The following is a 72,089-nucleotide window of genomic DNA, read 5'->3' as shown; positions in this document are numbered from 1 at the left end:
AAAGCGAGAAACCGCTCAAATCGCTAAAAGCTGAAACCGCTCGTGATAAAGCTGCTGAAATTTTTTCCAACATTGGGGATGATGATCCCATTGCTTTAGATTATAATAGTTTGAATTTTGATGATTGCCACATCTCTGAAGTTATAAAGTTCTTGCAAAAACTTGCTAAAAGTCCTAATGCTAGTGCTATAAATTTGGCTTTCACACATCATATTAGAAATGCTCTCATAAAAGCTAGAGAAGAGAAACTAGAGCGCAAAGCCTCTATTCCTAGAAAGCTAGAGGATGGTTGGGAGCCCATCATTAAGATGAAGGTTAAAGATTTTGATTGTAATGCTCTATGTGATCTTGGTGCAAGTATTTCTGTTATGCCTAAGAAAATTTATGATATGCTTGACTTGCCACCGCTGAAAAATTGTTATTTGGATGTTAATCTTGCTGATCATTCTACAAAGAAACCTTTGGGGAAAGTTGATAATGTTCACATTACCGTTAACAATAACCTTGTTCCCGTTGATTTTGTTGTCTTGGATATTGAATGCAATGCATTTTGTCCCATTATATTGGGAAGACCTTTTCTTCGAACTGTTGGTGCTATCATTGATATGAAGGAAGGTAATATAAAATATCAATTTCCTCTCAAGAAAGGTATGGAACACTTCCCTAGAAAGAGAATGAAGGTACCTTTTGATTCTATTATGAGAACCAATTATGATGTTGACACTTTGTCTCTTGATAATACTAGATACACACTTTCTGCGCCTAGCTGAAAGGCGTTAAAGAAAAGCGCTTATGGGAGACAACCCATGTTTTTACCTACAGTACTTTGTTTTTATTTTGTGTCTTGGAAGTTGTTTACTACTGTAGCAACCTCTCCTTATCTTAGTTTAGTGTTTTGTTGTGCCAAGTAAAGCCGTTGATAGAAAAGTAAGTACTAGATTTGGATTACTGCGCAGTTCCAGATTTCTTTGCTGTCACGAATCTGGGTCCACCTCCCTGTAGGTAGCTCAGAAAATTAAGCCAATTTACGTGCATGATCCTCAGATATGTACGCAACTTTCATTCAATTTGAGCATTTTCATTTGAGCAAGTCTGGTGCCATTTTAAAACTCGTCAATACGAACTGTTCTGTTTTGACAGATTCTGCCTTTTATTTCGCATTGCCTCTTTTGCTATGTTGGATGAATTTCTTTGATCCACTAATGTCCAGTAGCATTATGCAATGTCCAGAAGTGTTAAGAATGATTGTGTCACCTCTGAATATGTTAATTTTTATTGTGCACTAACCCTCTAATAAGTTGTTTCGAAATTGGTGTGGAGGAAGTTTTCAAGGATCAAGAGAGGAGTATGATGCAACATGATCAAGGAGAGTGAAAGCTCTAAGCTTGGGGATGCCCCGGTGGTTCACCCCTGCATATTCTAAGAAGACTCAAGCGTCTAAGCTTGGGGATGCCCAAGGCATCCCCTTCTTCATTGACACCATTATCAGGTTCCTCCCCTGAAACTATATTTTTATTCCATCACATCTTATGTGCTTTGCTTGGAGCGTCAGTTTGTTTTTGTTTTTTGTTTTATTTGAATAAAATGGATCCTAGCATTCACTTTATGGGAGAGAGACACGCTCCGCTGTAGCATATGGACAAGTATGTCCTTGGTTTCTACTCATAGTATTCATGGCGAAGTTTCTCCTTCGTTAAATTGTTATATGGTTGGAATTGGAAAATGATACATGTAGTAATTGCTATAAATGTCTTGGGTAATGTGATACTTGGCAATTGTTGTGCTCATGATTAAGCTCTTGCATCATATGCTTTGCACCTATTAATGAAGAAATACATAGAGCATGCTAAAATTTGGTTTGCATATTTGGTTTCTCTAAGGTCTAGATAATTTCTAGTATTGAGTTTGAACAACAAGGAAGACGGTGTAGAGTCTTATAATGTTTTCAATATGTCTTTTATGTGAGTTTTGCTGCACCGGTTCATCCTTGTGTTTGTTTCAAATAAGCCTTGCTAGCCTAAACCTTGTATCGAGAAGGATTACTTCTCATGCATCCAAAATACTTGAGCCAACCACTATGCCATTTGTGTCCACCATACCTACCTACTACATGGTATTTTCCGCCATTCCAAAGTAAATTGCTTGAGTGCTACCTTTAAAATTCCATCATTCACCTTTGCAATATATAGCTCATGGGACAAATAGCTTAAAAACTATTGTGGTATTGAATATGTAATTATGCACTTTATCTCTTATTAAGTTGCTTGTTGAGCGATAACCATGTTCACTGGGGACGCCATCAACTACTCATTGTTGAATTTCATGTGAGTTGCTATGCATGTCCGTCTTGTCTGAAGTAAGAGAGATCTACCACCTTATGGTTAAGCATGCATATTGTTAGAGAAGAATATTGGGCCGCTAACTAAAGCCATGATCCATGGTGGAAGTTTCAGTTTTGGACATATATCCTCAATCTCAAATGAGAAAATTATTAATTGTTGTTACATGCTTATGCATAAAAGAGGAGTCCATTATCTGTTGTCTATGTTGTCCCGGTATGGATCTCTAAGTTGAAGAATAATCAATAGCGAGAAATCCAATGCGAGCTTTCTCCTTAGACCTTTGTACAGGCGGCATAGAGGTACCCCTTTGTGACACTTGGTCAAAACATGTGCATTGTGATGATCCGGTAGTCCAAGCTAATTAGGACAAGGTGCGGGCACTATTAGTACACTATGCATGAGGCTTGCAACTTGTAAGATATAATTTACATGATACATATGCTTTATTACTACCGTTGACAAAATTGTTTCATGTTTTCAAAATCAAAGCTCTAGCACAAATATAGCAATCGATGCTTTTCCTCTATGGAGGACCATTCTTTTACTTTCAATGTTGAGTCAGTTCACCTATTTCTCTCCACCTCAAGAAGCAAACACTTGTGTGAACTGTGTATTGATTCCTACATATTTGCTTATTGCACTTATTATATTACTCTATGTTGACAATATCCATGAGATATACATGTTACAAGTTGAAAGCAACCGCTGAAACTTAATCTTCTTTTGTGTTGCTTCAATGCTTTTACTTTGAATTATTGCTTTATGAGTTAACTCTTATGCAAGACTTAATTGATGCTTGTCTTGCAGTGCTATTCATGAAAAGTCTTTGCTTTATGATTCACTTGTTTACTCATGTCATATACATTGTTTTGATCGCTGCATTCACTACATATGCTTTACAAATAGTATGATCAAGATTATGATGGCATGTCACTCCAGAAATTATCTGTGTTATCGTTTTACCTGCTCGGGACGAGCAGAACTAAGCTTGGGGATGCTGATACGTCTCCGACGTATCGATAATTTCTTATGTTCCATGCCACATTATTGATGTTATCTACATGTTTTATGCACACTTTATGTCATATTCGTGCATTTTCTGGAACTAACCTATTAACAAGATGCCGAAGTGCCGATTCTTGTTTTCTGCTGTTTTTGGTTTCAGAAATCCTAGTAAGGAAATATTCTCGGAATTGGACGAAATCAACGCCCAGGGGCCTATTTTTCCACGAAGCTTCCAGAAGTCCGAAGACAAAACGAAGTGGGGCCACAGGGAGCCCAAACCCTAGGGCGGCGCGGCCCCCCCTTGCCGTGCCGGCCTATGGTGTGGGGCCCCTGTGCCCCCTCCTGACTTGCCCTTCCGCCTACTTAAAGCCTCCGTGACGAAACCCCCAGTACCGAGAGCCACGATACGGAAAACCTTCCAGAGACGCCGCCAACGCCGATCCCATCTCGGGGATCCAGAGATCGCCTCCGGCACCTGCCGGAGAGGGGAATCATCTCCCCGGAGGACTCTACGCCGCCATGGTCGCCTCCGGTGTGATGTGTGAGTAGTCTACCCCTGGACTATGGGTCCATAGCAGTAGCTAGATGGTTGTCTTCTCCCCATTGTGCTATCATTGTCGGATCTTGTGAGCTACCTAACATGATCAAGATCATCTATCTGTAATTCTATATGTTGCGTTTGTTGGGATCCGATGAATAGAGAATACTTGTTATGTTGATTATCAAAGTTATATCTATGTGTTGTTTATGATCTTGCATGCTTTCCGTTACTAGTAGATGCTCTGGCCAAGTAGATGCTTGTAACTCCAAGAGGGAGTATTTATGCTCGATAGTGGGTTCATGCCTGCATTGACACAGGACAGGATGAGAAAGTTCTAAGGTTGTGTTGTGCTGTTGCCACTAGGGATAAAACATTGATGCTATGTCTAAGGATGTAGTTGTTGATTACATTACGCACCATACTTAATGCAATTGTCTGTTGCTTTGCAACTTAATACTGGAGGGGGTTCGGATGATAACCTGAAGGTGGACTTTTTAGGCATAGATGCAGTTGGATGGCGGTCTATGTACTTTGTCGTAATGCCCAATTAAATCTCACTATACTCATCATGATATGTATGTGCATGGTCATGCCCTCTTTATTTGTCAATTGCCCAACTGTAATTTGTTCACCCAACATGCTGTTCGTCTTATGGGAGAGACACCTCTAGTGAACTGTGGACCCCGGTCCAATTCTCTTTACTGAAATACAGTCTACTGCAATACTGTTTTACTGTTTTCTGCAAACAATCATCTTCCACACAATACGGTTAATCCTTTGTTACAGCAAGCCGGTGAGATTGACAACCTCACTGTTTCGTTGGGGCAAAGTACTTTGGTTGTGTTGTGCAGGTTCCACGTTGGCGCCGGAATCCCTGGTGTTGCGCCGCACTACATCCCGCCGCCATCAACCTTCAACGTGCTTCTTGGCTCCTCCTGGTTCGATAAACCTTGGTTTCTTTCTGAGGGAAAACTTGCTGCTGTGCGCATCATACCTTCCTCTTGGGGTTCCCAACGAACGTGTGAGTTACACGCCATCAAAAGTCTGTCAAAAGTAAATGACAAGATCGAAAGATAAAACACCACATACTTCCTCATGAGCTATAAAACATTGACACAAATAAGAGATAATAGCTTTTGCATTGTTTAAAGGTAGCACTCAAGTAATTTACTTTGGAATGGCGGAGAAATACCATGTAGTAGGTAGGTATGGTGGACACAAATGGCATAGTGGTTGGCTCAAGGATTTTGGATGCATGAGAAGTATTCCCTCTCGATACAAGGTTTAGGCTAGCAAAGTTATTTGAAACAAACACAAGGATAAACCGGTGCAGCAAAACTCACATAAAAGACATATTGTAAACATTATAAGACTCTACACCGTCTTCCTTGTTGTTCAAAACTCAATAATAGAAATTATCTAGACTTTAGAGAGACCAAATATGCAAACCAAATTTTAGCAAGCTCTATGTATTTCTTCATTAATGGGTGCAAAGTATATGATGCAAGAGCTTAAACATGAGCACAACAATTGCCAAGTATCAAATTATTCAAGACATTTTAGAATTACTACATGTAGCATTTTCCGATTCCAACCATATAACAATTAACGAAGCAGTTTCAACCTTCGCCATGAACATTAAAAACTAAGAACACATGTGTTCATATGAACCAGCGGAGCGTGTCTCTCTCCCACACAAGGATGAACTTATTCAAACATAAACAAAAACAAACAGACGCTCCAAGTAAAGTACATAAGATGTGACCGAATAAAAATATAGTTTCAAGAGAAGAAACCTGATAAATTATTGATGAAGAAGGGGATGCCTTGGGCATCCCCAAGCTTAGACGCTTGAGTCTTCTTGAAATATGCAGGGATGAACCACCGGGGCATCCCCAAGCTTAGACTTTTCACTCTTCTTGATCGTAGTATATCATCCTCCTCTCTTGACCCTTGAAAACTTCCTCCACACCAAACTTAAAACAAACTCATTAGAGGGTTAGTGCATAATAAAAAATTCACATGTTCAGAGGTGACACAATAATTCTTAACACTTATGGACATTGCACAAAGCTACTGGAAGTCAATGGAACAAAGAAATTCATCCAACATAGCAAAAGAGGCAATGCGAAATAAAAGGCAGAATCTGTTAAAACAGAACAGTCCGTAAAGACGAATTTTAAAGTGGCACCAGACTTGCTCAGATGAAAATGCCCAAATTGAATGAAAGTTGCGTACATATCTGAGGATCACGCACGTAAATTGGCAGATTTTTCTGAGTTACCTACAGAGAATTCTGCCCAGATTCGTGACAGACAGAAATCGGTTTCTATGCAGTAATCCAAATCTAGTATCAACCTTTCTATCAAAGACTTTACTTGGCACAACAATGCAATAAAATAAGATAAGGAGAGGTTGCTACAGTAGTAACAACTTCCAAGACACAAATATAAAACAAAATTACTGTAGTAAAATAAACACATGGGTTATCTCCCAAGAAGTGCTTTCTTTATAGCCATTAAGATGGGCTCAGCAGTTTTAATGATGCACTCGCAAGAAATAAGAGTTGAAGCAAAAGAGAGCATCAAGAAGCAAATTCAAAACAAATTTAAGCCTAACATGCTTCCTATAAAAAGGAATCTTGTAAATAAACAAATTCATGAAGCATGATGCAACAAGCATAGAAAGATAAAACAAGTGTAACTTCAAAAATTTCAGCACATAGAGAGGTGTTTTAGTAACATGAAAATTTCTACAACCATATTTTCCTCTCTCATAATAACTTTCAGTAGCAACATGAGCAAACTCAACAATATAACTATCACATAAAGCATTCTTATCATGAGTCTCATGCATAAAATTATTACTCTCCACATAGGCATAATCAATTTTATTAGTTGTAGTGGGAGCAAATTCAATAAAGTAGCTATCATTATTATTCTCATCATCAAATATAGGAGGCATATTGTAATCATAATCAAATTTATCCTCCATAACAGGCGGTACTAAAAGACCAATATCATTATAATCATCATAAATAGGAGGCAAAGTATCATCAAAGTAAATTTTCTCCTCAATGCTTGGGGGACTAAAAATATCATGCTCATCAAAGCCAGCTTCCCCAAGCTTAGAATTTTCCATATCATTAGCAACAATGGTGTTCAAAGCGTTCATACTAATATGTTCCATAGGTTATTTAATTTTCGCATCAAACCATCCATGTCTTAAATCAGGAAATAGAATAAGAAACTCATTGTTGTCCATTATGCCAAACTAGTGTAAACAAGAAACAAAAAGATGCAATTGCAGGATCTAAAGAAAATAGCTTCGAGCACACACACAACGGCAACAGAAAAGTACTTAGTACCTGGGACCGGAGTATGAATGCCTTTTACCTTTCCTCCCCGGCAACGGCGCTAGAAAAGTGCTTGATGTCTACGGGTGCTTCTATTCTTGTAGACAGTGTTGGGCCTCCAAGAGCAGAGGTTTGTAGAACAGCAGCAAGTTTCCCTTAAGTGGATCACCCAAGGTTTATCGAACTCAGGGAGGATGAGGTCAAAGATATCCCTCTCATGCAATCCTGCAACCACAAAGCAAGAAGTCTCTTGTGTCCCCAACACACCTAATAGGTGCACTAGTTCGGCGAAGAGATAGTGAAATACAAGTGGTATGAATGAATATGAGCAGTAGTAACGGCGCCAGAAAAGTGCTTGCTGGCGTGCAGTTGATGGTAGTAATATTGCAGGAAGTAAACAAGCAGTAAAACAGTAAACACGCAGCGATAGCAGTATTTAGGAATAAGGCCTAGGGATCATACTTTCACTAGTGGACACTCTCAACATTGATCACATAACAGAATAAATAGATAGATGCTAGACTCTACACCCTCTTGTTGGATGATGAACACCACTAACTGTGTAGGATTACACGAACCCTCAATGCCGGAGTTAACAAGCTCCACAATATTCAATGTTCATATTTAAATAACCTTAGAGTGCATGACAGATCAACATAACCAAACCAAGTACTAACATAGCATGCACACTGTCACCTTCACACTACGAAAGGAGGAATAGATCACATCAATACTATCATAGCAATAGTTAACTTCATAATCTACAAGAGATCACAATCATAGCCTACGCCAAGTACTACACGATGCACACACTGTCACCATTACACCGTGCAGGAGGAATAAACTACTTTAATAACATCACTAGAGTAGCACACAGATAAATTGTGATACAAAACACATTGCAATCATAAAGAGATATAAATAAGCACTTCACTATGCCATTCATAACAGTGAATAAATATTCTGTGAAATATAGCCTAAGAGACCCACACGGTGCACACACTGTCACCTTTACACACGTGGGACAAGGAGTCTCCGGAGATCACATAAGTAAAATCCACTTGACTAGCACAATGACATCTATATTACAAGCATCATCATATGAATCTCAATCATGTAAGGCAGCTCATGAGATTATTGTATTGAAGTACATAGGAGAGAGATGAACCACATAGCTACCGGTACAGCCCCGAGCCTCGATGGAGAACTACTCCCTCCTCATGGGAGACAGCAGCGTTGATGAAGATGGCGGTGGTGTTGATGGATAAGCCTTCCGGGGGCACTTCCCCGTCCCGGCGGCGTGCCAGAACAGAGACTCCTGTCCCCCAGATCTTGGCTTCGCGATGGCGGCGGCTCTGGAAGGTTTTCTCTGGTTTCGTCCAACGTGGTAGGGTTTTCGCGACGGAGGCTTTAAGTAGGCGGAAGGGCAAGGTCGGTGGAGTCACGAGGGACCCACACAACAGGGCGGCGCGGGCCCTAGCCTGGCCGCGCCGCCTTAGTGTGGCGCCACCTCGTGGCCCCACTTCGTATCTCCTCTGGTCTTCTGGAAGCTTCATGTGAAAATAGGACCCTGGGCGTTGATTTCGTCCAATTCCGAGAATATTTCCTTACTAGGATTTCTGAAACCAAAAACAGCAGAAAACAGGAACTGGCACTTCGGCATCTCGTCAATAGGTTAGTTCCGGAAAACGCATAATAATGACATAAAGTATGCATAAAACATGTAGATATCATCAATAATGTGGCATGGAACATAAGAAATTATCGATACGTCGGAGACGTATCAATACCCGACAGTTCTTTGCCACGGGTGTTTTGCAGATCGTGGATACGGGTCATCAATGCCTCTGTCGCCGTCTTTTCTTCGTCGGTAGCCTCGGCATCCCAGGATCGGCGACGACAGATTTTTTCGGCACTATCAAAAGGAGGGATGTTGTCTTCAACAGAGCCATGATTCTCCTCGTGGATGTACAACCATTTTTTGCGCCACCCTTGAACTGAATCAGGGAATTTGACGTCGAAGTATTCAACGTCAGGGCGGACGCAGATCACAACGCCGCCTATGTTATAGGCGACGCTGGGAGAGCCATTACCGCGACAAAGAAAGATACGTTTCCATAGGGACCAGTTAGGCTGGATCCCAAGGAAAGATTCACACAATGTGATAAAGATAGAAATGTGGAGAATGGAGTTGGGAGTAAGATGGTGAAGTTGCAGTCCATACATGAAAAGCAACCCACGAAGGAAATCATGGATGGGGGTGGAAAGACCACGGATAAGGTGGTCGACAAAACTAACCCGATATTGCATTGGCGGAGCTGGGTAGCTTTCTTCCTTGGGGAAGCGCAGCGCGTCTTGTTTCCCGCTGATGCCAAGCTTCTTCAGCATATTGATATCCTGTTGAGAGATTTTGGATCTTTCCCACTCCAAGTTCCCCAAATCTTCCGTAGCCATCTGTGATTCTGGAGTACTGTGCCTGGTGAGTTTGCGCGGCGGCATCAACAAGCGTGGAGTAGAAGAGCGCAAGGGCGAATGAGCACAAAGAGCTCTGGGCGCAGCGGAGAATTTTCGTAAAGAAAGAACAGAGGTGCGGCGCGAGCGAAAGTGCCAGAGGAAGAAGAAGATGGACCTAAGTAGAGGTGCAGCGAATCGGCGCAACCGTTGGATGAAGGAAATTGCGGGGTAGATGGACTACACGTGGACAAAGGGTAAAAGCGGACTTTTACTGAGAAATGAAGAGACAGGCGGCACAGTGCGTGTGCCGGAAAAAACGGACGACGTGTGTCCCCCACGTGCACGACGTGTCAATTGAATAGGAAAATTGGACCCACAAGGCAGAGAGAGAAGCGGTTCTCGCATGTTCCCGATACAGTAATCGTGGCTATCGTAAGCAATGATGTCACCTTGACAAGAGAAATTTTCGACAAAGACGCATGACAAAAAAATTCGACAGCAAAAGATTATTGATTATTTCGGGAGCCTTTGATCAAATACAAGTTTTTGCCCAAATGCTCGGGGGCTACTTTGAAACAAATGAAAAGTTTGAGAAAGACAAAATAGATACGGTGTGAGCCTATGATCAAATACAAATTATTTGCTCATAGCCTCGGGGGCTACTCCCATCGGGAGCGCTATTCGCGCACCCGAGAGATTTGAAAATTTCGGAAGAGAAAGAAAATATAGCGGCATAAAATGTGGAGCCTACACCCAAGCACAAGTCCTTGGCTGTAGCCTCGGGGGCTACTCCCATCGGGAACGCTGTTCGCGTGCCCGATAAAATTATAAAAAAAAAGAAAGATAGAAGAACAAGAGAGTATATTTCGAGTTAAAGGTAACTCTACATATACTCCCATCGGGAAAGCAATATAAGTCATCCGTTGACTCAATAAAATGTGCCATTCCAACAGCCGAATAAGCACTCGACAATATATTCTCAGAACGCCAAAGTTGCGAACAATTACTGAATGCCGCAAAACTTTGCGAAGGTAAGACCCCAGATCGTTCTGAGTGGCGTGGCGCCATCTCTGACGTTGGTTTGCTACTTTTATCCGTATCAACAGATACGAAGAAAAATCCTAACGGACGCGTTAGGTACCCGATAAAATATGACTGGGACTCGACAGAATGGTAAGACCTTAAGCGGGACCTGTCGAAGTTTACACCAGTATCCCGAGATCATGTCCGGGGACGTGATCTTGAAGTAGGTTTTTGCGGATTGCCACTAGAGCAGTTAACTAGTACCTAATCCGTCAGATGAACTAGCCCCAATCACCATTATCCCTGTACAATATAGAAATTCGTATGAAGAAATATAGAGAAGTTTAAAGTTATAGAGTAAATCTAAACAGTGGAGATTTTCCCTGATTCTGCGATTCAAGCAAAATCTCGGGGGCTACTGACATAGGCATCCCCAATGGGCCTGCCGAAGATAGTACCCAGGGTTTACTGAAAGCCCATGACTCGAAGAATAAGAAGAATCGGAAGCCCAAGTTGTTATTAAGGAAAGCTAGAGTTGTATTAGGAGATGATGTTTGTAATCTTGCGGGATGAGTTAGAAACCTTCCCGGACTCTGTAACTTGTACAATACGAATCCCTCGGCTCCACCTCCTATATAAGGGGGAGTCGAGGGTGTCACATCCCGAAATTTTTTAAATTTTGGAATGTAAAATAAAAATAAATTTAATGCTTGATGGTTTGAATCTGATTGAAAATTCAAAAAGAATTAAAACTTTTTAAAGTTATTTACAGGTTAATCCCAAAATAGTGTTTTTAAAGACTTCTGGTTTTAAAGTATTTTAAAAATTAAACATAACCTTGCTTTCAAAGTTTTCAAATCCTTAATGGAATTCTTTTTAAGAAAACAAAATCCTGGAAAACTTTTCTTACAAAATATTGCCCAAATAGCCATATAGGCCAAGTGTATATGGTTATTATTTTATTTTCACAAATGGATTTTAAAAAGGTTTCTTGATTGTCCTAAAACACTATTTTGATTTTTACAAATTTTTAGAAACTTGTTTGCTACACTTTTGTTGAAACCACCTCATATAGCCATAGTGGCAAAATTGTAATAAAAATAATATAAAATAATAATTTATAAAATTTGAGTATTTGTGTTATCCTATAATGAGCAAAATAATTTTACAAACTCACAGAAATTCGTTTCACTTAAATCGGATTTATGAAACTCATTTTATCAAAAAAACAGGTAAAAGAGAAAAAGGAAAAAAAAAAAGAAGGAAAAAAAAAGTAAACGGGCCGGCCAGCTGGGCTCACCCGGCCGACCAGACCGAGCCAAGGACTACCGAGTCGGTCGTATCCACCCTGAACCACGAGCAGATTTTCGTTTTGCCAAACTTATCTCCACTTAAATCAATTTTTCTTGAGCTACACAACTTCGATTTCAGATCCGTTTGTTTTTACGCATTGCTAACTTCGAGCCCACCTTTTTCCACCGACCTATGGTCTATATAAACTCTCCACCAGACCGCAGTTTCGTTTTCCCTTCCTCCCCTCAAAATCCTACATCAACGAAATCTTAATTCGTTGATTTGACCACCAAAACTACCTCGAATCGCTTCGGGTTCTACACGAAAGTTGTAGATCTCGTCGAGATCTTTCAATCCCGACTAATCTCATCTCTTTTCATCCACCATACACGGATAATTTCGCATCGCAAGGTGTCAGATCTGACAAAGGGAATCTTCAATTAGTTCGTGCTCGTTCCACGAAATCCAAATTCATTTGGTGAGTATGTAGATCTGATCATCCTCTACAACTTTCATGTTGAAAGTTTTTCGATTTGACGTACAGATTTATCGCTCATCTACAGATCTATTTCGAGTCAACCGGAGCCAAATCGAGTTTCAAAACGATCTCGAATCGTCATGACCTCAACACGGAAGTTGTTCCTCTCGTCAAGATCTTTCAATTACCGCAAGTTTCACCTTGTTTCGTTCACCGAGGAAGGTGAAAATCGTATTGCAAGTTTCAGATCTTATAAGGTATAACCCAGATCTTGTCAAACACATTAATCCGCTGTGAAAAGTAATTTGTGCGTTAGATAGATCTATTAATTCTATACAACTTTGATGTAGAAAGTTTTTCCATCTGAGCAATTTTTTCTGTCAACTTTATGACATCATCATGACATCAGCATAGTCAAACTGCAGTCAGCGGTACGGTCAGCAGTACAGTCAGCAGTACAGTCAGCAGTCAACTGTACAGTCAGCAGTCAACTATACAGTACAGTCAGCGTCTCAGTCAAACTCGGTCAAACTAATTTTAAATGTAAATTTTAAATATCAGATTATGTGTCTAACTTAGAAATTCATTATAAAATTATCCAGAGGTCCAAAATTTACAAACTTTATATCGTTGGAAAGCTTATAACATGTAGAATCTAAATATGCAAGAATACTGTATATGTTATGTATTAGTTTTCGAATCATAATTCAAATGATTTAATTAATCCTTTTTCACTATAAACATTATATCAAATAATCTACTAGTCCAAATTTAACAAATTTGTACTTTCTGGAATCCTCAGAACATGTACTTCAACTTGGTATAGGAGTTGTACAACTTTGATACGTGCACAAACTTGCTTTAGTAAAATCTAATCAAATCAATAATTTGACGATAATTCGAATTCTATAAATTATTTTTGAATAATTCCAATTGCTCTAATCTTGTACTACTGTAACCCATCCAGGGAAGTCAAGTTTATATTTTTACTAAACATAAATCTTGCGGTAGCTAATTAATAAGGTTGTATATGTAAAGTAGACACTCGATTAATGGTTTTCTAAATCAAATTAAATGTCCAGAATACTTTATTAACATTGCACATATCAGAGAGCACCTAATACAACATATACACACTACCTCTCTTGTGAAATAAATTGGTGCATAGCATGCATGCATGTCTATGATTGTTCATATCGAATGTTGTTTGATTTTGTTGTTGTTGTTGAATGGTGTGTTTATGTTGTGCTATATTTTATATTATAGTTCGTACGGAGATGCACGTATTTTGATTAAGAGAAGTAAACGCGCTTAGACTACCAAAAAGGCAAGTGACATTCAAATCCTATCTATTTTATATTATGCATTAGTGTTTTGAAAATAGTATGCATGGTAGGATTTTGTTTTTAAAAGAAAAGTATTATGCTATGCTTAGATCCTAGTAGTGTGTAGCCACCCCTTAAACACAACTTGCTAGGATTGTCAGAAGTGATTTAAAAATGATGCCAATGCCTTGTTTCATTTGTTGGTTAAAGTGTTATTTGAAAAATTTAAAGTTAATAACCTTAATGAAACACCTGGGTGGAATTGGTGTGGCTTTGGATTATGTTGAGTGGCTACCTGGGGCTACATACCTGGCAGTGAAAACCATGGTATGTGGTGGTGACCTGGGGGGTGAGTGCACTTGTAGTTTGCCACCCAGGAACAAAGAGATTGCTATGTCTTCCGTGTTTAGTGTACTTCCAGTGCAGCCTTATGATATTATGAGCTCTGTCTTGATTGAGTAAGATGCGAGGGTTCAACTTGTTGCAAGACATTGGCTGGTAGCAGAATTATAGGTGGGAATGGGTCTTGCGGGTATGGTTGCTCTCTCCTTCTGAAAGGTCTCGTCTCATTCTTCTCTCTGGGTAGAATGGGTCGTAAGGTGAAAGTGCACAACCTCTGCAGAGTTAAAAACTAAGATCTTAGCCGTGTCCCCGGTTATGGACAATTTGAGTCTCTAGACAAGGAAGTACGGAATAATCTCATCACCTTTTCTAAATGATTAAAATTTTGTGTAGAAACATAGGACGGGGTTTTCCCAGGGCTACATACATGGCAGTGAAAACCATGGTATGTGGTGGTGACCTGAGGTTTATCCTAGTTGAGTGGCCCTGTGGCTACGTGCACTGGAAGTGAAAACCATGGTATGTGGTGGTGACCTGGGAGTCATCTTGACTTTGTGCCCTTTTTGTAAAAATCTTTTCAAGAGTTATAAAATGTTTTGTTTTAAATAAAATGTAGGATAAAATTGGCTTTATGCAAATTTGCCTGAGCTCCACTTGCCAAATATCATGTAGATAGTCATGCCCAAAACTGCCACCATATAAGTGTCATTTGCCAGTACATCATTGTACTGACCTCCATTTGTGGGGCTGCATATTCAAACGTGCAGGTTCGTCTGAGGAGAAGTACGTGGTAGGATCTCGAGTCTACATTCCAACATGACTGCCTGTGGCACATGAAGATGATGAAGGCTCATTGCTGATTTACTTTCCGCCGTGTTTATTCTGAGCTAGTCCATGTGACTATGCAATTTGTAAGGTTTTATTGTACCCTCTGGATCAACGATGTAGTAATTTGATACTACTGCAATGATTACTATATTTTGTAATGTGTGTGCTATCAGTGATCCCGGGAATAGCACTATACACAGGTATCTTGCCTTTATTAAAAGGTAGGGTGCTACAGAATGGTATCAGAGCATAGTGTTGCCTGTAGGATCGAGACCCTATGTTTGGATTAGAAATAGGAAGACCCTAGGATGAAAATTTTGTCTAATCCTATTTCAAAAAAAGTTTGATTTGTGAATTTCTGGTATTCTCATCTACTTCATCTTCAAAATTGTTTTCCTCTCACCTTAGATGACCCACCTCTTGAAAACCATCAAGGAAGTAGAGATGATGACCTTGTGCCTGAAGTGAGGGACTGCTGCTTCATGTGACATTCTTCGACTCCGCAAGAAGTGTTTCATGGAAGACCAATGAAGATCTTGAAGGAAGACTTCGATGCAGACCACAAAACACATGAAGATACACCGTAGGAGTAGAATAGAAACTTGATGCATCCAATATAGAAATAGACTAGACCACCATTATTTCTCTTTTAGCGAATCAACGATAAATACTAAAGTATTGATCTTACCAAATTGGGGTATGACCATACTACCTTGCTTGTGTTTGAAAAATATTGCTTGATGATTGTTGTTTGCCGAATTGCTTTGATCTGCGGTGTTGGGTAGGAATCTTCTTTAGAATATTTCTATCTATTCTCATCTATACCCGACCCAGAGAATGTTTCCTTGGAAACTCGCCATGAAGACAACATTAGTATAACCAACATTGATGTTCCTAACGAGATGAAGAAATATTGTTTGGGAGATATGCAAAACCCTAGCTAGGGATCGATAGAAATGTTTTCAAAACAATTCAATAATGGGGATTGAAACATTGATTCAATTCTCCATGGATTTTTTTATCAAACTTGTGAGGTTGACCAAGTGTTAGAATGCGAGATTCAATAAATCTATTACAGAGTAATGATTTGGGTGCAGGATGGATTGATCACCATTCCTACTACTCTTATTATTCGCTTTTGTAATATTGACTTTGCGAATCTAGAGAGACATACCTGCAAATGATATGTCGGCGAATAAGCCTAAACCTTAGGATGGATAAATATTATACCCTTATAGTAGGCAAGTGCTGCCAAGCGTAGGACAACAACGAGATCGAAGATCCAACCACTAGTTTGGAGTTGTGGAAGAATGTTGAAGACACCAAGAAGGAAAATATGAAAGATGTCATGAAGTTTACACATCATGGTCTTCTGTTTGACCCAAAGAGTGGCCCTCAGTGTCAAAATTAGATTAACCACCATCCTATATGGATTAGCAAACCCAACCATGAAAAAAAAACCTATTCAAGTCACTTTGGAGAGATATGTTGTTCACTATATGTGAATAAACATTCGCCTGTTGGATTTTAACTCAGAAGCCCCAAGCCATAGATGTTTCCAAATATGACCTATTGTCAAGTCTTATCCTCGGATGTGCCAAGTCATATCCAATATGAGCTTAGCCTAAACCAAAGACCTAAGACTACCTAAGAAATTTTTTTTTTAAGGGTGGTAGAAGCCGTACCCTTAGATTATAGATTTACACGAGATGCTGCATGGGATGGTATTTGGAGAAGGTATCATAAGGAATTCCCCATGACCATGTATACTCAAGTGAAAGATAATACCCATGGGATGAGTACCGCCATAAGATTGGATACAATTGGGGGTATAACCGCATATGGTTTAGTGTAACATTTTCAAAGCCCAGGGTTAACTTTCGAAATCTCCTCGGAGATTTTCGAAAAAGAAACAATAGGGAGTATGAACCTATTAGAAGACCTGGACCCAAAACCTTTTCTTTCTATCCTTTCTCAAATCTCGAGGATGAGATTTCTTTTAAGGGTGGTAGTCTGTCACATCCTGAAATTTTTTAAATTTTGGAATGTAAAATAAAAGTAAATTTAATGCTTGATGGTTTGAATCTGATTGAAAATTCAAAAAGAATTAAAACTTTTTAAAGTTATTTACAGGTTAATCCCAAAATAGTGTTTTTAAAGACTTCTGGTTTTAAAGTATTTTAAAAATTAAACATAACCTTGCTTTCAAAGTTTTCAAATCCTTAATGGAATTCTTTTTAAGAAAACAAAATCCTGGAAAACTTTTCTTACAAAATATTGCCCAAATAGCCATATAGGCCAAGTGTATATGGTTATTATTTTATTTTCACAAATGGATTTTAAAAAGGTTTCTTGATTGTCCTAAAACACTATTTTGATTTTTACAAATTTTTAGAAACTTGTTTGCTACACTTTTGTTGAAACCACCTCATATAGCCATAGTGGCAAAATTGTAATAAAAATAATATAAAATAATAATTTATAAAATTTGAGTATTTGTGTTATCCTATAATGAGCAAAATAATTTTACAAACTCACAAAATTCGTTTCACTTAAATCGGATTTATGAAACTCATTTTATCAAAGAAACAGGTAAAAGAGAAAAAGGAAAAAAAAAAAAGAAGAAGGAAAAAAAAAGTAAACGGGCCGGCCAGCTGGGCTCACCCGGCCGACCAGACCGAGCCAAGGACGACCGAGTCGGTGGTATCCACGGTGAGCCACGAGCAGATTTTCGTTTTGCAAAACTTATCTCCACTTAAATCAATTTTTCTTGAGCTACACAACTTCGATTTCAGATCCGTTTGTTTCTACGCGTTGCTAACTTCGAGCCCACCTTTTTCCGCCGACCTATGGTCTATATAAACTCTCCACCAGACCGCAGTTTCGTTTTCCCTTCCTCCTCTCGAAATCCTACATCAACGAAATCTTAATTCGTTGATTTGACCACCAAAACTACCTCGAATCGCTTCGGGTTCTACACGAAAGTTGTATATCTCGTCGAGATCTTTCAATCCCGACCATTCTCATCTCTTTTCATCCACCATACACGGATAATTTCGCATCGCAAGGTGTCAGATCTGACAAAGGGAATCTTCAATTAGTTCGTGCTCGTTCCACGAAATCCAAATTCATTTGGTGAGTATGTAGATCTGATCATCCTCTACAACTTTCATGTTGAAAGTTTTTCGATTTGACGTACAGATTTATCGCTCATCTACAGATCTATTTCGAGTCAACCGGAGCCAAATCGAGTTTCAAAACGATCTCGAATCGTCATGACCTCAACACGGAAGTTGTTCCTCTCGTCAAGATCTTTCAATTACCGCAAGTTTCACCTTGTTTCGTTCACCGAGGAAGGAGAAAATCGTATTGCAAGTTTCAGATCTTATAAGGTATAACCCAGATCTTGTCAAACACATTAATCCGCTGTGAAAAGTAATTTGTGCGTTAGATAGATCTATTAATTCTATACAACTTTGATGTAGAAAGTTTTTCCATCTGAGCAATTTTTTCTTTCAACTTTATGACATCATCATGACATCAGCATAGTCAAACTGCAGTCAGCGGTACGGTCAGCAGTACAGTCAGCGGTACAGTCAGCAGTACAGTCAGCAGTCAACTGTACAGTCAGCAGTCAACTATACAGTATAGTCAGCGTCTCAGTCAAATTCGGTCAAACTAATTTTAAATGTAAATTTTAAATATCAGATTATGTGTCTAACTTAGAAATTCATTATAAAATCATCTAGAGGTCCAAAATTTACAAACTTTATATCGTTGGAAAGCTTATAACATGTAGAATCCAAATATGCAAGAATACTGTATATGTTATGTATTAGTTTTCGAATCATAATTCAAATGATTTAATTAATCCTTTTTCACTATAAACATTATATCAAATAATCTACTAGTCCAAATTTAACAAATTTGTACTTTCTGGAATCCTCAGAACATGTACTTCAACTTGGTATAGGAGTTCTACAACTTTGATACGTGCACAAACTTGCTTTAGTAAAATCTAATCAAATCAATAATTTGACGATAATTCGAATTCTATAAATCATTTTTGAATAATTCCAATTGCTCTAATCTTGTACTACTGTAACCCATCCAGGGAAGTCAAGTTTATATTTTTACTAAACATAAATCTTGCGGTAGCTAATTAATAAGGTTGTATATGTAAAGTAGACACTCGATTAATGGTTTTCTAAATCAAATTAAATGTCCAGAATACTTTATTAACATTGCACATATCAGAGAGCACCTAATACAACATATACACACTATCTCTCTTGTGAAATAAATTGGTGCATAGCATGCATGCATGTCTATGATTGTTCATATCGAATGTTGTTTGATTTTGTTGTTGTTGTTGAATGGTGTGTTTATGTTGTGCTATATTTTATATTATAGTTCAGTATTTTGAGATGCACGTATTTTGATTAAGAGAAGTGAACGCGCTTCGACTACCAAAAAGGCAAGTGACATTCAAATCCTATCTATTTTATATTATGCATTAGTGTTTTGAAAATAGTATGCATGGTAGGATTTTGTTTTTAAAAGAAAAGTATTATGCTATGCTTAGATCCTAGTAGTGTGTAGCCACCCCTTAAACACAACTTGCTAGGATTGTCAGAAGTGATTTAAAAATGATGCCAATGCCTTGTTTCATTTGTTGGTTAAAGTGTTGTTTGAAAAATTTAAAGTTAATAACCTTAATGAAACACCTGGGTGGAATTGGTGTGGCTTTGGATTATGTTGAGTGGCTACCTGGGGCTACATACCTGGCAGTGAAAACCATGGTATGTGGTGGTGACCTGGGGGGTGAGTGCACTTGTGGTTTGCCACCCAGGAACAAAGAGATTGCTATGTCTTCCGTGTTTAGTGTACTTCCAGTGCAGCCTTATGATATTATGGGCTCTGTCTTGATTGAGTAAGATGCGAGGGTTCAACTTGTTGCAAGACATTGGCTGGTAGCAGAATTATAGGTGGGAACGGGTCTTGCAGGTATGGTTGCTCTCTCCTTCTGAAAGGTCTCGTCTCATTCTTCTCTCTGGGTAGAATGGGTCTGTCGTTGCCTAATCGACGGTACCTCGGAGGAGGGATCCTCACGAGGGGAAGAAGAAGTAGGGGCCATAGGGCGGAGTGCACACGGGACGGTGGTACGCGATTTACCCAGCTTCGGAACACCTGCACGATGACAGGGCCTACTGCTGCTTGTCTGGATTATCTGGGCGCTTTCGCGTTGTTACAATGAGTTGTCGTTCTGAACGTGCCTCTAAGGCTCCCATGATCCGGCTTATAAAGGCGCACGGATCTAGGGTTTACATGGAGAGTCCTAGCCGGATTACAGGTTGCCTAACTACGGTACAATGTCTTGCCGTGTACGTCAAGGATCCGCCTTCCTCCCTACGTCGTACTGGATCCGGGTTCCACATGGGCCTCCATGGATCCGGGTAACTCCTGGGCCTCCATGGATCCGGGTTGCACATGGACCTTCACGGATCCGACTTGCACATGGACCTTCACGGATCCGACTTCCTCCGATGGTCGGTTGGGATCCGGCTTCCCTATCCTGGGCTGGACTTCATCCTTTAGGATCAACAGCAACTGGGCTGCCCGGTGGGCCATAAGCCATCACCACCATCTGTGGGCTACCCGGGCTTGCCAGAATCGGACCATGTCGATGGTATACCTATGAAGTATATCCACAACAGTAGCCCCCGGAGTTCTCCAAGATTCACCGTTCTTCCATCCAGCTCAGCTTGCGCATGTATCTTCATCCTTTGGCTGGAACGAATAATAGAGAATCTTGAAGGACTCCAAACTTCGTATCTCCAACCAAGTATTGGTCGGAAACTTCATGATCCAATGGTCAGATTCTTCGGAGACACCATCCAACGTAATCTTCGGTATGGATCCGACTAGCCAAATGTAGGTTCGGATCTGACTAGCCAAAATATAGGTGTGGATCCGACTACCCAAAATATAGGTGCGGATCCGACAACCAAAAAATTAGGTGCGGATCCGACTACCAAAAATTAGCTGCGGATCCGGCTACCAAAAATTGAGGTGCGGATCCGGCTGCCAAAAATTGAGGTGCGGATCCGGCTACCAAATATGAGGTGCGGATCCGGCTACCAAAAAATTATGTGCGGATCCGACTAGTTAGCCAGATTTTCGCAATCTTTGAAAATTTTCTTGACATAGTAGCCCCCGAGCATTGAGTCGGCTTGCTCCAAGGAGACTCGATGCTCAGAAACTTAGCCCCCAAGCGTCAAGGTGAGAAATTTCCGGCATGTTGCTCCAAAGAGAACTTCATCGATGTAGCCCCCGAGCGCCAAGGTGAATTTACTTGAAAATCCGGCTTGGTGCTCTTAGACTAGCTTTATCTTTATATGTGACTAAGGAATAGCGTAAATCCCAAGCATCTAGGCGGAAATTTCCAGCACTGATACCCGAAAGGAAACACACTTTTCACCTAAGATCAAACCGCAGCCCCCGAGGGTTGGTTCCGGCTAAGCATAGCGGAATCAACACTCAAGTTACTTTTCCAGCTGTGCATGCCATGGATCCGCCTAACCTTCTCTCATTGGATCCGGCTAGCTTCCCCTGGGGCTTCGCGCGGTGATAGATCTGCTTGAAAACACCTTAAATCGAGGACTGTTGTATGTCCAAGTGTCATGTACCTGATACATAAACATAAAAACATATTTGTATTAAATTGTTTCTTTGATCATGTTCAACGAACAAATGTAAGGCGGAACAAAAACGGCCTTTGAACAAATGTTTTAAAGCTGAAACTATGCAGCAGTTGAACAACATAAAACTGTCAAGGCGGAAAAAACTCGACTATCTTGAACAGTTAATGTAATTTATATGTTTTAAGCAAGTGCTGGTTTATCCGTTCTTCTGGTTTATATGCTTGACTTTTCGCGAGACGGCAAACTTTAAACACAGAACATCCGCTGAGGCGATAGCGCTTAATAGCAAAACAATCAAGAACCTCAGAAACAGAGGCCGGCTTTAAGTACCGAGATGTCACTACTAAGGAATCCACACATAAAACAACAGAAAACGTGTAGGCCAGAAAACTCAAGCTAACGCCCGAAGGCGGAAATTTTGCAGCGTACTGGAGCCTTAAGCGGCAAAAACAGTACAAAGTTTTTCACGAGCGCAAGGCAAATCGTGGGAAAGATATGACCAACAGTGAAAGCGGTAAAAGACTCAGGATATGAGTGAACCAATCTTAATCTCATGATCATACAATTTTAAAATATTAAATATAAATAGGCACTTAGCTGTTTGGAGCGGAGTCAACGTCGGTCGTGGTGGTTTTTCTTCAGCGTTCCGTCGAGCCGGTGCGAGATTGATTGTCGCAGTGGTGCAGATCCACCTACCAAAATTTAGGTGTGGATCCGACTTCCAAAAATTTAGGTGCGGATCCACATACCAAAATTTTGGTATGGATCCGGCTACAAAAATATAGGTGCGGATCCGACTACCAAAATAGGTATGGATCCGACTACCAAAAATTGAGGTGCGGATCCGGCTACCCAAAAATTGAGGTGCGGATCCGGTTACCCAAAAATATAGGTGCGGATCCGAGTACCAAAAACGTAGGCGCGGATCCGGCAACCAAAAACATAGGTGCGGATCCGTCTACCAAAATCGTAGGGGCGGATCCCAAGCAACCAAAAACATAGGTGCGGATCCGAGTACCAAAAACGTAGGCGCGGATCCGGCAACCAAAAACATAGATGCGGATCCGAGTACCAAAAACGTAGGCGCGGATCCGGCAACCAAAAACATAGGTGCGGATCCGACTACCAAAAACGTAGGGGCGGATCCGGCAACCAAAAACATAGGTGCGGATCCGACTACCAAAATAGGTATGGATCCGACTACCAAAAATTGAGGTGCGGATCCGGCTACCCAAAAATTGAGGTGCGGATCCGAGTACCAAAAACGTAGGTGCGGATCCGACTACCAAAAACGTAGGCGCGGATCCGGCAACCAAAAACATAGGTGCGGATCCGACTACCAAAAACGTAGGCGCGGATCCAGCTACCGAAACCAGAATTTGAAATTTTCAGATCTAAGGTGGAGTCTTCCTTAGGAAGGTCCAGCAACTCAGATCGAATCTTTGCAGCTGCGTCCTGCTCGGCGGCGGTCGTAGCTACATTACTTACCAGTGCGTTTCCGTCGAAATCAACGGTCTCGCAGATGAAGATGTGGAACCCGCCCGGTTCCGGCCTCCAGACGCCGCAGGCCCCACGGTGGGCGCCAACTGTCGTTGCCTAATCGACGGTACCTCGGAGGAGGGATCCTCACGAGGGGAAGAAGAAGTAGGGGCCATAGGGCGGAGTGCACACGGGACGGTGGTACGCGATTTACCCAGCCTTCGAACACCCGCACGATGACGGGGCCTACCGTCGCTTGTCTGGAATTATCTGGGCGCTTTCGCGTTGTTACAATGAGTTGTCGTTCTGAACGTGCCTCTAAGGCTCCCAGGATCCGGCTTATAAAGGCGCACGGATCTAGGGTTTACATGGAGAGTCCTAGCCGGATTACAGGTTGCCTAACTACGGTACAATGTCTTGCCGTGTACGTCAAGGATCCGCCTTCCTCCCTACGTCGTACTGGATCCGGCTTCCACATGGGCCTCCATGGATCCGGGTAACTCCTGGGCCTCCATGGATCCGGGTTGCACATGGACCTTCACGGATCCGACTTGCACATGGACCTTCACGGATCCGACTTCCTCCGATGGTCGGTTGGGATCCGGCTTCCCTATCCTGGGCTGGACTTCATCCTTTAGGATCAACAGCAACTGGGCTGCCCGGTGGGCCATAAGCCATCACCACCATCTGTGGGCTACCCGGGCTTGCCAGAATCGGACCATGTCGATGGTATACCTATGAAGTATATCCACAACAGGGTCGTAAGGTGAAAGTGCACAACCTCTGCAGAGTTAAAAACTAAGATCTTAGCCGTGTCCCCGGTTATGGACAATTTGAGTCTCTAGACAAGGAAATACGGAATAATCTCATCACCTTTTCTGAATGATTAAAATTTTGTGTAGAAACATAGGACGGGGTTTTCCCAGGGCTACATACATGGCAGTGAAAACCATGGTATGTGGTGGTGACCTGAGGTTTATCCTAGTTGAGTGGCCCCAGGGCTACGTACCTGGAAGTGAAAACCATGGTATGTGGTGGTGACCTGGGAGTCATCTTGACTTTGTGCCCTTTTTGTAAAAATCTTTTCAAGAGTTATAAAATGTTTTGTTTTAAATAAAATGTAGGATAAAATTGGCTTTATGCAAATTTGCCTGAGCTCCACTTGCCAAATATCATGTAGATAGTCATGCCCAAAACTGCCACCATATAAGTGTCATTTGCCAGTACATCATTGTACTGACCTCCATTTGTGGGGCTGCATATTCAAACGTGCAGGTTCGTCTGAGGAGAAGTACGTGGTAGGATCTCGAGTCTACATTCCAACATGACTGCCTGTGGCACATGAAGATGATGAAGGCTCATTGCTGATTTACTTTCCGCTGTGTTTATTCTGAGCTAGTCCATGTGACTATGCAATTTGTAAGGTTTTATTGTACCCTCTGGATCAACGATGTAGTAATTTGATACTACTGCAATGATTACTATATTTTGTAATGTGTGTGCTATCAGTGATCCCGGGAATAGCACTATACACAGGTATCTTGCCTTTATTAAAAGGTAGGGTGCTACAGAATGGTATCAGAGCATAGTGTTGCCTGTAGGATCGAGACCCTAGGTTTGGATTAGAAATAGGAAGACCCTAGGATGAAAATTTTGTCTAATCCTATTTCAAAAAAAGTTTGATTTGTGAATTTCTGGTATTCTCATCTACTTCTTCTTCAAAATTGTTTTCCTCTCACCTTAGATGACCCACCTCTTGAAAACCATCAAGGAAGTAGAAATGATGACCTTGTGCCTGAAGTGAGGGACTGCTGCTTCATGTGACATTCTTCGACTCCGCAAGAAGTGTTTCATGGAAGACCAATGAAGATCTTGAAGGAAGACTTCGATGCAGACCACAAAACACATGAAGATACACCGTAGGAGTAGAATAGAAACTTGATGCATCCAATATAGAAATAGACTAGACCACCATTATTTCTCTTTTAGCGAATCAACGATAAATACTAAAGTATTGATCTTACCAAATTGGGGTATGACCATACTACCTTGCTTGTGTTTGAAAAATATTGCTTGATGATTGTTGTTTGCCGAATTGCTTTGATCTGCGGTGTTGGGTAGGAATCTTCTTTAGAATATTTCTATCTATTCTCATCTATACCCGACCCAGAGAATGTTTCCTTGGCAACTCGCCATGAAGACAACATTAGTATAACCAACATTGATGTTCCTAACGAGATGAAGAAATATTGTTTGGGAGATATGCAAAACCCTAGCTAGGGATCGATAGAAATGTTTTCAAAACAATTCAATAATGGGGATTGAAACATTGATTCAATTCTCCATGGATTTTTTTATCAAACTTGTGAGGTTGACCAAGTGTTAGAATGCGAGATTCAATAAATCTATTACAGAGTAATGATTTGGGTGCAGGATGGATTGATCACCATTCCTACTACTCTTATTATTCGCTTTTGTAATATTGACTTTGCGAATCTAGAGAGACATACCTGCAAATGATATGTCGGCGAATAAGCCTAAACCTTAGGATGGATAAATATTATACCCTTATAGTAGGCAAGTGCTGCCAAGCGTAGGACAACAACGAGATCGAAGATCCAACCACTAGTTTGGAGTTGTGGAAGAATGTTGAAGACACCAAGAAGGAAAATATGAAAGATGTCATGAAGTTTACACATCATGGTCTTCTGTTTGACCCAAAGAGTGGCCCTCAGTGTCAAAATTAGATTAACCACCATCCTATATGGATTAGCAAACCCAACCATGAAAAAAAAACCTATTCAAGTCACTTTGGAGAGATATGTTGTTCACTATATGTGAATAAACATTCGCCTGTTGGATTTTAACTCAGAAGCCCCAAGCCATAGATGTTTCCAAATATGACCTATTGTCAAGTCTTATCCTCGGATGTGCCAAGTCATATCCAATATGAGCTTAGCCTAAACCAAAGACCTAAGACTACCTAAGAAAAATTTTCTTTTAAGGGTGGTAGAAGCCGTACCCTTAGATTATAGATTTACACGAGATGCTGCATGGGATGGTATTTGGAGAAGGTATCATAAGGAATTCCCCATGACCATGTGTACTCAAGTGAAAGATAATACCCATGGGATGAGTACCGCCATAAGATTGGATACAATTGGGGGTATAACCGCATATGGTTTAGTGTAACGTTTTCAAAGCCCAGGGTTAACTTTCGAAATCTCCTCGGAGATTTTCGAAAAAGAAACAATAGGGAGTATGAACCTATTAGAAGACCTGGACCCAAAACCTTTTCTTTCTATCCTTTCTCAAATCTCGAGGACGAGATTTCTTTTAAGGGTGGTAGTCTGTCACATCCCGAAATTTTTTAAATTTTGGAATGTAAAATAAAAATAAATTTAATGCTTGATGGTTTGAATCTGATTGAAAATTCAAAAAGAATTAAAACTTTTTAAAGTTATTTACAGGTTAATCCCAAAATAGTGTTTTTAAAGACTTCTGGTTTTAAAGTATTTTAAAAATTAAACATAACCTTGCTTTCAAAGTTTTCAAATCCTTAATGGAATTCTTTTTAAGAAAACAAAATCCTGGAAAACTTTTCTTACAAAATATTGCCCAAATAGCCATATAGGCCAAGTGTATATGGTTATTATTTTATTTTCACAAATGGATTTTAAAAAGGTTTCTTGATTGTCCTAAAACACTATTTTGATTTTTACAAATTTTTAGAAACTTGTTTGCTACACTTTTGTTGAAACCACCTCATATAGCCATAGTGGCAAAATTGTAATAAAAATAATATAAAATAATAATTTATAAAATTTGAGTATTTGTGTTATCCTATAATGAGCAAAATAATTTTACAAACTCACAGAAATTCGTTTCACTTAAATCGGATTTATGAAACTCATTTTATCAAAGAAACAGGTAAAAGAGAAAAAGGAAAAAAAAAAGAAGAAGGAAAAAAAAAGTAAACGGGCCGGCCAGTTGGGCTCACCCGGCCGACCAGACCGAGCCAAGGACGACCGAGTCGGTCGTATCCACGGTGAACCACGAGCAGATTTTGGTTTTGCACAACTTATCTTTACTTAAATCAATTTTTCTTGAGCTACACAACTTCGATTTCAGATCCGTTTGTTTCTACGCGTTGCTAACTTCGAGCCCACATTTTTCCACCGACCTATGATCTATATAAACTCTCCACCAGACCGCAGTTTCGTTTTCCCTTCCTCCTCTCGAAATCCTACATCAACGAAATCTTAATTCGTTGATTTAACCACCAAAACTACCTCGAATCGCTTCGGGTTCTACACGAAAGTTGTAGATCTCGTCGACATCTTTCAATCCCGACAAATCTCATCTCTTTTCATCCACCATATACAGATAATTTCGCATCGCAAGGTGTCAGATCTGACAAAGGGAATCTTCAATTAGTTCGTGCTCGTTACACGAAATCTAAATTCATTTGGTGAGTATGTAGATCTGATCATCCTCTACAACTTTCATGTTGAAAGTTTTTCGATTTGACGTACAGATTTATCGCTCATCTACAGATCTATTTCGAGTCAACCGGAGCCAAATCGAGTTTCAAAACGATCTCGAATCGTCATGACCTCAACACGGAAGTTGTTCCTCTCGTCAAGATCTTTCAATTACCGCAAGTTTCACCTTGTTTCGTTCATCGAGCAAGGAGAAAATCGTGTTTCAAGTTTCAGATCTTATAAGGTATAACCCAGATCTTGTCAAACACATTAATCCATTGTGAAAAGTAATTTGTACGTTAGATAGATCTATTAATTCTATACAACTTTGATGTAGAAAGTTTTTCCATCTGAGCAATTTTTTCTGTCAACTTTATGACATCATCATGACATCAGCATAGTCAAACTGCGATCAATGATGCAGTCAGCAGTACTGATCAATGATACAGTCAGCAGTACAGTCAGCAGTTAACTGTACAGTCAGCAGTCAACTATACAGTACAGTCAGCGTCTCAGTCAAACTCGGTCAAACTAATTTTAAATGTAAATTTTAAATGTGAGATTATGTGTCTAACTTAGAAATTCATTATAAAATTATCCAGAGGTCCAAAATTTACAAACTTTATATCGTTGGAAAGCTTATAACATGTAGAATCCAAATATGCAAGAATACTGTATATGTTATGTATTAGTTTTCAAATCATAATTCAAATGATTTAATTAATCCTTTTTCACTATAAACATTATATCAAATAATCTACTAGTCCAAATTTAACAAATTTGTACTTTCTGGAATCCTCAGAACATGTACTTCAACTTGGTATAGGAGTTGTACAACTTTGATACGTGCACAAACTTGCTTTAGTAAAATCTAATCAAATCAATAATTTGACGATAATTCGAATTCTATAAATCATTTTTGAATAATTCCAATTGCTCTAATCTTGTACTACTGTAACCCATCCAGGGAAGTCAAGTTTATATTTTTACTAAACATAAATCTTGTGGTAGCTAATTAATAAGGTTGTATATGTAAAGTAGACACTCGATTAATGGTTTTCTAAATCAAATTAAATGTCCAGAATACTTTATTAACATTGCACATATCAGAGAGCACCTAATACAACATATACATACTACCTCTCTTGTGAAATAAATTGGTGCATAGCATGCATGCATGTCTATGATTGTTCATATCGAATGTTGTTTGATTTTGTTGTTGTTGTTGAATGGTGTGTTTATGTTGTGCTATATTTTATATTATAGTTCGTACGGAGATGCACGTATTTTGATTAAGAGAAGTGAACGCGCTTCGACTACCAAAAAGGCAAGTGACATTCAAATCCTATCTATTTTATATTATGCATTAGTGTTTTGAAAATAGTATGCATGGTAGGATTTTGTTTTTAAAAGAAAAGTATTATGCTATGCTTAGATCCTAGTAGTGTGTAGCCACCCCTTAAACACAACTTGCTAGGATTGTCAGAAGTGATTTAAAAATGATGCCAATGCCTTGTTTCATTTGTTGGTTAAAGTGTTGTTTGAAAAATTTAAAGTTAATAACCTTAATGAAACACCTGGGTGGAATTGGTGTGGCTTTGGATTATGTTGAGTGGCTACCTGGGGCTACATACCTGGCAGTGAAAACCATGGTATGTGGTGGTGACCTGGGGGGTGAGTGCACTTGTGGTTTGCCACCCAGGAACAAAGAGATTGCTATGTCTTCCGTGTTTAGTGTACTTCCAGTGCAGCCTTATGATATTATGGGCTCTGTCTTGATTGAGTAAGATGCGAGGGTTCAACTTGTTGCAAGACATTGGCTGGTAGCAGAATTATAGGTGGGAACGGGTCTTGCGGGTATGGTTGCTCTCTCCTTCTGAAAGGTCTCGTCTCATTCTTCTCTCTGGGTAGAATGGGTCGTAAGGTGAAAGTGCACAACCTCTGCAGAGTTAAAAACTAAGATCTTAGCCGTGTCCCCGGTTATGGACAATTTGAGTCTCTAGACAAGGAAGTACGGAATAATCTCATCACCTTTTCTGAATGATTAAAATTTTGTGTAGAAACATAGGACGGGGTTTTCCCAGGGCTACATACATGGCAGTGAAAACCATGGTATGTGGTGGTGACCTGAGGTTTATCCTAGTTGAGTGGCCCCAGGGCTACGTACGTGGAAGTGAAAACCATGGTATGTGGTGGTGACCTGGGAGTCATCTTGACTTTGTGCCCTTTTTGTAAAAATCTTTTCAAGAGTTATAAAATGTTTTGTTTTAAATAAAATGTAGGATAAAATTGGCTTTATGCAAATTTGCCTGAGCTCCACTTGCCAAATATCATGTAGATAGTCATGCCCAAAACTGCCACCATATAAGTGTCATTTGCCAGTACATCATTGTACTGACCTCCATTTGTGGGGCTGCATATTCAAACGTGCAGGTTCGTCTGAGGAGAAGTACGTGGTAGGATCTCGAGTCTACATTCCAACATGACTGCCTGTGGCACATGAAGATGATGAAGGCTCATTGCTGATTTACTTTCCGCTGTGTTTATTCTGAGCTAGTCCATGTGACTATGCAATTTGTAAGGTTTTATTGTACCCTCTGGATCAACGATGTAGTAATTTGATACTACTGCAATGATTACTATATTTTGTAATGTGTGTGCTATCAGTGATCCCGGGAATAGCACTATACACAGGTATCTTGCCTTTATTAAAAGGTAGGGTGCTACAGAGGGACAAAGAAAGCATCGAATCTACTGTCAACACAATCCTAGTTTTATATTCGTCGAGTACTTTTCGGCTGAAACCTTCGAGATCTACTTGCCCTCTACATCTAACTAAACCCTAGTCTACAATCCGTAGGCATTGACAAGTTGATACCTTGTCAGAGGGAAAATATTTTTAAAGAAACCCTTTTTAGAGTGGAAAATGAGATGGTGTAAAATACCACTCACACCCCCTATTTTATTTGAGAGAATAAAATGAAAAGCTTTGACAAACTAGAAATAGTTGTGTAATCAAAATAGAGGAGAGTGGTAAATTAGGGTTTAATAAAACTAGAAGTAGTTTTGTGGTTAAAACTAGACAAGAAAATGAATAGGATTTTGAAAAATATTAATATAAGAAAGTAATAATAAATTTGGGAAATACGATCTCAAGGGTATATGATTACTACATAATGTAACAATCATTTACACACTTGATTTTTTGTGGAGATTAAACTTGGAGTAAAGAAAAACAAGAGGTAAAGTGAAGGAAGTGATCTTAAGTTTAAAATTAGATAGGGTACAAGATCAAGTGAAAAATGTAGGTTGAAAGGATAGCATGGTACATGCAAGATGTTGGAGTTGTAGAGGGAGTTGCATAGATGAGATCCATGCCTTGAGTTCATCAATAACAGTTGTGGATGCTTAGAGATCAACTACCAAAGTTTGAATCTTTTAAGCCTGCCAAAACAGATTTTTGTCTTGGCCTCAAAACCATCAAGGATAAGTGGGTATATGAGTGAACTGGTCCGAGGAAATGGTATGGCGGGGAAGTGCTCACAATAAGGCAAGTCTAGGACCAAGTGCATTGCCTTAGATGGCAAGGGGTAGCTTAATCCATAGGCTCCAAAATGGAACCTGATAATAGTTTTAGGACTTAGCCAAATTTGTGAGGTCGTGGGGCTTTTGTCTAGGGTATAAGAGAGGGGTGTATTAAGGAGTAGATGATCCCAAACTTTGAATCAGGGACAAGGTGAGTTAGAATACATCACAAGGAAGATCCCAAGGTAGGTGCATTGACATTGCCACATGTGGAGGTATTTAAGTCAGAGGTGTAAGGGTTGGACTATATCACAAATTTGGATTAGTCAAGACTTGGTTGAGAAGAAGTGATCTTGATGTGTTAAGGTGTTCAAGAAACCTAATCCAGCTGATCAAGCAAATCATCTACAAGCAACCAAACCAATTCAAGTTAACAACCACATCAAGGCAATTCATCTGCGAGCAGATCAAGGCAATTCATCTTAATTAGTCTTTAGAAAAAGTTTTTGTTCAGCCTGATTTTTGCACTCTCGACACTTAAACAGGTTGCAAAAGTTGGGGTGTTACAGATAATACTCTCGAGTATTGGGTGATCCCTACCGTCACCAAATCCCTGCAAAACCCCATCCCCAATCTACTAGTTAGGACTTGTTTGGTACTAGTGTTTTAGTGGGCATTAGTGGGGACAATACTCTAGAGTATTGGGTGAATCACTATTGTCACCCAATCCCCACAAAACCCCATTCCCAATCCACTAGGTAGGGGTAGAGTATTGGGGATTGAAAAAATCACACTAAAATTTGGGGAAAAGTGGGGATTAAATTCGCTCATACTCTAGCACCAAACATGCATTGGGGATAAGTGGGGATTTAAAGTTTGGAGCGGATTATCCCCGCTAATCCCCACTAAAACTCTAGTACCAAACAAGGCCTTAGGGGTAGAGTATTGGGATTGGAAAAAATACATTAAGATTTGAGGATAAGCGGAGATTAAACTCGTTCAATACTCTAGTACTACCTCCGTCCCAGTTCATAGAGCTTATATGTATCTCTAGGTTCTCAATTTGGCCAACATAATATTAATTGTACAACATAAAATTTATATCATTAGAAAGTAGAACACGTGAGCTTTCTAATGATATATATTTTGTAATATATATCTTGTATTATCATTGTCAAATTTACGACCTAGGAACACGGGCAAGCCCTATGAACTGGGACGGAGGGAGTACTAGAGTGGGGATTTAAATTTTGGTGGGGATTATCCCCACTATCCCCACAAAAACTCTATTATCAAATAAGGCCTTCATGATATTTGGTCAGAGCAACTCTAGCAGAGCTCCAAATCTCCAAATCTCCAAATCGTAAAATAATCCCTTGTTATCAGTTTTTATCGAAAAATCGACGCCAATCACATCTTGTAAACGTGTGTGGCTGGTAAAAAAATTACGTGGGTCAGTAAAATTCCTCGCTTCATGGACGGTAAGCATGCGTTTGGTAAGTGATGGAAGGAATTGAAAGAAGCTTTGCCAGGGAATTTTTCTAGTGTCGTTGCCAGGAAATTGCAAGAAGCTTTCACAACCGCATCATTGTCAAGCTATGACACAACAACTCCCATTGCAACTGGTAGAACAACTTTATAGCATCGTGAAGAGCAAGAAGGATATCATGACAACATATTCATCAACACCAACTCTATGCAAACATCTAAGCTTGGGGAGGTTGCACCACTGTGAGATTTTTCTTTCTCCTTTAGATTTCAAAAGTAATTTTCTTTGCCTTGTTTTTAGTCTTTTTAGTTTCTCTTTAAAACATAAAAACACATAAAAATAGTGTAGCCCTCTTAAGAATGGATAAAATAACTTATTACAGAAATGCACTTTTGAACATGGGAGCAAATGCTTCCGCTATCCAGAAAAATATTTTAAAATGTAAAAAAATATGAACAAAAATTTAGTGTGTATACGTTCATATTATATGTGTGCACTCCAAGTTTCACGGAAAGGTGACATTTTTTGTGCCCTATGTAAAAAAATAAAGAAATGTATCTTGAAAAGCTCTTTTTAAACACCAAAATTTGTCTTTTTTGCACACAACATAAAAAAATGTCGGTTTTTGGTGAAACGACTTTATAAGAACATAGGATGTCCACATGTATGCCAGTTTTTCGTTCTGAATTTTTTAACATTGTAAACTGCGTTTAGAAGTCGTTTCAAACTGGGAGCATATGCTCCCGAATGCAGAAACGCCTCGTCCTACTTATTGTCCTTTTACTGTGAGAAACTTTCCACAAAAAGAGAAACTTTCCACAAAAAGATGAACCTTTGAAATTGATCCTGCAATAACCAAAGCAATTTATGAAAACCGCTTTCATGGAAAACCAAAGGAGGATCCTATGATACATCTAAAACAACTCAATGAAAGATGCAAGGCTCTGAACATGAGCAACACAAATAATAACATAATCAAGGTTAAATTTTTTCCATATTCACTTGCTGGGAAAGCATTAGATTGGATATTAAAATGGCCATATGGAAACTTGCCTTTGTAGAAAGATTTGGATCCCATGAAATAGTAAGTCACCTTAGGGAAATCATTATCTCCTTTAAACAAAATGAAGATGAACTACTAGTAAAGCATGGGAAAGATTTAGAGAACCCGCTTATGGAACAGAACATGGCCTTAGGGACTGGATATTAATGCACATATTGTTGTAGGGTTTGTTGCATAGAAAAAAAAATCTACCGCAAAGACAAATAAAACCAAGATCCAATCTATGGAAAAGCCAAGATCTAATCTATGAGATCAGAGCAATGAGATAGAAGAGAAACTAACCATCGAAAATTCAAAGCCTTAACGAGATCAGATCTCGTGGTTGATGTAGACGATCGTTCCGGTGCTGCAATCCGGCAGCACTTCCGTACTCGGTCACACGTACGGTGTCGATGACGTCCTTCCTCTCCCCGTTCCAGCGAGCAGCGGAGGAGTAGATCCCCTCGGAATCCCAGTAGCACGACGGCGTGGTGGTGGTGGAGGAGAAAATCCTGCAGGGCTTCGCCAAGCCTGTGCAGGAAGAAGGAGGAGGGAGAGAGGTGGCAGCTAGGGTTGGAGGGAAGGGGTAGGCTGCGCCCCTGCCCGCTCCCCTCTTTATATAGGGGGAGGGTCGGCCAAGGCTGCATTAACCCCTCCTCCAAGCCCTAGGGCCGGCGCACAAAGGGAGAAGGGGGGAAACTTGCCCCCCAAGTCTTCCTCTTTTAGGGTTTCCCCAAATCCTAGGGGTTTTTGGCTAACCTGGGCCCTGAGGCATGGTGCGCCTGGCCCATTAGGGCTGGGCTGCACCACCTCGGCTCATGTGGCCCCTCCCGGGGTCGTGGGCGCACTAGTGGCCCCTCCGGAACCTTCTAGAAACCTTCCGGTCTTCCACCGGAAAATTTCCGAACTTTTCCGAACCCCGGAAAATAACTTTCCTTATATGAATCTTATTCTTCGGACCATTCTGGACCTCCTCCTAATGTCATAGATCCCATCCGAGACTCCGAAAAATATTCGGTCTCCATCTCATATTCCATATCTACTGTACGACATCGAACCTTAAGTGTGTCACCCTACGGTTTGTGAACTATGCATACATGATCGAGGCTCCTCTCCGATCAATAACCAATAGCGGGACCTGGAGATCCATAATGGTTTCCACATATTCAACGATGACTTCATGATCGAATGAACCATTATCATACGATACCGATTCCCTTTGTCGCGCAATACTTTACTTATCCGAGGTTCGATCATCGGTATCTGTATACCTAGTTCAACCTCGTTACCGATAAGTACTCTTTACTCGTACTGTGATATGTCATCCCTTATGACCTAGTCACATGCTTGCAAGCTAATTGAATGACATTCCACCGAGAGGGCCGAGAGTATATCTATCCGTCACCAGGATGGACAAATCTCACTCTTGATCCATGCGCTTCAGCTCATACTTTCCGAACACTTAATCTCATCTTTATAACCACCCATTTATGAAGTGGCGTTTGATGCAATCAAAGCATCCATCCGGTGTAAGTGATTTACACAATCTCATGATCGAAGGATTAGGTTACTATGTATTGAAAGCTTGTAGCAAAACGAACTTAATGACTTGATCTTATGTTATGCTTACTATGGGTGTGTGTCCATCACATCATCCACCTAATGATATGATTTTATTATTAATAACATCCAATGTTCATGATTAGAAAACTATGATCATCTATTAATCAACAAGCTAGTTAAACGAGAGTCTTACTAGGGACTCTGGTTATTTACAAAACACACATGTATCAATGTTTTCACTTAATACAATTATAGCATGAGATGTAAACATTTATCATGAACACTAAGATATAACAACAACCTTTTTATTATTGCCTCTTGGGCATATCTCCAACACATATTTTATAGGGGTCTAACTAATACCTCTAGGACATATTTGGATAATGAATATGGGACACTTTCATGAATATAACTGCCTCCAATGCCTATGTGTTATTAGATGGCCTGCTTCTAGAAGTCAAATTATGGAAAGTTTGGAAAAAGTCTGAAGTGCATGAAGAACCATTCCATGATAGATATGAAATCTTTAACCTACATAGTAGAGAAAAGAAATTGGAAGAAGTTAAAATGTTAAGTGAAACAAAGGAGACTCTACTTGATCTTAATAAATATAGCTTGCATGAACTTATTAATATTGACTCATCTATTAATGTTTATCAAGCGGGATTTAGCTCTTACATAGAAAATTATGTAATCAATGAAAAGATAGAAAGATATAATAATGAAGCTATGATACTAATATGCTACTACACCAACCAAAGCGGCAAAGGGGTGGAGAGATTAATGTTAGTTCGAGCAGCCGATAGGGAATAACTCGGCGACTGAAGATGAACTTGGCAAATATTTTATTTTTGATAAAGGAAAAATACTAATATCGCGAAGATGCAAATTACACACAGCTTCTGCAATAACGTCATAGTTTAATGTTAGTACACATACACAAAGCCAAAAAGAGAAGCAGAAGCTAAAAAGGGGGGATCCCGCTATAGTGTTTCAGTCCTTACAACAACAACACAAACATCACTGTGACAACACGTGAAGATCAAGTTCTCTAAAAACGAAGCCTCCAAGAAGAAAACGGTGCACAAACGTCATTGTCACCTGATCAAAGATCTTAAGTTTTCACCCTGAAATTTTTTTTCGCTCTCAAAAGAATGCCTTCAACAGGATCACAATCAGTTAAAGTTAAACCTTAAATTTTCATCCTGAAAGGCAGGATATTGAACTTCTTCTGTGTGTTGATGGCCCTATGAAACCCGAAACACCAATCAAATTTATTATCCCTGCAAAGCTTCGAACCAGCGATAAGTAAAGATTTGTTACTTTCTCTGACATATTACTTGTCGCCATAAGTAATATGAATCGAAGTGGCATGTACTTTAATAAAAGGGTTAGCGCTCCTCGATAGATAGTCGTTACAAACCAAAACAGGCGTCGTTATCATTCGACGAGAGGCGGGGAGTCCCATATGCCATTATTTGCAGCAGCCAGCAGCGGAGGTCGTAAATTACTAAATTTCTCTCTCTTGGATAAGCCTCACTCTGCTTTCATACAAGCAAACCTCCCGTTCGTTTCACATACCCACACTCTCACGGTCTCGCCTCGACCGTGCGCGCGCTCCAGCGGTAGCGAAGCAGGTTGATCGACGACAGGGAGGAGGAGTCGGAGCGCATGGCGAGCGTGATCTTCGAGACAACCCACGATGCCGCGGTGGTCGTCGGCGGGGACGACGTCGTGTTCTGCGTCGTCATCCTGTGCCTGTCCGTGCTGTCCTTGGTCATCTTCGCGGCCTCCTCTGCCCCCGCCGGCGGCGACGGGGAAGAGAAGCGGCGGCGGCGCTCCGGCTCCCGCGCGAACGGGCCGGTGTTCGTCGGCGGCTGGGGCTGCGCCTGCGGTGGCTGCCGCGCCGGCACCGGAGTCTGCGGCACCTACCTTTCCTGATCACCATGCATATACGAACTGATATAGTGATATACTTATCCGGCATGTAGCATCAGGAACAGCTCGATCGATCGGAGCTTCGCAAGGCTGCTCTGCTATGTTCTTCTTTTTCCCTCCTTCCTTTTCCTCTGCCTGTATATTACAGTACTACGGATACTGGGAATACCAGCCTAGCTGCACACCATGTGAATCAATGGCGAGAACATCGACTGTTTTAATTTTACCTATTTGTTCAATTCTTCTTTTTCTCTAGCTAGGGGGTTTGGTTCCGGATTCGATGGAACAGTAGTGGCCGACGCCCATATGATTCTACCAAGTAACATCTTAGATTCCTAGCTACTATGATCGATCGTCTGTTGGAGAAGCTGTTGGACAGACATCAAAGATCAAACCATAATTTTACAGGAAACAAGACTTATCCTCCGTCCACTAAGCGAGTACAGTATTTGGACCGGAAAACGAACGCACAACTGGTGGGGGTAGAACCGCATAAGAGAGCATGACAGGGACACCCCATCGACCAACAACCCAATCAATACGCCAAAAGTCCACGAATTCGACACCTAAACCACCAACTATTCGGTTGTTGGATATTTAAAAAAAAGTAGTATTCTATGGTTACTTCGACTTTATATACATATGGAGGCCCTTCTCTGCGAATGCTGAGAATCTATCCCAGTGGACTTTTGAAACCTTTTGAAGACTTTGGGATAGGTTTAACTAGGGAAAAAGTGCAGCGTGTGCGCTGGGGAGAATGTTGTGCCGGTCCAAAAATAAACTCGAGAAGGCTGTGGTTGCTCTTAGCGTGGCCAGAACCCATCTTCACCGGCGTGCTCTATAGCGGTCTCGATAGCGATTTCGAGGCCGGGAGTGAAAATGAACTCACACCGACACGCCATAAATAGCGCCGGCGCTTTCCCGAGCCCAATAGAAGCGTCGGCAACCCCATGTCAGCCCCTTGGCCAAGGGCGCGAAACGAGCGCGTCGGCGCCTCACGGGGCGGAAAATTTTGGGCGTGGGAGCCGCCTGTCAGCCATACATCCCAAAAGTCGACGCCAGCGGGAAGTGGCGGGGCCGACGCGTCAGCGGCATATTCAATTTTAACCTAACCGTCGCCTACCTCGCGATGGGAGTTATTGGCGCGCAGCGGCGGTGCAGTTTCCGCAAACGAGCAGCGAACCGTCCCGTCGCGCCTAGCTCTCCGTGCCGGCGTTAATGAGCGCCACCGCTCCCCCGTCTCTCTCCGGCCTATAAAAAGGGCGCTCTCGCATCGTCCCTCCAAGGCTCCAACACAAACCCTAGCGTCTCTCTCCCCAACCCTAGCCACCACCATCTGAAGAGACGACGCCATGTCTGGTCGAGGCCGAGGTCGCGGCTGTGGTCGTGGTCGTGGCCGCGGCAGAGCTGCACGCTTGTCGTCGCCCCGTCGTCTTCATCGTCGGACCTGCAGGAGGTGAAGCGGCAAGTGTTGTTGAGTTTGTCGTCGTCCTCAAGGGCGACCCACTCGGCATCCAGAGGCTACCGGAAAACTTCGCCGACTTCGTCACCGGCCTCTCTGCATCTGCGGGAGGCTGCCTGCGGGCTGCGTCTCTTGCCGGTGGATTGTGGACGTGATCCGCGACGCGCGCGGCATGATATACCTCCACATCGGTTGGGAGAAGTTCGCGCGCTACCACCACCTCGAAGCCAGCTTCGTGCTCATGTTCTCCTACTTTGGCGAGGGGGATATGAGCATCAGGTATTCACGTTGCTACCGGTACTACCACGGCGACACCGATGAGGAGGACGACTGAGTGTTGTTTCTTCGCAGCGAAAATATGCAAGCATGTTTTTGGATGTTCTTCCCCGATAGAACCAACAGGGGTACCATCACCAGCTGGATTTTTCAGTTTGGGTGACTGGGAGTACCTGGGAGTGTTCTTTCTTGACAGCGAACACACAAAACCTGCGATGCCAACACTAGTTAGGTTTCATTATTTTGTAATGTTTTATATTTGTGTCAACCATGGTTCAAACTATTTATTAGTTTGTGGAAACCATGTTCCAAATTATATCTTCATGTAAACCATGCAATTATGTATTAGTTTGTGGAATGTGTATTCTCTTTATTCGAATTTCTATGCTTTTATTTGAGATTTTAATTTAAATCATCTATCGGGGCCGCTGGTTTGAGGGCGTCGGTGTGGGAACAACACCCCAAATAGAGAATGCAGTGTTGGCTCCCCCATACGGAAGTGCCGGCGCATCTACCGACGACTATTTGGGGGTGGAGATGCTCTTACTTGGGGTTTAGTGTGGTAGTATTGTGTTGTGCTCTAGGTAAAAACCTTATCCCCGATGGCAGATCGTTGTCGAAGATCCCCTACACACACTCTTTTGGTAGTCATGCAGCGGTGAAGGGTTTTTACACGGTTGTCCTATAATCAGCTCTGCATTATGTTGTTTTCCGCCTAGTTCTCCTTATGAACAGGCTCAATCTCTATTTTTTTCCCCCTATCTCTATGCTAATGAAATCGGCAGCTTGCACTGCCTTTTACGTCACAAGTATGTTCAAGAAATAATTTGGTCTTATCAGATCTCTGATATGTAAGTCAAATAGACTATATTCTTACAATGCGTGTACTATAACTTCATGTTCATTGTTTTTGTTGACATGTATTGTTGTGCTAAACTTATTTTATATACCAGTGTAGAAATAAAAAATATGAAAAAACAATTAAGGCGAGCTGCCTTTCAGGTTACTTCACCATATCATTTACAAATTTTCCATTCCACTTAGTGTGTTGGATCTTGCAATGAGGCAATATTTAGCTAGCATTCCTCTCTTTGCTTGATCATCGTGCCACATTGACAAGTGTTTAGCATGCAGAGTTATGAAACATACCACTTGGAGCATTGCGAAGGTGTAATTATTGATGCATGGCGCAAGAAAATAAGCAAAAAAGATGATCTAGGAGATACAGGTTCAAATGGAGGCAAGAGTAACCGTGGGCACATGGGATGACCTCAAAGGTCGCGAGATCAATATTATCTTATGTTTAGAGACTTAGAGTTTTTGCAAGAACAAAGCATCACACCTTTAATAAAAGTAACACTACAATCCTTGTCTTTTGGTCCCGAGCCTCCACTAAACCACAAACAACTCCATGGCATAATGCTTTTTTGTAGGATGAAATCTTCACAACTAGACACTCACAAGTCAAAACCACAACAAAGCAACATTGTTTTTTTTGTGAACGTAGGTCCACGACAAAACGTTGAACGAGAATCAACATGGTCTCCTTCACTGGTGGAAAAACAGGCTTCGGGTGAGCCCCATAAGTCGCGATGCTGCAGGAACCGCGACTAATGGTACCTTTAGTCGCGGTTCGGGAGGAGAACCGCGACCAAAGGCCTGGGCCCAGGCGCTCGGTGGCCAGCCGGTGCACGTGGGGGGTCTTTAGTCGCGGTTGGCCAGGCCAACCGCGACTAAAGGTGCCCGAAGGCCTTTAGTCGCGGTTGGCCAGGCCAACCGGGACTAAAGCCCCTCCCCTATATATACCCATCCAGCAGCCAACACTTAGCCATTTGGTGCCATTCTCTTCACAAGCTTCACAAGTGGGTGTTAGGTTTGCTTTTGGTTCCTCTTATGCACATAAGGTGTTTGATGAAATGCCCCAAGAGCATGAAACAAACATGATATGAAGTGTTGGAGCCACACTTGAGCTTTCTCATTTATTTTTTCCTCCTCGATCGCGGTTAGCAACTTGAACCTTTGATGTGTCGTTGATAAAATGTGCATGTGTGTGTAGTTCATTGTTTAATTTATATTGTTTGTAGCTAGTTAGTTTAACAAATGCATGATGGTTAATTATATATTTTATATTATAATAATGCAGATGAATCGATAATGGATGTACGGTAACCGACTCTCCGGCGAGTTCAGTGCGGGTTTGAAAGATTTCCTCGTAGTGGCTAATGCGAACAAGCAGGGGGGTTTTGTTATCTGTCCATGTGTTAAATGTAAGAATCAGAAGGGTTACTCTTCCTCAAGAGATGTTCACATGCACCTGCTTCGGCACGGTTTCATGCCAAGCTATAATTGTTGGACCAAGCATGGAGAAAGAGGGGTTATAATGGAAGAAGATGAAGAAGGGGATGATTTCAATGATGAAAGCTATCTTGCTCATTTCGGTGATACTTTCATGGAGGATGCTGAAGGTGAAGGGGAAGGTGAAGGGGAAGGTGAAGAAGAGGCACGTGATGATCCCGTTGATGATCTTGGTCGGACCATTGCTGATGCGCGGAGACGCCCAAACCGAAAAAGAGAGGGAGAATTTGGATCGCATGTTAGAGGATCACAGGAAGGCGCTGTACCCCGGATGCGATGATGGTCTGAAAAAGCTGGGCTGCACACTGGATTTGCTGAGATGGAAGGCACAGGCAGGTGTAGCTGACTCGGCATTTGAAAACTTGCTGAAAATGTTGAAGAATATGTTTCCAAAGAATAACGAGTTGCCCGCCACTACGTACGAAGCAAAGAAGGTTGTCTGCCCTCTAGGTTTAGAGGTTCTGAAGATACATGCATGCATCAACGACTGCATCCTCTACCGCGGTGAATACGAGAATTTGAATGAATGCCCGGTATGCACTGCATTGCGTTATAATTCTTGTTGGATCCTTCTGGTGGAGAGATGTTTTCAGTTTGGTGGACCAGTACAGAGCTATTACTAATTGTAAGATAGGAAATGGTGAATCTATCTTATTTTGGGCTGATAAGTGGAAGGAAGGAACACTAGATGTCAAGTTTCCTAGGCTTTTTTCCTTTGCCAAGGATAAGCTTCAATCAGTCAAGGAATTCTGTAATATGGAGGAAATTACAGATGGTTTTAATCTCCCTTTATCCACTCAAGCTCATGGGGAACTGTTACAACTGAAAACTCTCATGCAAAGTGTAGATTTAACAAATGAGGCAAAGGACACCTGGTTGGTAGAAAAGGGAAATGGACAATATAAGCCAAGTCTGATATACAGGTTGCATTTTGGATCAGTGTTAAATCATACTCCCTCTGTTTGGTTGTGGAAGAGCAAATGTACTTCAAAGCATAAATTCTTTGCTTGGCTTATTCTTCATGACAGAATAAATACTAAGGATATGTTACTAAGGAGACATTGGAATGTTTCGAATAATCACAGTTGTGTGTTGTGTCATAATGATTCATATGAGGATTGGAGACATCTATTCTTTAACTGCATGTATAGCACACGCATATGGAATTACTTGCAAATACCTTGGCAGCCGGGAGATACTTTGGCATCACTCCTTATGGCCAGGAGAACTTACCAGGGGCCATGTTTCGTGGAAGTTGTGATCATTGCATGTTGGAACATTTGGAAACAGAGGAATGCGTGCATTTTTGAGCATATTAGACCGACTTTCAGAGGTTGGAAGGCAGGATTTTTTCATGACATCACCATGCTTATGCATAGGGTGAGGGCTGCTGATGTGGATCTTTTGTCATTATGGCTAAAGTCTCTTCCTTAGTTCCCTTTTGTTTTTTAGTCTCTTTTCTTTCTTCCTGCTTTGTAAATATTGTAACTCTTTTGTTTGGTGGTTGGGTTTAATAAAGTGAGGCTGTGGGGGGCTCCCCCACAGTAGAAAGTTTCAAAAAAAGATCAGAGGCGATGACCCTGGTGACGATGTTGAGGGCCAGAAACCCAGGAAGAGGGTTCCCGCCAAGGTGATGTGGTATGCTCCTATAATACCACGGTTGAAACGTCTGTTCAGGAACAAAGAGCATGCCAAGTTGTTGCGATGGCACAAAGAGGACCGTAAGTCGGACGGGGAGTTGAGACACCCCGCAGATGGAACGCAATGGAGAAAGATCGACAGAGAGTTCAAAGATTTTGCAGCTGACGCAAGGAACATAAGATTTGGTCTAAGTACGGATGGCATGAATCCTTTTGGCGAGCAGAGCTCCAGCCATAGCACCTGGCCCGTGACTCTATGCATCTACAACCTTCCTCCTTGGTTGTGCATGAAGCGGAAGTTCATTATGATGCCAGTGCTCATCCAAGGTCCGAAGCAACCCGGCAACGACATCGATGTGTACCTAAGGCCATTAGTTGATGAACTTTTACAGCTGTGGGGCAGACCTGGTGTCCGTGTGTGGGATGAGCACAAAGAAGAGGAATTTGACCTACGAGCGTTGCTTTTCGTAACCATCAACGATTGGCCTGCTCTTAGTAACCTTTCGGGACTGTCAAATAAGGGATACAATGCATGCACGCACTGCTTACATGAGACTGAAAGTGTACATTTGCCAAATTGTAAGAAGAACGTGTACCTTGGGCATCGTCGATTTCTTCCGAAAGGTCATCCAGTAAGAAAGAAAGGCAAGCATTACAACGGCAAGGCAGATCACCGGCCGAAGCCTGCGGAACACACCGGTGCTTTGAGGTATTTGATATGGTCAAGGGTTTGAAAGTCATCTTTGGAAAGGGTCTGGCGGACAATCGATTCGAAGGGAGCCGACGGGCACGTAGCCATGTGGAAGAAGAAATCTATATTCTGGGAGCTAGAATATTGGAAAGTCCTAGAAGTCCGCTCTGCAATCGACGTGATGCACGTTACGAAGAATATTTGCGTGAACATCCTAAGCTTCTTGGGCGTGTATGGGAAGTCAAATGATACAAAGGAAGCACGGCGGGACCAGCAAAGTTTGAAAGACCACGATGACCGACATCCGGAACGGTTTCAAGGTCGTGCCAGCTACGCTCTGACCAAAGAAGAGAAGGTCATCTTTTTGAATGCCCGAGCGATATGAAGGTCCCGTCAGGATTCTCGTCCAATATAAAGGGAATAATAAACATGGCGGAGAAAAAGTTCCAAAACCTGAAGTCTCACGACTGCCACGTGATTATGACGCAATTGCTTCCGATTGCTTTGAGGGGGCTCTGCCGGAAAATGTTCGAGTAGCCATTGTGAAGCTATGTGCATTCCTCAATGCAATCTCTCGAGAAGGTAATCAATCCGAAGTTCTACCACGGTTACTGAACGATGTGATCCAATGTCTTGTCGCTTTCGAGTTGGTGTTCCCGCCATCCTTCTTCAATATTATGACGCACCTCCTGGTTCACCTAGTCGATGAGATTTCCATTCTCGGTCCTGTATTTCTACACAATATGTTCCCCTTCGAGAGGTTCATGGGAGTATTAAAGAAATATGTTCGTAACCGTGCTAGGCCGAAGGAAGCATCGCCAAGGGCTATGGAAATGAGGAGGTAATTGAGTTTTGTGTTGACTTTGTTCCCGACCTTAAGCCGATTGGTCTTCCTCAATCGCGGCACGAGGGAGACTAAGTGGAAAAGGCACGATCGGAAGGAAATCAATGATATGTATGGACGGCCATTCTCGATCGAAGCACACCACACGGTTCGACCAATTCCAGCTTGGTGGCTCCGTACTTTGAGAAACACAAGAATATTTTACGCTCGGACAACCCCAGGAAGCCTGAATCCTGGATTAGGAAGGCCCACATGGAGACTTTCGGCAGTTGGTTGAGAAAACATTTAATGAGTGACAATAAGGTTGTAGATCAGCTGTACATGTTGGCCAAGACACCATCTTCGACTATAACGACTTTCCAAGGGTACGAGATAAATGGGAATACATTTTACACGATCGCCCAAGATAAAAAGAGCACCAACCAAAGCAGTGGTGTCCGCTTTGATGCAGCAACCGAGAATGGGCAAAAGGTCACATATTATGGTTACATAGAGGAGATATGGGAACTTGACTATGGACCCTCCTTTAGGGTCCCTTTGTTCCGGTGCAAATGGTTCAAGCTAACAGAGGTGGGGTAAAGGTGGACCAGCAATACGGAATGACAATGGTGGATTTCAACAATCTTGGTTATCTTGACGAACCATTCGTCCAAGCGAAAGATGTCGCTCAGGTTTTCTATGTGAAGGACATGAGTAGCAAACCGAGGAAACGAAAAGATAAGAAAACGATCGGTACATCGTTCGATGATCCAAAGCGCCACATTGTTCTTTCGGGGAAAAGAAACATCGTGGGAGTGGAGGACAAGACAGACATGTCGAAGATTATAATATGTTTGCTGAAATTCCGCCCTTCAAAGTGAACACCGACCCAAGCATTAAGTTAAATGATGAGGATGCTCCATGGATACGGCACAATCGTAAGCAAGCGGGGACACAAGGGAAGAAATGATGTGTAATAATTTATTGTACCAAACTTTGTTGAATGAATCATGTGAATTATATTACCCGTGATGTGTTTGGTGTCCATTTTCGAATGATTCAATTGACTCGAGATAGCAACTTGATGATACATGAAATTTGGAGTGACTAAGTCATACTCCTGCATACATGAAATTTGGAGTGACTAAGTCATACTCCTGCATATAGGAAATTTGGAGTGACTAAGTCATACTCCTACATACATGAAATTTGGAGTGATTTAGTCATACTCACGCCTAGGCGTATAATATGCATACTCGTAGTCTTCATAGCCGCCGCCATTGTCTTGGTAGTCGTCGCCTTCTAAGTTGCCGGCGTCGTCGTCGCTGCTGTCGTCGCTCGTCGTCGGGCGGCGCTCGTGGCTCGAAGCGAGGGTAGCGCAGCGGGGGATATCGCCGGCCGTGATGTAGTCCATGACGCTCTGCGAGTCCCGGCCGTACCACCATAGCCGACGGCCGGCCTCGTGGAAGTTTCCGGGAGGCAGACCGTCCTCCTCATACAGCGAGCGCCCTCTCACGCCGATTGATGAAGAAGGCGTCCCAAGTATGCTGGTTATCGGGATGCCGGCGGATTCATCCGCTGCTCCGGCGTGAGGTCGAGGTAGTAGTGGTTCGTGATGGCCGCCCGGCGCGCAGTACCCGAGGGACGGGAGGGACCGGCACGCCGCCGGCGCTTAGGCTCCCGGCCAGCGAGGACGCGGTAGCCGGAGGGCAAGGGTAGTTCGAGGCGCAAAGCTCCTCCACCTGCTGGTAGGTTAGAGTGGGTGCGGTGGAAGCCATGAGAGAGTGATGAGAGATTGTAGAGATGTGATGCTAGCCAAGCCGGGCTACCTATATGTAGTGACAAATGGCGGGAAAAATGGGAGCGGGAAGACAGGAGGCGGGAAGAAAGAGGCGGGGAGAAAGTGGCGGGAAGAAATTGGCGGGAAAAAATTGGCGGGAAGAAAGAGGCCGGAAGAAATTGGCGGGAAACAATTGGCGGGAAGAAAGAGGCGGGAAGACGAGGGAAGAAATGGCGGGAAGACGAGGAGGGAAGAGGGTCGGCGGAAAAGAGGCGGGAAGAGGGGGCCAACGAACTTTTGAATTGAATTAGTTGTATTTTTATGAATTTTTGATAATTTGTATTTTTAAATTTTTGAATTGAATTAGTTTTATTTTTCTGAATTTTTTGATATATTATTTGTATTTTTAAGATTTTGAATTGAATTAGTTTTATTTTTATGAATTTTTTGATATATTATTTGTATTTTTAAGATTTTGAATTGAATTAGTTTTATTTTTATGAATTTTTTGATATATTATATGTATTTTAAACATTTTGAATTGAATTAGTTTTATTTTTCTTAGTTTTTTGATATATTATTTGTATTTTTAAGATTTTGAATTGAATTAGTTTTTTTTTCTGATTTTTTTGATATATTATTTGTATTTTTAAGATTTTGAATTGAATTAGTTTTATTTTTATGAATTTTTTGATATATTATATGTATTTTAAACATTTTGAATTGAATTAGTTTTATTTTTCTTAGTTTTTTGATATATTATTTGTATTTTTAAGATTTTGAATTGCATTAGTTTTTTTTTCTCGATTTTTTGATATATTATTTGTATTTTTAAAATTTTGAATTGAATTAGTTTTATTTTTCTGATTTTTTTGATATATTATATGTATTATATGATTTTCAAAAAAGAAAAGTATTTTCAAAAGAGCTTTAGTCGCGGTTGGCACGGCCAACCGCGACTAAAGGTCCTTGCGCGAGGAAAATAAAAACGGGCGAAAATACCTTTAGTCGCGGTTGGGGTCCCCAACCGCGACTAAATACCCTTTAGTCGCGGTTGGCGACCCCAACCGCGACTAAAGGGGGTCCCTATATATTCGCGCACGGCGAACCGCCGCGCCATTCTTCTTCCTCCGCCCGAACTAGCATCGATCCGAGACGCCGCGCCGCCCTCATCGTCTCCACGCCGTCCTCTCGTCGTCTCCACGCCGTCGCCGGCGTCATCGTCTCCGCGCCGTCGCCGCCATCGCCGGCGCCATCTTCTCGCCACGCCCGGCCCGTAAGGATCCAATCCTCCAACAAACGCGCGCCGCTGCCGTGCCGCGCCGCCGCTGTCGCCGCAGCCGCCGCGCCATCGAGAGGAAGAAGCGGCGCCGCACGAGAGGAAGGCGGCGCCGCACGAGAGGAAGGGGCGGCGCCGCCGGCCGAGAGAGGCGCGCGCCGCCAAGATGAGAGCGCCGCGCGCGGCGCACCCCCGGCCAAATTTTTTTTTCTTTTTTTTTTAGTTTTAGTTCTTGTTAATTTCGAAATTAAAATTAACTAAAATTGGACTTAAAAAAAACTAAAATTGAATCATCATATCTGAATCATCATATCTTGAGTGAAAGTTTTTTTAAAACTCACTCTAATCTCATGACCATTCGAAAGCTTAAAAATTGTTTTGTTTTGTTGGTTAGACACTAAAACTTTGTTAACCTAAAATTTTGTTAACCTAAAATTTTGTTAACCTAAAATTTTGTTAACTTAAATTTTGTTAACTTAAATTTTGTTAGCCGGTCGATAACTAAGTACTTAACTCACAATTTGTTAACCTAAAATTTTGTTAACTTAAATTTTGTTAGCCGGTCGATAACTAAGTACTTAACAAAAAAATACTTAACAAAAAATAGTACTTAAAAATTAAAACTTCAAAATTTGTAACTTACAAATTGTAACTTAAATGAAAAATAGTTTTAAGTAATTTGTAACTTCAAATTTTTATTCAACTTAAAAATATTGTAACTTTGTGACCAGCTACCACCGCGCGTATACGGAGGGGGCCGGCAGCGCTCGTCGCCCCCTCCGTATACGCGCGGTGTTTTTTTTGGGATCGAGAGGGGGCGGCGAGGGTTATGTGTCGTCGGCACCGCCACCGCCGCGCCCTTTCGCCACCGGTTCGCCACCGCCACGCGGTCATTGCGAGGTCGATCGTCCGCATATAACACGCGTCCCCCCTCTCGCCTCCCGCTCGTCGCCCTCTCTGTTTATATGTAGAAGAGATGTGATAATGCATATACACAATTAATTTGTTTTGACTACATGTTTTCAGGACTGACATATGGCGGACGATAGAGCTGACCCGATTCTGGACAACTATGATCCGGAAGCTGAAGACCATATGTTCGGCATCATAAAAGGCGATATTCTATATGTGCCGACCGGAGAAGAAGAAGATGATATCTCTTCTTATCTGAACCTTGAGTGTGAAGATGAAGGGCGCCGTCAGCAAGCAGATGATGCCGAAGAAACGTCGATAAACGACGATCTTCAATTGGAAGTAGCAACCACCTCCGGCGCCGAGGTATATATATATACATATTGAGCGTCGGTGATACAAACTAACTGATTTGAATAAATGTGTGTGTACTAACGCGCGACTCTCTTTCTTATTTTAGCCCTCGGCCGGATCGTCGAAAAAATCGAGTACGTCGTCAAAGCGTGGCGCAACCAAGACGATGAAAGCAGGAGAAACATGCACCATCGATGTTGTCGACGAAGCAACCGGCAGCCGCCGGAGCCCAGCAAGAACGCCACCAAGTTTGTCAGCCAATGCGGAGCCGTTGTTAGAGACAACGTCTCGATCACCCGCCAGGAGTGGAATGAGCCAAAGAAGGCACGTGTTGGTTTCACTTTTGTCGAAAAGAGAGAAAAAAAAGATTGCTTCAACAAGCTTATGGAACATTTCGTTCTACCTCCGGAATACCGCAAATACGATGAGGAGGGTAACAAGATTGCGGAAAACAAGGAGAGGCGCAAGCTAGTCAAACGATTCGCTCTTTCTAGGATGGCCAACGCATTCCGGAAATACAAGCAAAATCTAGCCCATGACTTTGTCAACCAGGGCAAGACTCCGGATTTCAAAGGACAATATGAGAAAGCGCAACATGATTGGCCAGAATTTGTGAAGCAAAAGAAATCGGAGCAGTTCCTTGAACTATCGAAAAAATAAGGAAAATGCGGCCAAGAAGGAGTACAATCATAAAATGGGGCCAGGAGGGTATCGCTTTTGGCAGCCTAAGTGGGAGAAGATGGAGAACGAGCTGAGGGCGCGAGGAATCCGTCCGGGTACGGAGGGATGGGACCCAAGGGCCAAAAGCTGGTGAAGTGGTACGGGCATGGGGGATCGGCGAACCCGGAGACAGGGGAGTGTGTTTATCGGGGCAAAATAATTACACCCACCCAAAAGCTTATTGAGGCAATGAGGGAGGCTCAAGAGGGGAGGATCAGGTTCAACAGAGAGAACGACGCCACGACAAAAGCCCTCGGGAATCCCGAACACGGAGGACGTATACGAGGCATGGGGCCCATTCCGTGGAAAATAGGGTTCCCCAGACGATGACCCGTACGGTTACGAAGCCGTAAGAGAAAGATGGATCGGGATGCAGATGTTGTGGCGAAGTTGGTAACGGAAATGGATGTGATGAAGAAAACCGTGAGTGTACTAGTCGCGAAAGAGATGCAGCTCGGGCGCGACATCTTTGAAGATCATCCAATGGATCTCGGAAGCCAGCGGCGGAGAAGAAGCAGCGTGGCTTCCACGGAGGCCTCACCGGCTGGTGCACCGACGATAGAAATTACTGCACCGGAGCCTACGGTGGTCGAAATTACTGCACCGGAGCCTCCTCGCTACCCCGTGGACGATATAAAGGAGATGAAAGCATGTCATCGTATTATCCTATCGGGAACATGTCCATGAAGGTAGCCATCGGCGATGCTTTACCACTGGAGCACTCCACCACAACAACCCCATTCAAGATGGCTATGCTCGTGTCACGGTGGAGGAGATAGTCCAAGGGTTTGAGGACCTGGACATTGACATTGCTACACCTGAAGGGGTGAAAAGACTTGGAGATGTCAAGCGCCGATTCATTCTATGGCGTAAGAAATTTATCAAGTTTCCAGGCGAGGCGCCAACAAGTCCACCCCCGTACGGTGGTGGTGGTGGCGGTGGCGGTGACGGTGGCGGTGGCGGTGGCGGTGGCGGTGACGGTGGCGGTGGCGGTGACGGTGGCGGTGGTGCTTCACCTAATACACCTCATTCACGTCAGCCGACGCCGCCCCCGATCCTCGTCCGGCGGGTGATCGGACACCGTACCGCCCCAATCCACCTCCGGCGAAGAAGCGGGCAGTCCTGGGTTATTAACCCGGACCCTTACGTACCTAAGAAAACAAAGGTACCGGAGGTATCATCGAAGCCTCTCCCCGGAGGTCTTGGGAAAGTAGTGCCGAGGAAGTCGAGGCGGGCGCGGCTGCTGATTTAGAGAAATGGAAGGCGGCGTCAAGAAGAAAATAGAGGGCGAGCCCAAGCCGGTATATTCGACAAGGAAAAGCAGTGGGCTAAGTCATTTTTGAACACACCGTCCCAAGCCGCGAAGAATCTGCCTGACGACTATTTACGTGAACTTCGTAGGCAAGCACTCGCGTTCAAGAACAGGAAAGAGTTGGCGGAGAAGAAAGCCTTGAAGGACGAGGCCGAGTCAAAATTAGAAAGGGGGAAAGAAGTTGCCCAGCTCGGGGAACAAAGTAAACAATCGATCGCCCGCTCATAGTGCAAGCCGCCGATCCGGATGCCCCGATATCATAGCAGCTGCGGCAGACATGGATTGACTGTAACGAGTGCCGAGAGAACAAGCGGCCGAGTTAGGTATCACTCTTCGTGCACTTTGCTAGGCCTTGATGAGGCGCCAATGAAGGACGTAGTATTTACATATGTGAAGAATGGCCCTCTCGTCGAGCACTGCGCGGAGAAGAGGATCTACCTCGACAAATGCTAGGTCTGCTAAATTGGTACAAGGGTTACATAAAACATAAAAACGCCAAAGAGTATATCTATGCGGAAGTTAGATATGAGCATCACTTCAAACATTACTGGGTACAAATTCCTCTGAGTGAATTGTTCCAGCTGTTCAATCTGCGCGACCTCGACAAATCTATCATCAGTTGCTACGTTCTGTAAGTGATTTATTAATTTCTACCCCATCTCGTTCATTGCCGGCCTGCACTATATATATATATATATATATATATATATATATAATATATATATATATTGACATCACTATATTGTTTTGTACGCTCTATATTATGGAGAATGAAGAAGCGTGAAATGCGAATAAGGAACATCCATGATGTTGGGTTCATTGACCCACACATCGTTAATTCATATGTGTTAGAACACCACCCGCCGACGTGGAGGATGACCTGTGGCGGTTTATTAGAAAACAGCAACGAGAAAAGTGATATTCTATTTCCTTACCATTTTGGGTGAGTGTTTGTCTTGAGCACATTCTCTTTTGTTTATGGTATGTGGCTAATCGATGAGTTATGCATGACTGTGCATGTATCGTGTCCGCAGGTTCCACTGGATTCTTATGGTAATTAAAGTTCAGACCTCCTCAGTTCTCGTCCACGACTCTCTGAATATGGATCCGGCGATTTGGGGCGACATGAGAAAAATGATGCAAAAGTAATTATTTTCATTCATTTGCGCTCTATATCGATCGGCCTATTTCTTTCATCATTTCCTAATATCAAGTAACTAATTAATAACTCTCTTGTTTATTTAATTTTCTTTGCCTCGTAGGGTTTGGAGACGGTTCGTAGATACCAAGGTCGGTGAATTCAAAAAGGAGCTACATTTTAAAATGGCAGTGCGGACGACTGGGGATATTCAGCCACCGGGGACCACTCTATGTGGATACTATGTTTGTGAGAGGATCCGGAGATACTGCCATGAGCGGGACCGGACGTGTGAGAACAACATCACGAGGAATAACCTCCGGAAGACGCTTAGTCCAGAAGCTCGCTTCCGACCACTTCAAGAGGAACTAGCTGGATGGTTGGCGAGGGAAGTCATCGATCCTAGAGGAGAACACTATTACGATGACGTAGAACTTTATATGCACCAGAATTTGTAACTAACTTGTTCAAAATTGTATATGGTCATCCGATATTGAATATATATTGTATATGGTCATCCGATATTGAATATATATTGTATATTCCTCTTGAATTCTTTTTGGTTCTAATTTCAAATTTGTTTGAAATTGTACATTCATATGCATGTATGTATACAGTACCGTAGAATATGTGAAACTCCTTCAAAATTAAAACCCAAAAGAAATAAAACAATACAAATTAAAAAGAAACCAGATTTAGGGGGAGGGGGGCTAAAACCCTAAACCCTGCGGAGGCCTTTAGTCGCGGTTGGCCAGAAGAACCGCGACTAAAGGTCCTCCGCCCTGGCGCTCCCCTGCGGCCCACGTGGACGGGCCTTTAGTCGCGGTTCGTAAGGAACCGCGACTAAAGGGGGGGGGCCTTTAGTCGCGCTGCTTTGGTCGCGGTTGCGCCACCGCGACTAATGGCAGTTGCCAACCGCGACCAAAGCCTGTTTTTCCACCAGTGCTTGCAGGGGACTCCTTGTCATGGAAGAAACTTGTGAACTAAGGAGGTGGCTTTACAAAATTCATCTATTGATATAATTATTTCGTTGGTACCATTTGAAATCCACCTTGATTAAACTTATAGAACTCATTTATCATAACCTGCATGATCATGTCTCATAATGCCACATGCAGTCTATCTTGTGTACCTATTGGACATTATATGCCAGAAGCAACACTTGCTAATTCAGTTTAAGACAAGTTTATGGTCTAGTTAGAGGTGAACATAGAGATCTTGTTCTGATTATGATGGATATAGAAATAAAGTACACTTGGTCATCTCTAATTCTATACCCATCCTAGCTTTTGGGAGATGTTGTCATCACACTAATCTAATTAATGACTCTCATGTTTCCTTTTGTTGGAATTTTGTTGTCTTTCTTATTATGCTTTAAAAAGCTTTATGCTTAGTTTGTTTAAATTTTTTTATGTTTATACCTTCAAATATAGTTCATCTCTACATATCCCCTATGGTAGTCATGAGAAAGAATGGGTCGCGGCTAGAGCCTACGTCGCATCCTGGTGAGGCAAGGGGAATGCCATATGAGTGGAAGCTAGCATGAATGGAGTTGTGATGACATACGCATGAGCTTCTTCTTCAGAGGTGGCAGGTGGAGTATAATTGGGTGGCGTCATAGGCGGGATAAAGAAAATAAGTTCTCATGGAGGACAGGAAAGGTAGAACTTGAGACAGACCGGGGATTAGTGGTGGGAACATTTATGTCCCTATTATATACGGAAAGAAACGAAAATGGGTGTATTAGACAATATTTACGCCCGGTTTGTCAATTAATATTTTTCGAAGTACCCTAAAGTTCAGCTTAGCGTATTATCAAAAAAAAACATATCTTGAATTTCATGTTTTTGTGGAATTAGGTTGCGGATCTCCACGTGACTCCGGGAGGAGTTTCATTCACATGATCCCAAAAACATAGAATAGTACAAACAAAAGGATAAGAGTTATTTTGATTCAATGAATTTCGTAGGGGTTTGATTTGGACGATTGCATCCCTTAGGTTTTTTTTTCCTATGGAGCTTCTTTGCTTTGTAGGATTTGAAATCATAGGAATATATCCTATGGTCTACGAGTGTGGCGTTTTGCAGGCCGAGCTTCATGTAGATTTTATTTTCAAACACTTAAAATTCGTATTCTAAAGTATCACAAAAATTCAAGTAAAATTCCAGAGGTATCCAATGATGTATGCAACAATGGTGTAGAATCTTAGTGCAAACTAATTTGTATTCTAGGCTACACGAAGTTTAAAAAATGACAAATTTATAGTCTTAAAATATGCACTATTCACTACAAAATCTGTCACAATTTTTCAATTTTGTGTAGACTATAATATGAAGTAGTTTGTATTGAAATTTTACAACATTGTAGTATAAATCATTGGTTGTCTCCAGAATTTTGTTTCGAATTTTTTAAAACTTCGAAATACAAATTATGAGTGTTTTCAAATAATGGGTTTAGTGTAGCTCGTGGTCTCCGCTTTAAGTCTTCTATGATCAACTTTGTGTGCAATTCCATAGAATTTTTTTTCCTTATGTCTAACCTGATGTAAATTTATTTTGTTTATATAAAATAAAGGAGTTATGCTCTAGAGGCAATAATAAATAATATTATTTGATTCCAATGTTATGATTATTGTTTATGTCTTTATGCTATAACTGATATGGTACTTTGATGTGAGATTCGAAGGAAAACTCATAAATACGTGTAGAGATGTAAATATCAAGTTTTTCCTAGTCCCGCCTCTAGGACTAGCTCATGTGTTGTGTGATGACCATATTTTCCTGGTCATGGGTATTGTTAAAGTAACAAGGATGCCAACAACAATGAGAGTACAATGGTGAAAAGACAAGGGTATACTATGAGATAGTTTTGTCGTTCGTTGTTAGTATCATTATCATCATGTCATTGTATTATGCACAAGTCTTTAGACCATGAGAGTGTAAGTGACCTCGTATGCACTTTGGTTATCATTAGATGTTGTCTGTAACAAGGTGATCACAATGATGATGATTGGGTACATCGGAAGGTACGCATAAGAACTTGGATAATTCAAGAATGGGATGTTGCTCCTCATGGTGATGGATATGTACACCGCGAGCTCGCTCGATATTACGATGTCGCAATGTCATCTGGCCAGAACAAATTATTATAATGATCGCAAGGACATCGGAATAAATAATGAGAAAATAGAGCAATAGCGGACTCAGGGTAAGGGATATAGTGATTAAGTGTTGTAATGAGCACATAGGTATTAACATTTGTATCAACTATAGGATGATATTATCTATGTGTGTGTGTGTCTGTCTAGGGGTTATCATGGTTGTCCAGGTCCCGCTGTTAGTTATTGATCTGAAGGAGTTTTAAAGTCATGTCTACATATTACCGAACTTCTTGGATCACATGCTTAAAGCAAATCAACTTGTGGTGGTAGTTTATTTGTGTTTTACGTTTGATAGAGTGTCATCGAAATTTTTATTGGGACATTAAAATTATTTCGGAGACATTTGGAGTTATTCTAGAATATTTCATAGGGCCTCCGGACTTTATGTTGAAGGACCGGAGGGGTACCAAAGAGACCTATGAGCTGCATTATTGTTGCGGCCCCATAGGTGGCCGCATGGGCCATATAAGCCCATATGGGCTCAGGCCCCAAGCCACACAGGGATGTGCTCCTTGCTTTGGGATGAAATAAAGGTGGGTCAACTAGGGTTGGTGGCGATAGCAGCCAAGCGGTAGCGATGAAGGGGGAGGTTGTGCCCTAGGGCTGCCCCCTCCTGCAAGATGGTCCTCCCAGCCCCGCCTACATAAAGAGGTGCAACCCCTCCCCTTGGAGCACACATAGTTTCTCCTCGGGTATAAGAGCATCCCCACTCGTTTGGGCTCCCCACGCCCAAATCCGGCGAAATTTTCGTCCGGATTGGAGGAAGATTTGGCGTGGGGAGTGATACGTCTCCGACGTATCGATAATTTCTTATGTTCCATGCCACATTATTGATGTTATCTACATGTTTTATGCACACTTTATGTCATATTCGTGCATTTTCTGGAACTAACCTATTAACAAGATGCCGAAGTGCCGATTCTTTTTCTGCTGTTTTTGGTTTCGTAAATCCTAGTAAGGAAATATTCTCGGGAATTGGACGAAATCAAAGCCCGGGGGCCTATTTTTCCACGGAGCTTCCGAAGGCCGAAGAACACACGAAGTGGGGCCACGAGGTGGCGACACCACGTGGCGGCGCGGCCCGGGGGGCCCGCGCCGCCCTATGGTGTGGCTCCCTCGTCTGGCCCCCGACTCGCCCTTCCGCCTACAAATAGCCTCCGTGGACGAAACCCCGATGCGAGAACCACGATACGGAAAACCTTCCAGAGACGCCGCCGCCGCCGATCCCATCTCGGGGGATCCAGGAGATCGCCTTCGGCACCCTGCCGGAGAGGGGAATCATCTCCCGGAGGACTCTACGCCGCCATGGTCGCCTCCGGTGTGATGTGTGAGTAGTCTACCCCTGGACTATGGGTCCATAGCAGTAGCTAGATGGTTGTCTTCTCCCCATTGTGCTATCATTGTCGGATCTTGTGAGCTGCCTAACATGATCAAGATCATCTATCTGTAATTCTATATGTTGCGTTTGTTGGGATCCGATGAATAGAGAATACTTGTTATGTTGATTATCAAAGTTATGCTTATGTGTTGTTTATGATCTTGCATGCTCTCCGTTACTAGTAGATGCTCTGGCCAAGTAGATGCTTGTAACTCCAAGAGGAGTACTTATGCTCGATAGTGGGTTCATGCATTGACACCGGGACAAGTGTGAGAAAGTTCTAAGGTTGTGTTGTGCTGTTGCCACTAGGGATAAAACATTGATGCTATGTCTAAGGATGTAGTTGTTGATTACATTACGCACCATACTTAATGCAATTGTCTGTTGCTTGCAACTTAATACCGGAGGGGTTCGGATGATAACCTTTGAAGGTGGACTTTTTAGGCATAGATGCAGTTGGATGGCGGTCTATGTACTTTGTCGTAATGCCCAATTAAATCTCACTATACTCATCATGATATGTATGTGCATTGTCATGCTCTCTTTATTTGTCAATTGCCCAACTGTAATTTGTTCACCCAACATGCTATTCGTCTTATGGGAGAGACACCTCTAGTGAACTGTGGACCCCGGTCCAATTCTCTTTCTTGAAATACAATCTCTTTGCAATACTTGTTCTACTGTTTTCTGCAAACAATCATCTTCCACACAATACGGTTAACTCTTTGTTACAGCAAGCCGGTGAGATTGACAACCTCACTGTTTCGTTGGGGCAAAGTATCTTGGTTGTGTTGTGCAGGTTCCACGTTGGCGCCGGAATCCCTGGTGTTGCGCCGCACTACATCTCGCCGCCATCAACCTTCAACGTGCTTCTTGGCTCCTCCTGGTTCGATAAACCTTGGTTTCTTTCTCAGGGAAAACTTGCTGCTGTGCGCATCATACCTTCCTCTTGGGGTTGCCCAACGAACGTGTGAAATACACGCCATCAAGCTCTTTTTCTGGCGCCGTTGCCGGGGAACGAAGAAAAGTTACACCACAAAGATTTTCAACTCCCACGTCAACAGCTCTTTTTCTGGCGCCGTTGCCGGGGAGATCAAGACACGCTGCAAGGGGAGTCTCCACTTCTCAATCTCTTTACTTTGTTTTTGTCTTGCTTAGTTTTATTTACTACTTTGTTTGCTGCACTAAATCAAAATACAAAAAAATTAGTTGCTAGTTTTACTTTATTTGTTATCTTGTTTGCTATATCAAAAACACAAAAAATTTAGTTTACTTGCATTTACTTTATCTAGTTTGCTTTATTTACTGTTGCTAAAATGGCCAACGCTGAAAATACTAAGTTGTGTGACTTCACAACCACAAATAATAATGATTTCTTATGCACACCTATTGCTCCACCTGCTACTACGAGCAGAATTCTTTGAAATTAAACCTGCTTTACTTAATCTTGTTATGAACAATCAATTTTCCGGTGTTAGTTACGATGATCTTGCTGCCCATCTTAATAATTTTGTTGAACTATGTGAAATGCAAAAATATAAAGATGTAGATGGTGATATTATTAAACTAAAATTGTTCCCTTTCTCATTAAGAGGAAGAGCTAAAGATTGGTTGCTATCTCTGCCTAAGAATAGTATTGATTCATGGACTAAATGCAAGGATGCTTTTATTGGTAGATATTATCCCCCTGCTAAAATTATATCTTTGAGGAGTAGCATAATGAATTTTAAACAATTAGATACTGAACATGTTGCTCAAGCTTGGGAAAGAATGAAATCTCTGGTTAAAAATTGCCCAACCCATGGACTGACTACTTGGATGATCATCCAAACCTTCTATGCAGGACTAAATTTTTCTTCACGGAATTTATTGGATTCAGCTGCTGGAGGGACCTTTATGTCCATCACTCTTGGTGAAGCAACAAAGCTTCTTGATAATATGATGATCAACTACTCTGAATGGCACACGGAGAGAGCTCCACAAGGTAAGAAGGTAAATTCTGTCGAAGAAACCTCTACTTTGAGTGATAAGATTGATGCTATTATGTCTATGCTTGCGAGTGGTAGGCCTAATGTTAATTATAATAATGTTCCGTTAGCGTCATTGGTTGCTCAAAAAGAATATGTTGATGTGAATTTCATTAAAAATAACAATTACAATGATTCTAGGCCATATCCTGCTAATGGTAATTCTCATGGTAGATATGTTTCACCTAATGAAGAGAAGATACTAGAAATTGAAAGATCCACTAAGAGCTTTATGCAATCACAATATGAGCAAAATAAATTGTTTACTGAAACATTGAATGAGCAATCTACCTTGTTGAAGAATATAGGGAATCAACTTGAAAATCTGAATAGGGAGATCTCGGGGTTGCAAACTAAACTTGCTAATGCTGAAAACCGAATCTCATACATGTCTGCATCACAATCTTCTTTAATTAATAAAATGGCTGCTAAACCTGAGGATTTAGATGATAAAATTACTACTACAGCAAATGCCATTCAAGTTAGAATTAATGAGAATATAAGATTAATGGCTGAACTGCGTGCTAGGTGGGATAGAGAAGAAAATGAAAAACTAGCTAAAGAGAAGAATATAGCTAAAGTTTGGACTATTACCACCACTAGTAATGCTAATGCTACACATGTTGCTGCACCTTCTACTCATACTAATAAAAGAATTGGTGTTAGCAATGTTTCCACTTCTAATGCAAAGCGCGAAAAACTGCCTGAAACTGCTAAAAGCTGAAATCGCTTCGTGATAAAGTCGCTGAAATTTTTTCCAACATTGGGGATGATGATCCCATTGCTTTAGATTATAATGGTTTGAATTTTGATGATTGCCACATCTCTGAAGTTATAAAGTTCTTGCAAAAACTTGCTAAAAGTCCTAATGCTAGTGCTATAAATTTGGCTTTCACGCATCATATTACAAATGCCCTCATAAAAGCTAGAGAAGAGAAACTAGAGCGTGAAGCCTCTATTCCTAAAAAGCTAGAGGATGGTTGGGAACCCATCATTAAGATGAAGGTTAAAGATTTTGATTGTAATGCTTTATGTGATCTTGGTGCAAGTATTTCTGTTATGCCTAAGAAAATTTATAATATGCTTGACTTGCCACCGCTGAAAAATTGTTATTTGGATGTTAATCTTGCTGATCATTCTACAAAGAAACCTTTGGGTAAAGTTGATAATGTTCGCATTACCGTTAACAATAACCTTGTTCCTGTTGATTTTGTTGTCTTGGATATTGAATGCAATGCATCTTGTCCCATTATATTGGGAAGACCTTTTCTTGAATTGGTGCTACCATTGATATGAAGGAAGGTAATATAAAATATCAATTTCCTCTCAAGAAAGGTATGGAACACTTCCCTAGAAAGAGAATGAAGGTACCTTTTGATTCTATTATGAGAACAAATTATGATGTTGACACTTCATCTCTTGATAATACTTGATACACACTTTCTGCGCCTAGCTGAAAGGCGTTAAAGAAAAGCGCTTATGGGAGACAACCCATGTTTTTACCTACAGTACTTTGTTTTTATTTTGTGTCTTGGAAGTTGTTTACTACTGTAGCAACCTCTCCTTATCTTAGTTTTGTGTTTTGTTGTGCCAAGTTAAGCCGTTGATAGAAAAGTAAGTACTAGATTTGGATTACTGCACAGTTCCAGATTTCTATGCTGTCACGAATCTGGGTCCACCTCCCTGTAGGTAACTCAGAAAATTAAGCCAATTTACGTGCATGATCCTCAGATATGTATGCAACTTTCATTCAATTTGAGCATTTTCATTTGAGCAAGTCTGGTGCCATTTTAAAATTCGTCAATACGAACTGTTCTGTTTTGACAGATTCTGCCTTTTATTTCGCATTGCCTCTTTCGCTATGTTGGATGAATTTCTTTGATCCACTAATGTCCAGTAGCATTATGCAATGTCCAGAAGTGTTAAGAATGATTGTGTCACCTCTGAATATGTCAATTTATATTGTGCACTAACCCTCTAATGAGTTGTTTCGAGTTTGGTGTGGAGGAAGTTTTCAAGGATCAAGAGAGGAGTATGATGCAACATGATCAAGGAGAGTGAAAGCTCTAAGCTTGGGGATGCACCCGGTGGTTCACCCCTGCATATATCAAGAAGACTCAAGCGTCTAAGCTTGGGGATGCCCAAGGCATCCCCTTCTTCATCGACAACATTATCAGGTTCCTCCCCTGAAACTATATTTTTATTCCATCACATCTTATGTGCTTTTTCTTGGAGCGTCGGTTTGTTTTTGTTTTTTGTTTTGTTTGAATAAAATGGATCCTAGCATTCACTTTATGGGAGAGAGACACGCTCCGCTGTAGCATATGGACAAGTATGTCCTTGGTTTCTACTCATAGTATTCATGGCGAAGTTTCTCCTTCGTTAAATTGTTATATGGTTGGAATTGGAAAATGATACATGTAGTAATTGCTATAAATGTTTTGGGTAATGTGATACTTGGCAATTGTTGTGCTCATGATTAAGCTCTTGCATCATATGCTTTGCACCCATTAATGAAGAAATACATAGAGCATGCTAAAATTTGGTTTGCATATTTGGTTTCTCTAAGGTCTAGATAATTTCTAGTATTGAGTTTGAACAACAAGGAAGACGGTGTAGAGTCTTATAATGTTTTCAATATGTCTTTTATGTGAGTTTTGCTGCACCGGTTCATCCTTGTGTTTGTTTCAAATAAGCCTTGCTAGCCTAAACCATTGTATCGAGAGGGAATACTTCTCATGCATCCAAAATACTTGAGCCAACCACTATGCCATTTGTGTCCACCATACCTACCTACTACATGGTATTTTCCGCCATTCCAAAGTAAATTGCTTGAGTGCTACCTTTAAAAATTCCATCATTCACCTTTGCAATATATAGCTCATGGGACAAATAGCTTAAAAACTATTGTGGTATTGAATATGTAATTATGCACTTTATCTCTTATTAAGTTGCTTGTTGTGCGATAACCATGTTTCTTGAGGGAACGCCATCAACTCATTGTTGAATTTCATGTGAGTTGCTATGCATGTTCGTCTTGTCTGAAGTAAGGGCGATCTACTCTGAGTTGAATGGTTTGAGCATGCATATTGTGAGAGAAGAACATTGGGCCGCTAACCGAAGCCATGTTCCATGGTGGAAGTTTCAGTTTTGGACAAACATCCTCAAATCTCTAATGAGAAAAGAATTAATTGTTGTTGAATGCTTAAAGCATTAAAAGAGGAGTCCATTATCTGTTGTCTATGTTGTCCCGGTATGGATGTCTAAGTTGAGAATAATCAAAAGCGAGAAATCCAAATGCGAGCTTTCTCCTTAGACCTTTGTACAGCGGCATAGAGGTACCCCTTTGTGATACTTGGTTAAAGCATATGTATTGCGGTGATAATCCAGGTAGTCCAAGCTAATTAGGACAAGGTGCGGGCACTATTAGTACACTATGCATGAGGCTTGCAACTTATAAGATATAATTTACATGATGCATATGCTTTATTACTACCGTTGACAAAATTGTTTCATGTTTTCAAAATCAAAGCTCTAGCACAAATATAGCAATCGATGCTTTTCCTCTATGAGGACCATTCTTTTACTTTCAATGTTGAGTCAGTTCACCTATTTCTCTCCACCTCAAGAAGCAAACACTTGTGTGAACTATGCATTGATTCCTACATACTTGCTTATTGCACTTATTATATTACTCTATGTTGACAATATCCATGAGATATACATGTTACAAGTTGAAAGCAACCGCTGAAACTTAATCTTCTTTTGTGTTGCTTCAATGCCTTTACTTTGAATTATTGCTTTATGAGTTAACTCTTATGCAAGACTTATTGATGCTTGTCTTGAAGTGCTATTCATGAAAAGTCTTTGCTATATGATTCACTTGTTTACTCATGTCATACACATTGTTTTGATCGCTGCATTCACTACATATGCTTTACAAATAGTATGATCAAGATTATGATGGCATGTCACTCCGTAAATTATCTGTGTTATCGTTTTACCTGCTCGGGACGAGCAGAACTAAGCTTGGGGATGCTGATACGTCTCAGACGTATCGATAATTTCTTATGTTCCATGCCACATTATTGATGTTTTCTACATGTTTTATGCACACTTTATGTCATATTCGTGCATTTTACGGAACTAACCTATTAACAAGATGCCGAAGTGCCGATTTGCTGTTTTCTGCATTTTTGGTTTCAGAAATCCTAGTAAGGAAATATTCTCGGAATTGGACGAAATCAAAGCCCAGGGGCCTATTTTTCCACGGAGCTTCCGAAGACCGAAGAACACACGAAGTGGGGCCACGAGGTGGCGACACCACGTGGCGGCGCGGCCCGAGGGGGGCCCGCGCCGCCCCTATGGTGTGGCTCCCTCGTACGGCCCCCGACTCTGCCCTTCCGCCTACAAATAGCCTCCGTGACGAAAACCCCGATCACTGAGAACCACGATACGGAAAACCTTCCGAGACGCCGCCGCCGCCGATCCCATCTCGGGGATCCAGAGATCGCCTCCGGCACCCTGCCGGAGAGGGGAATCATCTCCCGGAGGACTCTACGCCGCCATGGTCGCCTCCGGTGTGATGTGTGAGTAGTCTACCCACTGGACTATGGGTCCATAGACGTAGCTAGATGGTTGTCTTCTCCCCATTGTGCTATCATTGTCGGATCTTGTGAGCTGCCTAACATGATCAAGATCATCTATCTGTAATTCTATATGTTGCGTTTGTTGGGATCCGATGAATAGAGAATACTTGTTATGTTGATTATCAAAGTTATGCTTATGTGTTGTTTATGATCTTGCATGCTCTCCGTTACTAGTAGATGCTCTGGCCAAGTAGATGCTTGTAACTCCAAGAGGGAGTACTTATGCTCGATAGTGGGTTCATGCCTGCATTGACACAGGACAATGTGAGAAAGTTCTAAGGTTGTGTTGTCTTTGTTGCCACTAGGGATAAAACATTGATGCTATGTCTAAGGATGTAGTTGTTGATTACATTACGCACCATACTTAATGCAATTGTCTGTTGCTTGCAACTTAATACTGGAGGGGGTTCGGATGATAACCTGAAGGTGGACTTTTTAGGCATAGATGCAGTTGGATGGCGGTCTATGTACTTTGTCGTAATGCCCAATTAAATCTCACTATACTCATCATGATATGTATGTGCATTGTCATGCTCTCTTTATTTGTCAATTGCCCAACTGTAATTTGTTCACCCAACATGCTGTTCGTCTTATGGGAGAGACACCTCTAGTGAGTATGGACCCCGGTCCAATTCTCTTTCTTGAAATACAATCTACTGCAATACTTGTTCTACTGTTTTTACGCAAACAATCATCTTCCACACAATACGGTTAACTCTTTGTTACAGAAGCCGGTGAGATTGACAACCTCCTTTGTGTCGGTGGGGCAAAGTATCTTGGTTGTGTTGTGCAGGGTCCACGTTGGCGCCGGAATCCCTGGTGTTGCGCCGCACTACATCTCGCCGCCATCAACCTTCAACGTGCTTCTTGGCTCCTCCTGGTTCGATAAACCTTGGTTTCTTTCTGAGGGAAAACTTGCTGCTGTGCGCATCATACCTTCCTCTTGGGGTTGCCCAACGAACGTGTGAAATACACGCCATCAGGGAGGTCCATTTTTCCAGCCGCGAGCCCAGGATGGATGCAACGTAATACGACGAATTCAGACAAAATAGGCGAATTCGTTCAAACATAAGCGAAATTTAATGATATTTAACATATAGAGGCGAGTTCGTACATAAATAGGCCGATTTCGTACATATATTTGAATTCGGCGATTGGCAAACTAATACTAAAACTAAAAGCGGCCTCCTACATGCCGAAATGGCGGTAGAAGGTCGTGTAGTCGCCGCCGTCGTCGTCGTCGCTGGAGCCGGCGTCGTCACTGAAGCGGCGGCGCCTCGTACCGGCGGCTCGTGCCACGGCCAGCGTCGCCGGCGCGTGGAGGCGACGGCCGGTAGATGTCGTCGTCGCTGCTCTCCTCGAGCTTGATCACCTCCACGGGCGCGGCGTTCCGCGAGGACGGCGGTGCGGCGGCGCGGGCGGCGAGTTGTCGCGCGGCGGCCGATCCAACATCCGCCGCCGTGCTCCGCCTCTGGCGCTCCCGATCGCGCTGGACCACTCCGGCGCGGCCGATGGGGAGGCTGTTGTCGGCGGGCACCAGGTCCTTCGGCGACACAGCGATCGCCTCCGCCACCGCGGCGTCCTCCGCGCGCTTCGCCTCCTCCTCGGCGAGCTAGTTGGCGGCGGCCGCGGCGGCCTCATTCTTCGCCGTCTTCCTCTTCCGCCCGCGTTGCGGCGAGGAGGGCTGGTCGCGGATGACGAGCGCGCCGCTGCTGCGCCCTCTGGTCGGCGGTGGGGACGCCGGCTCCTTCTTCACGGTGGCCGGAGACGGCCACTCCTTCTTGACGGTGGCCGGCGTCGACCCGCCGGACCTAGACGCCGATCTCGAGCCCGACGACGAAGAGGACGGCGCCATCCTCCTCGGTATCCAGGAACTACCGTGCCGGCGCGACACGGTAGCCGCCACCGGCGGCGGCATCCCCAGGACAGGGGAGTTCCCGTCCTCGATGTGCGCGAGCACATTCTCGAGGGTGCGGTTGGGCGCGCTCCACCATCGGCGGCGGCCGGCGGCGTTGTTCCTTGCCGGAGGAGGAGGAGGGCCGTCGTAAGCGGCGAGTTCGCGTTCGGACCTTCGCCGGAAGAACGCGATCCACGCTTCGTGGTTGTCGGGGTCGAAGCGCGGATCCGCGCGCTGCTCGTCACTGAGAGTGACGCGCGCCTCCTCGATCGCCGCTTCGAGTGCGCCGCCACCCGTTGGCGGCGGCGGGATCGGCATGCCGCCTGCGCTCAGCCTCCAGCCTCCCGGCGCGCGGAAGTCCGGCGGCGCAGGGTAGCCCGCCGCGTGCAGGAGTCGCCCCTCCCATTGGTGGAGAGAGCGGCGGCCGAAGCTGTTGTTGGCCGCACCGTCGTTCGCCATTGCTGGTTCCTTCGAGTTCGGGGATGATTTGGGGGAAGACGAGCGAGGAGGTGAATGCGGGGCGGCCGGGGTAGTTCGGCGATAAATAGCGGTAGACGCGCATGAAACCGAGGCGACGGCATTAACTCGCCGCGTGGAAGCTACGCGTCCGGCGAATGCTGACCGGCGGCAGGCTTTTACAGCGCGCGGAAGACGATGCGATGAGGACGACGATCGGTGTCTCTCGCCGACAAGTTGGGGCCACCAGACGCGCGGGAACGTTTCGCGCGCTTTCGTTTCGTCCGGAGTCCCCGAGCGCTCCCCGGGGAGCCGGGGGTGGCGTGGGCTCGCCGGATGGATGAAGGGCCAAATCCGGACGAAAACGAGGAACCAGGGGCGCAACTGGGCCGAATTACGCCGTCCGGATGGAAAAACGCTCGCCGGGGGCCTCGACGGGGGCACGAGTGGAGATGCTCTAAGGCTCTTACTATATCTCCCTCTCTCCCACGCAGATCTCTGTCTAAGCCGAAAGGCTAGACTGCCCTCGTCGTGAGCGCAATGCCTTGGACAATGGAACATTGATGGATGATTCGTTGTACACAATGATACCAGCGGAGGGATCGACCTTTCGATTCTAGGAGCAAGGATGAGATATAATCCACGCGGATAGACGAGATACTCCTAGCTGCGGGAATCACCGCGTTTAGAATCATCAAATCACTGGGATCTTCACAGTATCCAAATATAATTTCCCTTTGGTTTATCTGAAAAAGTCCAAATATAATTTTCTTCTACTATTCCGTGGATCAAAGAGCATCTTCAGTCGCGTCCCCCAAACCGTCCCCCAAACCGCGCCGGATTGAGCGTTTGGGGGACGTGTTTTGTTCGTGCCGCCTTTGGGGGACGTCGCTCCCCAGCCGCGTCCCCCAAACGCCGCCCCCAAACATTTAAAATACTTTTTTTTGGCATTTTTATTTCAATTTCCACAAACTAATACATAATTGGGAACGTGGTTTCCACAAACTAATACATAGTTGGAACCGTGGTGGACACAAATATAAAAATATAAAATATTGCAAATAAACTAAACCTAACTAGGCCGTGCATCGGAGGTTTGCTGTGTTCGCTGCTAAGAAAGAACACTCGAGGGCACACCCAGTCACCTAAACTGGAAAATCCAGCGGGAGGATGGTGCCCTTGTTGGTTCTACCGATGAGGCGAACAGGCAGAAACCTCTGTGCACGTATTCGCTGCGAAGAAACAACACTCATCAGTCGTCCTCCTCGTCGGTGCTGTCGTCGTGGGAGTCCCTGTCGCCGTGGTAGTCCAGGCGGCAGCGCCTCTCGTCGAAGACCTTGACGCTCATGTCCCTGTTGCCGAAGTAGGAGAACACGAGGATGAAGCCGGCTTGGAGGCTATGGTGGCGCGCGAACTTCTCCCAGCCGAGGTTGAGGTACATCTTGCCGCGCGCGTCGTAGATCGCGTCGACGATCCATCGGTAGTAGCCGCACGAATGCTCCCGCAGATGCATCTTGCGCGGACGTACGCCGCCGACGTACTCGGCGAAGGAGTCCGGCAGCCTCTGGATGCCGCGCGGGTCGCCCTTGAGGACGAGGACGAACTCGAACAACACGTCCGGCTCCACGTTCATCTCCGACGATGAAGACGACGGCGTGGGAGGCGACGGCGAGCGTTCAGCTATGCCGCGGCCACGTCCACGACCACGACCACGGCCGCGGCCGCGAGGTCGGCCTCCGCCTCTACCAGACATAGCGTCGAGTCTTGTTGAGAGATGGTGGAGGCTAGGGTTTGGGAGAGAGGCGCTAGGGTTTGTGTGTGAGAGGGACGATGAGAGGCGCCCCTTTTTATAGGCCGGAGGGAGGCGGATGAGCGGTGGCGCTCATTAACGCCGGCACGCAGAGCTAGGCGCGATGGGACGCGTCGCTGCGCCCTCTGCGGGAGCTGCACCGTCGCTGCGCGCCAATAACTTCCGTCGCGAGGTAGGCGACGGTTAGGTTAAAATTAATTGTGCCGCTGACGGGTCGGCCCCGCCACTCCCCGCCTCGCTTTTCATTGTGTCCGACGTCCCCGGTGCGTCCCCTGTGGGACGGGGACGGGCTCGGGGCGCCGGACACCGTATCGGGGCGCGCCGGACAAAAATGGGCTTTGAGGGACGCGGCTGGAACGCATTTTTGGTCCGGCGCGCCCCAAATCCCTTTGGGGGACGCGACTGGAGATGCTCAAATAGGCCCCTGCATTGATTGATCCGGCGGTCAAAAGGAACACAGGAGCCAAACGACCCGTCGCAGTCACGCAAACCCGTCCAGCACGCGTCGTCTCCGATCGCCGCCGCCGAAACCCTACACAGCCCATCCGCCATGGCCGATCCGCCGTCCGCAGCCACCACCGCGTCGCAGCAGCCCGACCAGTTCGCCGCCTCTATCCTCAACCAGCACCAGCAGAACCCCAGCCGCCAATTCTCCCCCCAAATCCCCCTGTCCCCTGCCGTATCCGACCCGGCGTCGGCTGCTGCGGGGGGCAGATCCATGGACCTCCAGCCGCGGTTGCAGGCGCCTTCTCCCCCGCAGGCGGCGGAAGGCTTCGGCGCGATGCACCGCTCGGGCCCGGCCTCCCGCGCCCCTGCCGTCGGCCAGCCTCCACGGTACGCGGCAGCCGGCGCGACGTACGGCGCGCAGGTGAGCTTCCCGGCCGGCGTAGCGCAGGCCATGCTTGGCGCGCAGGGGCAGCCGCGGACGCTGCAAGGGCAGGACAACAGGGCGCGGTACGGGCTCCAGTTCCAGCCACCGATGATGGCGCAGCCAGGGCAGAGGGGCGTAGTACAAGGCACACAATTCAGTGCTGCCACTGCACAATCCATGGGAGGTATTGCCGGGATGAACCAGATGAGGGCTAACCCGTACAGCGCTCAAGCTCAACAGCGTTTCGCCCAAATGAGGCCGCAGCAGCTACCTGCAGGATCATCACAAAATGGAGCTATGGTGCAGATGCTGCCAACGCAGCAGGCGCAATCGTCGATGGCCTCGCCTCTTTCTCCGCATCAAATTCAACAACGTTTTGCGCAGCAAGTGAGGCCACAGCAGCTACCACCTGCAGGATCATCACAAAATGGACCCATGGTGCAAATGTCGCCGACACAGCAGATGCAATCAGCGATGGCCTCACCTCTTCCTCCGAATCAACTTCAGCGAGATCAGATGATGCAACTGGTACAACAACTTCAGCAGAGGGGACTGAATAGGCAGCAGATTGCCCAGGCGCTGCAACGGCTTCCCCACCTGAATGCCCAACACCTGAACCAGCAGCAGCGGCAGCAACAGCAACAGCAACCATCTCCAAGGATGCCAGCACCTGCCTCCCAGCCGATGACACATTCGTCAGGCGGAACCATGGCCGCTGGTGCGGCAAATGCTCTCCATAGAGGACCACCTGGAGGTGGAGGAAATGTCAGCCAGCTTCTTGGGAAAAGAAAGGTACAGGATTTGGTTGCGCAGGTGGATCCGCTCTGCGAGGTCGATCCGGAGGTGGAGGATCTGATTCTGGAGATCGCCGACGACTTCATTAGCTCGGCGGTCGCGTTCGCGTGCAGGCTCGCAAAGCACAGGAAATCGTCGGTCGTGGAAGCTAAGGATGTGCTGCTGCACCTCCAGAAGAATTGTCACCTGTCTGTTCCTGGTTTCTCACAGGAGAGGAAGTGAGTCTGCAGAGAAATTCAGTGTAGGTGTGGGTAGAAATGTGGCATTTACTTTGAGAATTCGAGAATCGTGTTAGAGTCAGATAGATGGATATACCATTATAGGTAAATTGCAGAAAAAAAAAAGATAGATTGATATAGCCCCTGTTAGTCGTTGCATATGTTCGTGCTTACATGCACATTCAGTGTGTATATCCGCGTGTGATATATTTGTATACACCCAAAGAAAATTGGCCATTCTTACATTCCATGGCTCTTCTTCACCGGGTAAATGCTTTGTTCTCTCATCTCTTTCTAATGATCTTGTATGATATTAGAAAGTTTTACCTTGTATATCTAGTATAGAAAAAAAATAGCGACATCTTTCTGGCAAAAAAAGAGTCTGTGTGTTAGTGTGTATGATGTGAGAAGACAGCGGTGTGTCTGAAATTACAAAGTAAATTACCTGATATTAGAAAGTTTTACCTGGTATCTTCCTGTACTCATCTTCGATATTCTCAGGGAGGTTGAACGATCAGGAATGAAGGAGATAGAATAAATAATTTTCTGAATTGCAAGAAGCTATGGGTGTGTCTGAAATAGAGCTGAACTCCTGGACTATGTTGAGCGATCAATTCGACAACTCGAACAAAAATTAAGAAATGAATGAAATTACACAAGGAAACCTTGGCTTTGAAGAAAAGCAAAATAGAGGAATCGGCCAAATTGGTAGATGATACGATTGTACTGGGTCTGGGTATGGAAAGCTGTGAACTGGTCAATGGGGATTATACTCTGTTCAGCATAAAGTGGTTTTATCAATACTGTTTTCTTATAGATCAATAGGGATCATGTATGTTTTTTCTTTTTATAGCAATAAGGTAGTATATGGCGTTCTGCTCTTGCAAATTTGAAGGCAGTGGCTAACCCTAACTTGGGAACGTTTCGCTTTAACAAACTTATAGTTTTGAAAATACTGAGATGCCAAACGATGCCTTACACTCTATTTTGACTAGACGAATTCCTAATCTAATTTGTCAATTAAAGGCGTGAAGATATATCCTGCATCTCCAAACTTGCGGCTTCAGACTATGTTGAAGAGACAGTTCCAATCCTTGCAAGCATGCTCGTAATTCTGCTGATCATGTACGGAGTATGTTTTTCCTAATCAACATGGATCATCCCCGATCCTATTGAAAAAGATCGATGAAACCTGAGCGAACGGATATTATATACTCCAAACTGTTAATATTTCTCACATACCCTTCTGAAAAAGATGGTATGTTAATAGGACAGAGATTTGTTGCACATGAACACCAATGATGTCATTTTCCAAATAAATAAATAAAATATTTTTGAGTTTCAAAAAAAAAATTAAAAATAAATCTGCATATAGCTAATAATGTATCCCACAAACGTGTAAAATATCAATTTTAAATACTTTATATTTTAAGCTACACAAAAAGATAAAATGTAGATTCTGAGTAGTCATTTTTAAATCTCCAAAAACATATCAGATTTTGTTATTTTCGTCTAGCACAAAACAAAAAGAATTTGGGGTTGAGATTTTGCATGATTGTGAGATGTTTCACCAACAATCTCCAAAATTGTTTTCGAATTTTTTAATAACTTATAAATTTCTTTAAAAAAATGACGAGAGCACTGGAGCTCGGGAGCCATTAAATGTTAATATTTCTAGTACACAGTTTAACATCTGTAGAAGTATATGTGAAATTAATACAGCACATCACAACTCAGTAGTAACTGTCTCGCCGACAGCTGGACTGGGGTCCACTCAAAGTCCAATCGAGACAGACAGACACCTGGGCCCTATTGAGAGCGTACCCCAAGACAGCCGTCTGCTAGCTCGGCGTCCGCAGATCCATTCAAACTAGCCGTTACAAACCCCCCACTACCTCCTCCATCTCCTCCTCGGATTCTTCTTCTAGTACTACCTTCCACACGCCATTCCTCTCTTCGCAATCCCCCCAAAATCCCCAAACCCCCGCAAAAATTTCCCAATTCCGCAGAGATATCGATTTCCAATCCCCGCTCCCCAGGCGCGGCGCGGTCCGGCGACGATGATGTTCACGGAGGGCCTGGACGAGTCGGCGATCAGCTGGATCAAGCAAGGCGCGGCCGCTCCGCCAGCCACCGCGAGGTCCCCGCTCGCGGAGCGCCAGATCCCGGCCGCGGCGCCGGCGCTGTACGGCAACCGGGGCCCGTGCGCCGCCGCCGCCCTCTTCTCCCCCAAGAGCCTGCCGCCGCCGGTGCGGACCGCCCACTCGGGCCTCCTCGGCCGCCACTCCTCCGCGCTCTACTCCGAGGACGACGACGACGAGGAGGAGGAGAGCGTCGCGTCCTGGGGGCTCACCGACGCCTACGGCGGCAACTTCTCCGACGACCGCACCGCCACCGCCGAGGAGGACAGCGACTCCAGCCTGTTTAGGAGGGCCAGGGACCTCTACGGCGTCGACGACGAGGTCACGTCGCAGCTCAGCCGCAGGGGCGGGGGCGGGCTCGTGAGGGGCCACTCCAAGGAGAACCTCCGGGTCGAGGTGCGGGCCGCCGCCGCCGCGTTTGCCGGGAAATGCTCCCGTGCTCTGGATACCCCCGTCGACTACAGCGCCCATGTAAGGATGCTTGCTCCTCTAGCTTGCTGCTGGATGTTTTGCATTGTGAATTAGCGATAACTGAACTCTGTTAGTTAATATTCCATCATACTCCTACATGCTTCGTAGTTAGACGTTTGCGCAGATGCGCGGTTGTGCTGGCAAAAGTAAGAATCAACTTTAACTGTTACGTTTATCCAGGAACAGTACGTCGACGAGCGCAGGTTTCAGGATTTCGGGCCACCCAGTGCGCCCCCAATCGCACAAGATGGGGAGGACCATCGC

General features: G+C 43.2%; 3 protein-coding genes and 3 long non-coding RNA genes across 10 annotated transcripts in view; all 6 read left to right on the top strand.

The window, feature by feature from the left end:
- The first annotated feature begins 12,234 nt into the window (after positions 1 to 12,234).
- On the top strand, positions 12,235 to 13,839 carry LOC139831933 (uncharacterized). Its single transcript, XR_011746344.1, has 3 exons — positions 12,235 to 12,491; positions 12,577 to 12,748; positions 13,758 to 13,839. It is a non-coding gene; the product is annotated as an uncharacterized lncRNA (long non-coding RNA).
- A 3,945-nt stretch (positions 13,840 to 17,784) lies between these two features.
- Positions 17,785 to 30,316, top strand: LOC127307616 (uncharacterized). Its single transcript, XR_011746343.1, has 4 exons — positions 17,785 to 18,121; positions 18,207 to 18,378; positions 28,920 to 28,980; positions 30,087 to 30,316. It is a non-coding gene; the product is annotated as an uncharacterized lncRNA (long non-coding RNA).
- Positions 19,411 to 24,674, top strand: LOC139831932 (uncharacterized). The gene is made up of 2 exons (XR_011746342.1): positions 19,411 to 19,463; positions 24,445 to 24,674. It is a non-coding gene; the product is annotated as an uncharacterized lncRNA (long non-coding RNA).
- Positions 30,317 to 36,776: 6,460 nt separating the features above from the next.
- On the top strand, positions 36,777 to 37,436 carry LOC127307615 (uncharacterized). Its single transcript, XM_051338355.2, has one exon. The coding sequence runs from the start codon at positions 36,944 to 36,946 to the stop codon at positions 37,211 to 37,213; it is 270 nt and encodes an 89-aa protein (XP_051194315.1). The 5' UTR covers positions 36,777 to 36,943; the 3' UTR covers positions 37,214 to 37,436.
- A 30,328-nt stretch (positions 37,437 to 67,764) lies between these two features.
- Positions 67,765 to 69,500, top strand: LOC127307614 (uncharacterized). Its single transcript, XM_051338354.2, has one exon. It carries the CDS (start codon positions 67,880 to 67,882, stop codon positions 69,215 to 69,217), a length of 1,338 nt encoding a protein of 445 aa, XP_051194314.1. The 5' UTR covers positions 67,765 to 67,879; the 3' UTR covers positions 69,218 to 69,500.
- A 1,604-nt stretch (positions 69,501 to 71,104) lies between these two features.
- LOC127307613 (uncharacterized) overlaps positions 71,105 to 72,089 on the top strand; it is a 7,211-nt gene continuing 6,226 nt past the window's right edge. For 3 of the 5 annotated variants that reach the window (XM_051338351.1, XM_051338350.1, XM_051338349.1), the window contains exons 1-2: positions 71,105 to 71,825; positions 72,006 to 72,089. The exon at positions 72,006 to 72,089 is cut by the window's right edge and continues 16 nt beyond it. In XM_051338351.1, coding sequence (XP_051194311.1) covers positions 71,274 to 71,825; positions 72,006 to 72,089 — 636 coding nt within the window. In that variant the 5' untranslated portion in view covers positions 71,105 to 71,273. The remainder of the gene's footprint in view (positions 71,826 to 72,005) is intronic. The other 2 variants (XM_051338353.1, XM_051338352.1) reach the window with 1 other exon arrangement.

This window comes from Lolium perenne, chromosome 6 (genome assembly GCF_019359855.2).
Source record: "Lolium perenne isolate Kyuss_39 chromosome 6, Kyuss_2.0, whole genome shotgun sequence".
In the NCBI taxonomy this organism is placed as follows: Eukaryota; Viridiplantae; Streptophyta; class Magnoliopsida; order Poales; family Poaceae; genus Lolium; species Lolium perenne.
The sequence above is the reverse complement of the archived record's forward strand: the minus strand, read 5'-3'. Positions and strand labels throughout refer to the sequence as shown.

Coding starts and splice junctions, on each gene's coding strand:
- LOC127307614 (XM_051338354.2), top strand. CDS start 67,880: ATGGCCGATCCGCCGTCCGCAGCCACCACCGCGTCGCAGCAGCCCGAC.
- LOC127307615 (XM_051338355.2), top strand. CDS start 36,944: ATGGCGAGCGTGATCTTCGAGACAACCCACGATGCCGCGGTGGTCGTC.